The 70810-nt window shown below is 47.5% G+C and overlaps 3 protein-coding genes across 5 annotated transcripts in view; all 3 read left to right on the top strand.

The window, feature by feature from the left end:
- The first annotated feature begins 1208 nt into the window (after positions 1-1208).
- Positions 1209-32773, top strand: slc2a2 (solute carrier family 2 member 2). The gene is made up of 11 exons (XM_055645845.1): positions 1209-1292; positions 7909-8001; positions 10116-10309; positions 12746-12870; positions 15007-15122; positions 17780-17942; positions 23674-23861; positions 26825-26929; positions 28114-28215; positions 28852-29055; positions 31365-32773. Exons 1-11 carry the CDS (start codon positions 1257-1259, stop codon positions 31563-31565), a joined length of 1527 nt encoding a protein of 508 aa, XP_055501820.1. The 5' UTR covers positions 1209-1256; the 3' UTR covers positions 31566-32773.
- A 14704-nt stretch (positions 32774-47477) lies between these two features.
- Positions 47478-58268, top strand: LOC129703425 (eukaryotic translation initiation factor 5A-1-like). 2 transcript variants are annotated; one of them, XM_055645851.1, is made up of 5 exons: positions 47478-47615; positions 50448-50636; positions 53549-53653; positions 56191-56322; positions 57966-58268. In XM_055645851.1, the coding sequence occupies exons 2-5, from the start codon at positions 50472-50474 to the stop codon at positions 58029-58031; spliced, it is 468 nt and encodes a 155-aa protein (XP_055501826.1). In that variant the 5' UTR covers positions 47478-47615; positions 50448-50471; the 3' UTR covers positions 58032-58268. The 2 variants fall into 2 exon arrangements, with proteins under 2 accessions (XP_055501826.1, XP_055501827.1); XM_055645852.1 differs by lacking the exon at positions 47478-47615 and adding an exon at positions 47640-47662.
- Positions 58269-66778: 8510 nt separating this feature from the next.
- LOC129703426 (60S ribosomal protein L22-like 1) overlaps positions 66779-70810 on the top strand; it is a 4960-nt gene continuing 928 nt past the window's right edge. The window contains exons 1-3 of one of the 2 annotated variants that reach the window (XM_055645854.1): positions 66779-66832; positions 68590-68688; positions 69675-69796. In XM_055645854.1, coding sequence (XP_055501829.1) covers positions 66824-66832; positions 68590-68688; positions 69675-69796 — 230 coding nt within the window. In that variant the 5' untranslated portion in view covers positions 66779-66823. Of the gene's footprint in view, positions 66872-68589; positions 68689-69674; positions 69797-70810 lie in introns of both variants that reach the window. The other variant, XM_055645853.1, reaches the window with a different exon arrangement.

Raw genomic sequence — 70810 nt, forward strand, 5'->3', positions numbered from 1 at the left:
CCCACCGAGTCTGCAGTGGCCAGTGATCACATTAACCTACAAACTAGGGACAATTTTTATAATTTACTAAAGACAATTAACCTACAAAGCTGAACGTATTTGGAGTGTGGGAGGAAACCGGAGCACCCGGAGAAAAACACGCGGTCACGGGGAGAACGTACAAACTCCGTACAGACAGGAATAAGGGGATAAGGGAATAATGTTTAGTGCAAAATAAAGTCCAGTAAAGTCTGATTAAAGATAGTCCGAGGGTGTCCAATGAGGAAGATGGGAAGACAGGACTGTTCTCTAGTTGGTGATAGGATCGTTCAGTTGCCTGATAACAAGTGGGGTCGCTGCTGCGACCCGACTCCGGTGGATGGTGACACCGGGAGCTCGCGGGTCCCCGGCGGGAGACCGCTTTGCGGGGCACCGGCAATGGCGACTTCTCCCACTCGAATTGCGGGGTTGAGAGTGACCTGCAGCGGGGCCTTACATCGCCCGGCACGGCTTTAAATGGCCGCAGACTTGCTAGCGCCCGCCGGGGGCTCCAACATCGGGACCCAGAGCAGGGCCTTACATCGCCCGGCGCGGCTTTAAGTGGCCTTGGGACTTGCTAGCGCCCCCCGGGGGCTTTGACTTTGACTTCGGGAGAGGAATGGAGAGCAGGGGAGAGACAAGACTTTGCCTTCCATCGCAGTGAGGAGGAGATTCACTGTGATGGATATTTGTGTGAATTGTGTTGGTGTGTGTCTTGGTTCTTTTCTTGTATGGCTGCAGAAACCAAATTTCGTTTGAACTTCATGTGAGGTTCAAATGACAAATAAACGGTTTAGTATTGTATTGTATTGTATTGTATAGTATAGGTAGGAACTGCAGATGCTGGTTTACACCGAAGATAGACATAAAATGCTGGAGTAACTCAACAGGACAGGCAGCATCTCTGGAGAGAAGGAATGGGTGATCGAGACTCAGACTGATGGTCAGAACAGGTGGGATAGGAAGGGTTTCGATGGCTAGTTTTCGCAGTGCAGGTAAAATGTGACTAGTCTAGAATGGACAAGGTAGGCCGAAGGGCCTGTTTCCGTGCTGTACAGCTCTATGACGCGCACCTTGTACACACTCACGCCAGCAGGAGGAGATTGTGTAATGATCGAGTCAATAGGCCGGGGAAGCCGTCCCCACAAGGGGCGGCCCCTCTCCGGCACTTAAATTGCCAGCGTTGGCAGCTGAGGCGTCCGCTCCTCCCCCCGGCACCTGCAGCGGTGTCAGCCGAGATGGAAAAGCGCAGCCAAGATGCGGGATCGCAGAAGGTAAGGAGGCAGCGGGTATCCCGGGACACGGAGACTGCACCCCCGGGGAGGGCACTCTCCCGTTCCCCCCAAAGATCTCCCCTCCCCCCCCCAGTGTTGTTCCTTCCGAGTTACCCCAAGTTGCCCAAACTTTCTGAAAGTGGCTCAAAGTTTCCCAAAGTTGCCTAAAAGTGTCCCAAAGTTGTCCAGGTTGTCCAACGCTGCCGGGACTTTCCTTGAGATGAAGATAAGTGTTGGAGAGGAATGGATGAGCCGGTGAGGTCGATAGATTTAGTAGTGCTCCTAAATCAGTGCGGCGGTCCTTGAGAACTGCCCCTCAGTCAGTGCGGCGCTCCCTCGGTACTGTCCTTCACTACAGCGCTCCCTCAGTCCTACTCTCTATAATGCGGCGCTCCCTCAGTCCCGCCAATGTTGTCGCGCTAGCTCAGCCCCTCTCCCACACGGCGGCGCTCCCTCAGCGCTACAGCGGGTGCCGGTCTACTTTCTAATGGAGTACCGGGCCAGGCTTGGACAGTCACCCATAGGAAGGGTCTGAAGAAAACACCATCGGTCTGAAGAAGAATCCCTCAGATTCGGGGAGAAATTCTTCCCAGCTGTTATCAGGGAACTGAACCATCCTATCACCACCTAGAGAGCGGTCCCGACCTCTCGTCTACCTCATTGGAGACACTCGGACTATATTTAATCAGACTTTACTGGACTTTATCTTGCACTCCACGTTATTCCCTTTATCCGGTATCCATACACTGTGGATGGCTTGATTGTAATCATTTCACTGACTGTATAGCACCCAACAAAAAGTAAAGTATTGAGTATAGAAGTTGGGAGGTCACGTTGCAGTTGCATAACACGTTACCGAGGCCACATTTAGAAAATCTGTTCAGTTTTGGCACCATGTTATTGGAAAGATGTTGTTAAGCTCGAAAGGGTGCAGAGAAGATTTAGGGGGATGTTGCCAGGACTCAAAGCCTGAGCTATAGGGAACACGAACGGTGATCTTATAGAGGTGTATAAATCATGAGAGGTATAGAGAGGGTAAATGCACTCACCCCTTGACCAGAGTAGGGGAACCTAGAACCAGAGGAAGAGGGTTTCAAGTGAGGGGGGGTTGGGGATTTAACAGGAACCTGAGGGGGGAATTTTTTCCCCCCCAACAAAGGATGGTGAGTGTATGGAAACAGCTGCCAGAGGAGGTAGTTGAAGCTGGGACAATCGCAACATTTAAGAAACATTGGTACATGGACAGGACAGGTTTAGAGTGAAATGGGCCAAACCTGGGCAGGTGGGACTAATGTAGATGGGACATGTTGGCTAATGTGGGCAAGTTGGGATGAAGGGCCTCTTTCCACACTGTATGACTCTATGACTGAAAAAGTTTTTCACTGTATCTTGGTACAGGTGACAATAATAAACTGAACTGACCTAAACGTCACCTATCCATGTTCTCCAGAGATGTTGCTTGGCCTACTCAGTTACTCCAGCAGTTTGTGTCATATATTGAGCCAACAAGCAGATGTTTGGGCTTGGGTGAAAGTTCCACCCTGGGGAAGGAGGTTCTGACTGTCTGCTTCCCTGTGTCTCTCGTTATTTTATGATCCTTTAAGTTCTCCTTTAAACTTTCCCTCCTCTCACCTTAAAGCCATGCACTCTGGACGCTAATAACTGGAAAAATCCTTGAAGTCATCTGTAAATTATAACAATTCTCCAGGATCCTAATTAACTGCCATGTGAATACCAGTCACCTTCCTGACACGAACCCAGTGACATAATTCTTGTGCAGATTTCTACACGTCACACCAGCTAATCACACCATTTATATTCACTGGTGCAAATGATTGCCAATGTCAAATGCACAAACTGAAACTCTGCATTTCCCAGAGAGTGCCTCTTTGCAGGCAGTTCATCGGTGTGTATAGCATATGAGAGACACGAGGGACTGCAGATGCTGGAATCTTGAGAAAAGCACAAAGTGCTGGAGGAACTCAGTAGGTCGGGCAGCTTCTGTGGAATGAATGGACAGGCTGCGTTTTGGGTTGGGACCTTTCTTCAGACTTATGGAGTGGGAGGAGGGGGGGGGAAATCTGGAAAAGGTCAGGGGAGGGGAAAAAGGAGACAAGGGTGTCAGATGAGGAGAGACGAGTAGGAGTGAAATGTAAAGCTGGAGGGAAGGATGTGGGTGGAAGGGGGCAGGAGGGAGGGGGGGGGAGAGGGGTAGGCTAGTGGAAAATATGTGTTCACACCAGGGTTAGGAGGGGTGCACAGAAAAGAGTGAGTGTGAATGTGTCCCTATTTGTAGGGTTTGCTTGGAAGTGTGTAGAGTCAACAGTTGATACCATGGCAGTATTTATAGGGGTTCTCCGGGAGTGTGTCTGTATTTGCAGGAATACCTGGGAGACTGTCGGTAAACTCCATCTACACTTCACGCTGCCTCAGTAAAACAGCCGACATAATCAAGGACCACTCACACCCGCCATTCCCTCTTCTCCCCTTCCTTCCCCACAGGTACTAAAGCCTGAATGCACGTACCACCCGATTCAGGAACAGCTTCTTTCCCGCTGTTATCCGATTACTGAATAGTCTTTCCATAAGTTAGGTCGTAGTCCCAATCTTCCAACCTACCTCATTGTGGACTTTGCTCTTTTTCTCTATCTGTAACCCTTCAGCACTGAAAACTATTCCACACGCTAGGATTGTTCTCTTTGCAATGCCTGTGTAATTGTGTTTGGACTCGTGGGTGAACTCGTGTATTACGTGATCTGATTTAATTAGAGAGAATGCAAACAAAAGCTTTTCACTGTATCTCGGTGCACATAACAATAAGAAACCGATACCAACCAACATCAATAACGAAGTAGGAAATCTCTGTGTGTGTGTGTGTGATAAATAAATAATGTGTGAGAGTATGAGAGAAATAAATAAATGTGTGTGTGTGAGAGAGATATAATGAGACTGAGAGAGCCATGGTAGGATCTCTGTATTTATAGGACACATTCTATATTTATATGGATTGGATAGTATATAATTGACTCTTGGAAGTGCCTCAGCATTACTAGAGATGGACAATAGGTGCAGGAGTAGGCCATTCAGCCCTTCAAGCCAGCACCGCCATTCAATGTGATCACGGCTGATCATCCCCAATCAGCACCCTTCTCCAAAGGCGTGTCAGTATTCATAGGAGAGCCTCCAGAGAAGACTTGTATTTATACTGAGAGCATTGTTTCTCTGTGTGTAAGTTTAGCGGTAAAGGCCAAAGGCCCAATTAATTGATCAATGTAGACACAAAAAGTTGGAGTAACTCAGCGGGACAGGCAGCATCTCTAGATGCAACACTAGTCACTATACCCCATCCCTTGATTCCAAAGTATAGGATCTTTGCTTGATTCTGTCCAAAGACCCCGATAGTCCTTCCAGACGAGGAAGAGGTTCCCTTGCACCTCCTCCAACCTCATCTACGGTATCCGCTGTTCCAGGTGTGGACTGTATATCGGCAAGCGTAGACTGGGCGATTGTTTCTGCCTAGGTCTACGTGACCTCCCGGTCAGTAAACACTTTAACTCCGTCTCCCATTCCCCCGCTGACCTTTCTGTCCTGGGCCTCCTTCATTGTCAGAGTGAGGCCAAACACAAATTGGAGGAACAGCACCTCATATTTCACTTGGGCTGCTTACAACCCCGGTATGAATATTGATTTATCTAATTACAAGTAACACTTGTTTTCCCTCTCTCTCAGTCCTTCCCCCACCACAATTCTCCCACTAGTTTCACTGTCCTTCTGATTAATTTTACTGTTTGTATGCCTCGTTGTCATCTTCCCCTCAGCAAATAATGAACGTCTACATTACCTTGAACAGCATCTGCTTTGATCTGCCGTTTTCACACCTTTCACTTCCATATCTATACTCACTTCCCTCTGACTCTCAGTCTGAAGAAGCGTCTCAACCCGAAACGTCCCCCATTCCTTCTCTCCAGCAATGTTGCCTCACCCGCTGAGTTAGTCCAGCTTTTGGTGTCTATCTTTGGTTTAAACCGGCATCTGCAGTTCCTTCCTACACAAGAGACTGCACATGCTGGAATCCTGAGCAAAGATCAAGTGCTGGAGGAACTCTGCGGGTCAGGCAGCATCTGTGGAGGGCAAGATACTAGTGTCGCCCTCTGTGGCCAGACACAGAGTTGTCCCTGAGGGGCAACTTGCCAAGAGAGTTGGGGGTGGGTGGAATTGACAAGTCTCTGAGTGTGGTGGCACTGTCCACTTCCTGGGTCACAACCAGTCAGAGTCACACACAGCACAATAACAGGCCCTTCTGACCACCCTCAGACTGAAGACCCGACCCAAAAGGTCATCTGTCTATTTCCTCCGCAGATACCATCTTACCTGCTGAGTTCCAATAGCAGTTTATTTTTTAATCAACAATGAAGATCAGATGCCCTGTAGAAGGGTCTGCCTGTGTGGGAAATGTTATGAAGGGTAGTTATTTAATGAAAGGTTATCTGTAGAGGCAAAAATCAGCCTCCTGTAGCTGGTTCAATGGGATTAAACCTCCATTGAGCTTGATGCAAAGGAAATCCAGGACAAAATGCACCATAGAACATATATAGCACAGTCAGGCCCTTCGGCCCACAATAACTATGCTGTACATGATGCCAAGTAAAATTAATCTCCCCTACCTGCACGTGATCCATATCCCTCCATTCCCTGCATATCCATGTGCCTATCTAAAGGCCTCTTAAATGCCACTATCATATCTGCCTCCACCACCACCCTTGGCACCCATCACCATCACAAAAATGTAACAAATAATTTGCCCCGCACATCTTCTTTCAACTTTGCCCCCTCTCCACCTTAAAGCTATGCCCTCTAGTCCTTGACATTAGAGGATCTAACTGTCTACCGCTTCGTTCTGTGTGTCTCCTAGTTGTATATACCCCTATCAGGACGTTCCAGAGAAAACAATCTAAGTTTGCCCAACCTGTCCTTACAGCAAATATCTAATCCAGGCAGCTTTCTGATAAACCTCTTCTGAACCCTCTCTGAAACCTCGATATTCTTCCTGTAACGGGAGTGACCAGAACTGTATGCAATACTCCAGCATTATCTGGAATCTAACCCAGAGTATAAAACAGTTAACTTCGAATGCGGGTTGGTCAATATTAGCTTCACACAGTCCATGGATTGTCCAGGTCTGATCCAGAAGGGTTCACCTTTCTGCAGTCTGAAGAAGGGCCCTGATCTGAAACCGCACCTATCCATGTTCTCCAGAGATGCTGCCTGACCCACTGAATTACTCCAACACTTCGTATCTTTTTTTCTTGGTAAACCAGCATCTGCAGTTCTTTGTGACTCCAGCTAAAACATACCAGTCACTCACTCCCAGACTCCTGTTTCCTGTTCGACTTGATTTGAAGGTATGACTACAGGAAATATATCAATAATGTAGGTGCACATGTGGAATGTGGCATTAGTGTCTGATGATGACTCACATCCACTTGCCTAGGAATGTGACCTTTGCTGTACTCTGCAAACCTCATCAGCATCCCATTTCCAGAGTCACGAGACATTGCAGATACTGGAATCTTCAGCGAACAACTGGAAGAGGGATATGGGCCAGTCCCAGGCAAATGGTGAATGAAGGAAGTGCAGATGTGGGTTTACAAAATAAGACACAATGTGCTGGAGTAACTCAGTGGGTCAGGCAGCACCACTGGTGAATGTGGGCAGATGATATTTCGGGTTGGGACCCCTTGTTCCGCCCCTACCTCTTATTTCCAGTTTTCTCTCCCCTATTCTTTCAGTCTGAAGACTCGAAATGTCACCTATCTATGTTCTCCAGAAATGCTGCCCGACCCATTGCATTACTCCAGCACTTTTTTTTAACGGACAAATGGGACTAGCTTAGATTAGCACTGATGATTTGGGCCGAAGGGCCTGTTTCTGTGCTATGTGACTATGACTTTAACTCAGTCCTGACCCAAAATACCCCTCTGCCTCCACAGATGATGCCTGACCCGCTGAGTTCCTCAGGCAACTTGCTTATCTTTCCAATATCTCAAGGCTCTCCTGGTTTTGTTCATCCTTGCACATTGACATGCTCTGGGTTTCTGCCTTGCCGAGCTAGTGAGTTTGACTCGGTGTAAAGACCTCGCAATTCATGCTGGTCTGTGCTGGGCTGGTTGGGGGAGTGGGCTGGGACAGGATAGTTGGGGCACGGGAAGATTGGAAAGTCATCAACAGGTTATGACAGCAAAGAGGGTCTGAAGAAAAAACCATCAGTCCGAAGAAGGATCCCTTGGATTCAGGGACAGTTTCATCCCAGCTGTAATCAGGTAACTGAACCATCCTATCACCAACGAAAGAGTGGTTCTGACCTCCGATCATTGGTAGCCCTCAGACCATCTTTAATGGGACTTTACTGCATTTCAAATTATAATTCAGTAAAGTTTGGTTAAAGATAGTCCGAGGGTCTCCAATGAGATACAGTAATTGGGAGAGCAGGGCCACTCTCTTACTGATGAGAGGATGTCCCTGAATCCTCCTCCTTTCCACCCCCTTGCAGTTGTTACTACAGGCTCTGCCTGCCCCGCGGTGTCGATGTCTAATGTGTGCTCCTCTCTCCCCGCAGCCCTCCGGCCTCCTGCTCTTCTCCGTCTTCACCGCCGTGCTGGGATCCCTACAGTTTGGTTATGGCACTGGAGTCATCAACGCTCCCCAGGAGGTAAGCTCGCTCTGGAGTGGACCATCACTGGGCTTCCTCTGTAGTTCGCAGGGTACCGAGATGTCAATCAAAACACTCAATGCTTGAGGAACTCAGCGAGTCTGGCAGCATCTGTAGAGAGATTGAATAGGTGATGTTTCAGACTGAAGAAGGATCCCAAGCCAAAAAGGCCAAAATCACCTGTGCTTCCTGACCCACTGAGTTTAGTTTAGTTTAGAGATAGAGCATGGAAACTGGCCCTTTGACCCACTGATGCCACACCGACCATCGATCGCCTGTTCATAAATCCTTAAGACCTAGGAGTAGAATTAGGCCATTCGGCCCATCGACTCTACTCAGCCATTCGATCATGGGTGATCTATTTTTCCCTCTCAACCCCATTCTCCTGCCTTCTACTCATAATCTTTGACGCTCCTACTAATCGATAACGTATCAATCCCCACTTTAAAAATACTCAATGACTTGGACCCCACCGCTATCTGTGGCAATGAATTGGAACGATTCACCATCCTCCAGCTAAATAATTCCTCCTTGTCTCCATTCTAAAGAATACCTTTTATCCTGAGGCTATGCCCTCTGGTCCTAGACTCTCCCACTACGTAGATCGGGTAGACACACAGTGTCTCTTGCACCAGAGGACATGGGTATAAAGTGAGGGGGGAAAGATTTTATAGGAACCTGAGGGGTACGTTTTTTTATATAAAGAGCGGTGGGTGTATGGGACCAGCTGTCGGAGGAGATAGTTGAAGCAGGTACAATCACAGCATTTAAGAAACATTTAGACAGGTACATGGATAGGACCGGTTTAGTGGGATATGGGCCAAACGAAGGCAGGCAGGACATGTTGGTTGGTGTTGGCAAGTTGGGCTGAAGGGCCTATTTCCACTCTATATGATTCTACTGGAAACCTTCTCTACACATCCACTCTATGTTCACATGGGTTCCTGCAGCACTTAGGATTTTGCTGAAGATTCCAGTGTCTGTAGTTCCTCCTGCCTCATACCCAGACAGCATCTCTCAGACCAGCTCTGGCATCAAGAAGGACAAGGGATGTGGGTGCCAGTTAGTACTGCTTGGCTTCTTTCTGCTCTGGACTTCGTGCCAGTCACGGAAGGGTGTGGGTGGGGGTCAGAGGGTGCTCAGAGGCACAATATTTCTAGTCCTGTTTCCCCGGGTCTGTTTCCCTGTTTAAATCAAGAAGTTAACCAAGCATCAAGGGGGCACAAATTACTGGAGTGGGTCAGGCAGCATCTCTGGAGAACATTGATAGGTGACTTTTCGGGACAAGACCTTTCTTCAGACTAAATAAATATCACCTTTTAGTGGTCTGAGAAAGGACTACTGGGGTTTTCAACAGATCTTTATTCAAAAGTTTGATATCCAGTATACAGGTTCTTCAGACACGTCTGCCCACAACGGTGGTCAGCGCTGAACTAACGCGCTCAAGTGAAAAACCACGCGAAAAGCACCCCCTCCCGAATCACGTGACCGCGGGTTCTGAACACCAGGTTCGATCTCTGCGTGTGCTAGCAGGCACCGCTACAACCTATTCATATCCTCCATAGATGCTGCCTGACCTGCTGAGTTATAAATGCACTTTGTGTCTTTTGGTGTAATAATCAGTTTGTTCCTACATGAATCAAGCATCAGCTGTGAACATGGTTACAGGTTGGTTGGCTTGGGTTTATTATTGTCATGTGTACTGAGGTACAGTGAAAAGCTTTGTTTTGCATGCCATCCAAACGGATCAGATAATACCGCACATAAATGCAATCAAGTCAAACTCAACTACAATAGGTAGAGCAATTCCAGAGCCCTGACCACGGGTGAACAAAGAGGAAGATGACTGAACTTTATTGCCTTCCCTCACAGTGGGAAATGTTAATTCCACTGTGTGGCGGATGTTCATGTTAAGCTCTAACGTGTATTGTGTTCTTTTTATTTGTATGGCTGTATGGTAACTCAAATCTCACTACCAGTTGGTGCATGTGACAATAAATGTAACAAACTTGAACTTGATGGTGCATGTGTGTAGGCTTCATTTCCCCCTGGATCAGAGCCGGGCGCTGAAGGCTGTTTCTCGTATGAGGGGTAACTCTCATTCTGCTCTGTAGGTTATCGAGAGACATTATGCTCAGGTTCTGCATGTTGCCCAGAACGCGACTGGGGCTGGCAATCTCACGCAAGGGGCCAACGCGCCGAAGGACCGCCTGGTGGTGGTTTACTGGACTCTCTCCGTCGCCATCTTCTGCATCGGGGGCATGTTCTCATCCTTCTTTGTTGGATATCTGGCGGACAGGCTGGGCAGGTACGTTCCCGCACAACCAGCGCACGGTGTACAACATCTTGCGTTTAGTTTAATTTATTATTACGTGTACCGAGGTACAGTGAAATGCTTTTGTTGTGTGCGATCCAGTCAGCGGAAAGACTATAAACGGATACAATCAAGCCGCCCACAGTGTACAGATACAGGATTAAGGGAATAACATTTAGTACAAGATAAAAGTCCAGTAGAGTCTGATTAAAGATAGTCCAATGATCTCCAGTGAGGTAGATGGTAGCTTTGGACCGCTCTCTAGTTGGTGATAGGATTAAGGAGCATTTGCAGTTGTCCATCTACAACAGATACTGCTGTTACTCATCCACACTTCACCAACAGCATCTCCCAAACCAACAATGTATGTAACCGTAGAAAAGAAAGGATCTGGAGGCTTTGTAAAGGGTGCAGAGGAGGTTTGATGCCTGGATTAGTGGGTATAAGCTACTGGGAGAGGTTGGACAGATGTACTATTTTCTCTGGAACACCAGAGGTTGGGGGACGACCTGATAGAAGTATATAAAATTATGAGAGGCATACAGTGTAGAGAGTCGGAACCTTTTTCCCAGGGTGGAAATGTCAAAGACTAGAGGGCATAGCTATAAGGTGAGAGGCACAAAGTTTAAAGGAGATATCCGGGGCCAGTTTTTTATACAGAGGATGGTGAGTGCCTTGAACGCACTGCTGGGGGTGGTGGTTGAGGGAGATACGATAGTAACATGTAAGAGGCTTTTACATAGGCATGTGGCTGTGCAGGGAATGTATCACATGCAGGAAGATAAGAGTTGGTCTTGGCATTCCAGAAAAGACAATCCAAGTTTGTCCAACATCCACCCTTTAATCCAGGCATCATTCTAGTAAACCACCTCTGCAGGTATCCTCGTCCAAAACCTTCTCTCATACCCCCTGATCTTGTAATGGCAAGGCCAGACTAACTACCTCAATACTCCAAAACGGCGGAACCAAACCTCCTAGGCAGGAATCAACAGGTTACACCCTAAGCAATGAACAAATGTTTGGTATATCTCGGTCCTAAGTACTTCCCCCTTATTCATAAAGCTTCACCCCTTTAGTTTGGTTTAACATTGGGAACAATATGTACTAGCCTGTACAGTGAAAAGAATTTTTTTATTTCTCGATGTGTTAACCAGTCCTAATTCAGCGAGACTAGCCATTATTAGAATCATACTATTCACAGAAGCATACTAAAGGGAATAACATTTAGTGCCATATAAAGTCCAGTAAAGTCTGATTAAAGATAGTCTGAGAGTCTCCAATGAGGTAGATAGTAGCTTAGAACCACTCTCTAGTTGTTGGTTAGGATGGTTCCTTTGCATGATTTCAGCTGGGAATTTCTCTCGTACATTCGTCACGGCAGGTTGGGCGTACAGCGTGTTGTTGTAGTCGCACCATTACAGGAAGGGTGTGGAGGATTTGGAGGAACACCTGTGGCTGGGGTTTTGAAAGTCCAGGTATCACCCGTCTGCCATGACTCTGCCATATCTCTGGCCTGAAGGGAAACCCAGAAATGCCCAAATTTTGTCAGGAGACTGAAGGCCATTCGGCCCTTCGAGCATCCTGGCGCCATTCAATATGATCATACTGATGATCATTGGCCAACTCTGATCCCGTACCACATCCCTTCTCTCCATACCCCCTGATGGTTTGAGGTTCTTTAGCCACAAGGGCCACATCTAACTCCCTCTTAAATATAGCCAATGAACTGGCCTCAACTGGGCCTTCTGTCGCAGAGAATTCCATAGATTCACCACTATCTGTGTGAAAAAATGTTTGTGAATCTCGGGCCTGGAGTATTTCCCCCTTATCCTTGAACTGTGACCCCTTGTTCTGGACTTCCCCAACATTGGGAACAATCTTCCTGCATCTAGCCTGTCCAATTCTTTCAGAATTTTATATTTCTCGATAAGATCCTCTCTTATCCTAAATTCCAGCGAGTACAAGCCGAGTCTATCCAGTCTTTCTTCATATGAAAGTCCTGATATCCCAGGAATCAGTCTGGTGAACCTTCTCTGTACTCCCTCTATGACAAGAATGTTCCTCAGATTAGGAGACCAAAACTGTACGCAAAACTCCAGGTGTGCTCTCACCAAGACCATGTACAACTGCAGTAGAACCTCCCTGCTCCTATACTCAAATCTTTTTGCTCTGAATGCCAACATACCATTCGCTTTCTTCACTGCCTGCTGCACCTGCATGCCTACTTTCAATGACTGGTGTACCATGACACCTAGGTCTTGTTGCATTTTCCTAATCGGCCACCATTCAGATAATAGTCTACTTTCCTGTTTTTGCCACCAAAGTGGATAACCTCACATTTATCCACATTATACTGCATCTGCCATGTCTCTGCCATATCTCTGGCCTGAAGGGCGTCCCAGTAATGCCCACATTTTGTCCTTCTTCCAGACTGAAGGCGATGAAGGTTCTCAACATCCTGGCGATAGCTGGTGCGCTACTGATGGGATTGGCCAAGATGGGACCTGCGCACATCCTGATCATCGTCGGCAGGGCCATCACTGGCATCTACTGTGGTAAAGTGGTTTAGGTTCCGGGGAACCGTGGGAAGCTTTGCCTTGTGACCATAGACAGGTGGGCGGTCAGATGGGAAGAGTGGGGGGAAGGGGCACAATGGGAGGAGTGTGTGAATGACGGGCAGGTGGAGTGGGTGGGGAAGAGCTTGAGTGGGAGGGGTGGGGGGGGAGTTGGGTGAGAGGAAGGGGATGGGAAAGATGGGTGAGGGGAGTAGAAGTTAGAGAGGGTGGGTATGTTGGGCGAGAGGGGGAAGATAGCCCATTGTGTTTATGCTTGGAGCAGACAACAGGAAATAATATCATGATCTTAATACATAGGAGCAGAATTAGTCCATTTGACCTATTGAGACTGCACCATTCAATCAAGGCTGATCTATCTTTCTCTCTCAATCCCATTTACCTGCCTTCTCCTCATATCCTTTGACGTCCTTTCTAATCAAGAACTTGTCAATCTCTGCTTTAAAAATGACCTCCACAGCCGTCTGTGGCAATTAATTCCACTGGTTCATCACCTTCTGGCTGAAGAAATTCCTCCTTATCTCCATTCTAAAGGCACTTTTTTTTATCCTGAAACATAACCCTCTAGTCCTAGACTCTCTCGCTAGTGGAAACATCTTGTCCATGTCCACTCTATTCAGGTCTTTCATTTTTCAGTAGGTTTCAGAGGTCCCCCTCATCCTTCCAAAAATCTGTCATTAGCTGATCAGTGAGACAACTTGGATGCTTGCACTAGCCGAGGGCCAGTGATTTCCATTCCGAATTATCTCAGTAACCCCTGGAGGTTGTCCAGCAAAAGTGACTTTGAGTGAGAGAGATAGATAGAAAGAGCGAGGCGTGCGTAGATTGAACCACACACGAACACACACACAAATACACACACACACCCACACACACACACACACACACACACACACACACACACACCACACACACAGCACGCACAAGACTGCAAATACTGGAATCTTGACAAAACACAAATTGCTTAAGGAATGTTAACAGGTCAATAGCAACTCAGTAGTCCAGGCAGCATATTCATGGATGGAATGGGCAAAACACGTTTTTAAGGTCTGGACATTCTTCGGACTGATGGAGTAGGGGGGGGGGGGGGGGGGGGGTGTTCAGAAGGCTGGAATAAAGTCAGAAGGGGTGGGCAAAGCCTGGCAAGTTCCTGTGAACGGGGGGAGGTTTAGAACAGATTGTCATTGCGGGTGTTGATCATGACAAAGGTGAAAAGGAGACAAAATGGTATTTGGGAAGGAGAGGAGGAGTGAAACGTAAAGCTGGAGGGAGGAAGTATGGGTGAGAGTAAAAGTAAATTAAAACAAAGTGAAAATGAAAGGAAAATAATTCGGAATGGAAAACAAAAAGCAAAAAAGTAAACTAAAAAATACAATAAAAAGTAAAGAAAACTTTACTTTTTAAAGAGGAGGTCTTTAAGTAAAACCGTTAAGGATTTGGAAAGCTGAAGGGGAGGACAACTTACTGAATAGTGAAAAATCACGGTTTAGTGAACCCTCTAAGGATGTTTTCACTATCGGGAAAAGGGGTGGACCAGGGCCATTCTCGGACACGCGAGGTAGGCGGAATTTATTGCCTACACATGGAGGCCATCAATGGATATTTGTAAGGCGGAGATTGACGGATTATTGATTGGTAACGGTATCGGGGGTTATGAGGAGAAGGCAGTGAATGAGGTTGATAGAGAAGGATAGGTCAGCCATGATTGAATGTAGTAGACTTGATGGGCTGAATGGCATAATTCTGCTCCTAGAACGTATGAGAAGGTGGGATAATGGTGGTTAGGGGACAGACAGGAGGGGCAATGGGGGAGGGTGGTGAAGGAGAAATGGGCAGCTCGCCGTAGGGTGGGGTGGTCTCTGTGAGGGGTAAGGAGGAATGCTCTTCTCCTTGGTGACTTCGAGGTACAGATGACCTGAACGATGCCCAGAGCTCTGAATGTCCCTCAGCTGTGGGAGATGAGGTCTACATCCGTGCAGAATGCAGCACTCAGTGCGGGGATGGGCCGACACCCCCACCTGGTCACCACCTTCAGCACGAGTGTGTTTCAGGTCATTGGATTGCAGAGGTTCAGATGTTTCACACACCACCAACCAAGCTCTTCTCCACCCCTTGCAGGGCTGTTGTCCGGGCTGGTGCCCATGTACATCGGAGAGATCTCGCCCACCAACTTACGTGGAGCGCTGGGTACAATTCACCAGCTGGCCATCGTTACCGGGATCCTTCTGAGCCAGGTATGGCACCTTGTTAACCCCGGGCTGGGAACGGGAGGTGACCCAGTGTAGCACCTCGTTACACCTGGGGTTGTTACAGGGGATGACTAGGTGTGGCAGCTTGTTACCCGGGTTGGGTATGGGGGGGGGGGGGGGGACCTGGTATAGCACCTTCTTACCCTCGGGCTTGGTACGGGAGGTGACCCGGTGTGGCACCTCATTACCCCTCCGGTTGGTACCCCAACCAGCGATCACCCCATACACCAGATCTCACCTCCACACAAGGGAAAATTTACAGAAGCTAAATAACCTACAAACCTGTGCGTCTGTGGCACATGGGAGGAAACCGGAGAAAATCCACATGGTCACAGGGAGAACATAGAAACATAGAAAATAGGTGCAGGAGTAGGCCATTCGGCCCTTCGAGCTTGCACCGCCATTCAATATGATCATGGCTGATCAACCAACTCAGAATCCCGTACCTGCCTTCTCTCCATACACCCTGATCTCCTTTGCCACAAGGGCCACATCTAATACCCTCTTAAATATAGCGAATGAACTGGTCTTTGTGGCAGAGAATTCCAGAGATTCACCACTCTGTGTGAAAAATATTTTTCTCATCTCGGTCCTAAAAGACTTCCCCCTTACCCTTAAACTGTGACCCCTTGTTCTGGACTTCCCCAACATCGGGAACAATCTTCCTGCATCGAGCCTGTCCAACCCCTTAAGAATTTTGTAAGTTACTATAAGATCCCCCCTCAATCTTCTAAATTCTAGCAAGTACAAACCGAGTCTATCCAGTCTTTCTTCATATGAAAGTCCTGACATCCCAGGAATCGGACTGGTGGACCTTCTCTGTACTCCCTCTATGGCAAGAATGTCTTTCCTCAGATTAGGAGACCAAAACTGTATGCAATACTCCAGGTGTGGTCTCATCAAGACCCTGTACAACTGCAGTAGAACCTCCCTGCTCCTATACTCAAATCCTTTTGCTATGAATGCTAACATACCATTCACTTTCTTCACTGCCTGCTGCACCTGCATGCCTACTTTCAATGACTGGTGTACCATGACACCCAGGTCTCGTTGCATCTCCCCTTTTCTTAATCGACCACCATTCAGATAATAATCTACTTTCCTGTTTTTGCCACGAAAGTGGATAACCTCACATTTATCCACATTATACTGCATCTGCCATGCATTTGACCACTCACCCAACCTATCCAAATTATCTTGCAGCCTCCTAGCATCCTCCTCACAGCTAACACTGCTCCCCAGCTTTGAGTCATCTGCAAACTTGGAGATGTTGCATTCAATTCCCTCATCCAAATCATTAATATATATCGTAAATAGCTGGGGTCCCAGCACCAAGCCTTGCGGTACCCCACTAGGCACTGTCTGCCAGTCTGAAAAGGACCCGTTTACTCCTACTCTTTGCTTCCTGTCTGCCAGCCAGTTTTCTATCCACATCAGTACTGAACTCCCAATATTGTGTGCTTTAAGTTTGCATACTAATCTCTTATGTGGGTCCTTGGCGATAGCCTTTTGAAAGTCCAGATGTAACACATCCACTATTTCTCCCTTATCCACTCTACTAGTTACATCCTCGAAAAATTCTATAAGATTCCTCAGACATGATTTACCTTTCATAAATCCATGCTGACTTTGTCCAATGATTTCGCCACTTTCCAAATGTGCTGCTATCCCATCTTTAATAACTGACTCTAGCAGTTTCCCCACTACCGACGTTAGACTAACTGGTCTGTAATTCCCCGTTTTCTCTCTCCCTCCCTTTTTAAAATGTGAGGTTACATTAGCTACCCTCCAATCCTCAGGAACTACTCCAGAATCTAAAGAGTTTTGAAAAATTATCACTAATGCATCCACTATTTCTGGGGCTACTTCCTTAAGGACTCTGGGATGCAGCCTATCTGGCCCTGTGGATTTATCGGCCTTTAATCCATTCAATTTACCTAACACCACTTCCCGGCTAACCTGGATTTCACTCCGTTCTTTCATCTCATTTGACCCCCGGTCCCCTGTTATTTCCGGCAGATTATTTATGTCTTCCTTAGTGAAGACAAAACCAAAGTAGTTATTCAATTGGTCTGCCATGTCCTTGTTCCCCATGATCAATTCACCTGTTTCTGACTGCAAGGGACCTACAAGGGAACGTACAAACAGCACCACCCATAGTCGGATCCAACCCGCATCTCTGGCGCTCTAAGGCAACAACTCTACCGCTGTGCCACTGTGTCCTGGAAAAGTTACCACTGAGGTCCCTCTCAAATCTCTCCCCTCATCTTAATCCTGTGCCCTCTAGTTTTCGAACTCTCTACCCTGGGAAGAAGACTGTGAGTGTTCACTTTATCCATGCCCCTAGTGATCTTGAACACCTCAATAAGGTAACCCCTCAGGCTCCAAAGAAAAAGGTTCCAGCCTATCCAACCTATCCCAAGGAGTATTGTCAAGAGTATTCTCATATTTTCAGTTTTGGGAGGCAGCAGGGAATATGTTGGGGGAACAGGTGGATCTGGGGACTTGTCGAATCCTGTGGCATTGGGACAGGAGCAGGCAGAAGATCTCCAACGTCATCTTGACCTTCTGTCGTTGGTCGAGGTTGGATGGACATCGGTGGACATCAGTAAGTTGACCGCCTCTGCTCGTGTGTCCGGCAGGTGATCGGCCTGAGCTCCCTGTTGGGAAACGACCGGCTCTGGCCCTTGCTCCTCGGGCTGTCGGGAGCGCCCGCCATCCTGCAGTCACTCCTCCTGCCCTTCTGCCCGGAGAGTCCGCGCTACCTCTACATCAAGCTCGGCAAAGAAGAAGCAGCCAAGAAGGGTGAGTGAGGGGCGGGGAGGAGAGGGTGGAGGCAAGGGGAGGCCAACCTCTCCCCAAAAGGGCTCTGGTTTCTCCAGTGACAAAGAATTGTGTTCAAGCTGATGATTGTGGGATCTCAGAACATAGAACATAGAACATTACAGCATAGAACAGGCCCTTTGTGCCACAATGCCTGTGCCGGACCTGATGCCTAGACTAATTCTAATCTAACTCTACATAATCCATATCCATCCATTCTCTGCCTAACCAAAGCATCTTAAACACCACTGTCATGCCTGGCTCCACCCCTACCCCTGGCAGCATGTTCCAGGCACCCACCAATAAGCTTAGTAAAATAAGCTTCCCCCGCACATCTCTTTTAAACTTAGCCCCACTCACCTTAAAGCTCTGCCCTCTAGTCTTTGACATTTCCACCTTGGAGGGGAGAGGGGAGAGTTCTGACTGTCTCTATATAACAAGAGGAGTCGAGTATTGGAGCAAAGAGATCCTTCTGCAGTTGTTCAGGGCCCTAGTGAGACCACACCTGAAGTATTGTGTGCAGTTTTGATCCCCTAATTTGAGGAAGGACATTCTTGCTATTGAGGGAGTGTAGCGTAGCTTTACAAGGTTAATTCCCGGGATGGCAGGGCTGTCATACACTGAGAGAATGGAGCGGCTGGGCTTGTACACTCTGGAGTTTAGGATGAGAGGCGATCTTATTGATTGTTAAGGGTTTGGACACGCTAGAGGCAGGAAACATGTTCCCGATGTTGGGGAGTCCAGAACCAGGGGCCACAGTTTAAGAATAAGCGGTAGGCCATTTAGAACGGAGATGAGGATACACTTTTTCTCACAGAGAGTTGTGAGTCTGTGGAATTCTCTGCCTCAGAGGGCGGTGGAGGCCGATTCTCTGGATACTTTACAAGAGAGAGCTAGATAGGGTTCTTAAAGATGGCGGAGTCTGGGGATATGGGGTGAAGGCAGGAACGGGATACTGATTGGGGATGATCAGCCATGATCACATTGAATGGCGGTGTTGGCTCGAAGGGCCGAATGGCCTACTCCTGCACCTATTGTCTATCGTCTACACTATCTATGCCTCCCATAATATTATATAGGTGTGGAGGGTGGTGAATCACACCTGCTGCTGATAGTCCACACTCTCCACTCTCACTGGCTGAGCAGGAGAGGCTTGCCGACTACAGCAGAGGGTGGGTGGGGGGTGACGGTAAATTACATGGGTAGATACACCTGTGTGGGGGTGTGTCTGTGGGGGTGTGTCTGTGGGGGTGTGTCTGTGTGCGTACATCTGTGGGTGGTGCATCAATCTGTTCCTTTACGTCTTCCCATTCTTTTTCTGTCGTGTGGTGACGACTTTGTGCGTAGATGTGTGGTTCGGTATTGTCTGAGTATTTCCTGGTACAGTTCTGTGTGTACCTGTTGCAAGTTTGTCACCGAGTCATGCAGCAGGGAAACCGGCCCTTCAGCCCAACTCATCCACGCCGACCAAATTACCTCATCTAAGCAAGTCCCATTTAGAGTCTTAGTAATATAGCATGGAAGCAGGCCCTTCGGCCCAACTTGCCCATGCCGACCAAGTTTCCCCAATCCCAGGTAGTCACATGTGCCCGCGATTGGCACAGAACCCTCTAAATGTTTCCTGCCCATGTGCCTGTCCAGGTGTCTGTTGAATGATGTTACTGTACCTGCCTCAACTAGAAGCTGCTGAATTGTGTATTCCTGTGCATTGGTGTGTGTCTATAGACAAGTGGGTCAAGAGTGTTTTATTGTCATATGTCTCGGATGGGACAATGAAATTCTTACTTGCTGCAGCACAACAAAATAGGTAAATATATAAACATAGTACATAACGGGGGAAGAGGAAAAAAAAGTTCAATAAATAACAAATATAGTGCAACAATAATATAGTCCTTTGCAGTTCAGAGCTCAGAGCTTATTCGTTGCTGTGTGTAATAGCCTGATGCTGTTCCTGAACCTGGATGATACAGTTTTCAGACATATAGAACCTATATCTCCCGACATCACTATCTATATCCTTTCCTTTCCCTTTCCCCAGACTCTTGGTCTGAAGAAGGGTCTCGACCCGAAACGTCACCTATTCTTTTTCTCCAGAGATGCTGCCTGAGTGTTAAAGTCAGTCGGAAACCTCTCGGCGAGAGAGCTCAGAATATCGGCTAAACACTCACAAATGACAAGTCACTTCCCAGCAATCTCTAGACTGCAATTATCCTTCAGCACGCAACATTCTTTTGAAGCCTTAAATCCATGTTGGTGCTGGTTGCCAAGGTGACGACATTGACGTATTGGATGCGTTGACAGTGCATCACGGGACGGGACAGTGTGGTTAGTTATCTAACTGAATCTAGATTGTCTGTCGTTCTGTGCTCTCACCCCCCTGATTGGCAGAGCACGGGGGCTTGTCGGAGGTAGGGCAGAGGGTGGGGTGGAACCTTCTAGAAAAAAAACTTGTCCGCGCCTGAATGTGTACGTACGTGAGTCAGCCTGTGAATTCCTTCTGTCAACTCAATTAGTCTGTCATCAACTACACCAGAATGACGAGGATAGACACAAAACGCTGGAGTAACTCAGCTGGTCAGGCAGCATCTACGGAGAAAAAGGAGAAGTGATGTTTTGGGCTGTGACCCTTCTTTGGTGGGGGGGTGGTGGGGTAGTGGAGAGAGGAGGGAGAAAACACTGCAAAAGAGGAGGGGCAGCCGAAACCTGGCAGGTATACACAGGTGAGGGAGTATTTATATAGACAGGTGGATTAGATTAGTTGAAGGACCTGTTTCTGTGTTCAAAGCAATCCTCACCCAAACTGGTTCACTTGTGGTGACCACAACATTCCCACTGCTGGAGAATGTTGTGAAGTCACCTCAAGTGAACCAGTTTGGGTGAGGATTGCTTTGTGTGGAGGCTGAACCACCAAGGGCTGAGGGCAGACCACCCACCATATCAAGATCATTCCTAGTTTGAATTTGCGATGATTTGAGGAACTGAATTTAAGTTCCCCAGCTCCTGCTGTGGAAACCTGACCTCTCAGTACATAGAACTTGGCACAAGAACAGGCCCTTCAGCCCACAATGCCTGTGCCGGACATGATCCCAACTTAAATGTATCTCCTCTGCCTACACATAATCTATATCCTTCCTGTGAATGTCTAAAAATCCCTTAAACACCACTATCATATCCGTCTCCACCATCACCCTTGGCAGCACTTTCCAGGCACTCACCAAACTTGCCCTGCACGTCTCCTCTAAACATTACCACTCTCACCTTAAAGCTATGCCCTATGGTCTGTGAATTACCGCACTAGGGAAAATGGTTCTGACTGTCTACGCTGTCTATGCCTCTCATCATTTTATGTTTCTACCAGTTCTAACTGCAACCTCTGATGTTCCAGATAAAACAATCCGTCCAACCTCTCCCTGTAACTAATGACCTCTAATCCAGGCAGAACTCTGGTAAACCTCCTGAATCCTCTCCAAAGCCTCCTGTAATGAGGCAACCAGAACTGCACACTATACTTCCACATGTGGCCTGACCAAGGTCCTATAAATCTGCATCATGACCCTACTCTTATACAATGACCCAACTGAATTAGGCAAGCATATCAATGCATTCCTCTCTCATATCCTACTGGAAGATATGTGGGATTCTTTCTTTAGACTTTAGATTTTAGAGATACAGCCTGGAATCAGGCACTTCGGTCCACTGAGTCCACACTGACCAGTGATCACCCACACACTTGCACTGTCCTGCGCACTAGGGACAACTTACAATTTTACACAGAGGATGGTGGTGCCTGGAACGTACTGGCAGGGGTGGTGGTGAAGGCAGATATAATAGTGGTGTTTAAGAGACTTTTAGATAGGCACTTGGATATGCAGGGAATGGAGGGCTATCAATCGCGTGCAGGGAGAGCAGATACATTTAACTTGGCATCGTGTTTGGCACATACATTGTCAGTCATTCTTCCCACCCTCTGGAATACTCTACCAGTAACTGACCCAATGCCCATCCCATCGACTGTGCAGGAATAGAACATGAAAGTGAAAGAGTGTGTTGACAGAGGATGTTTCTGTTGTCTTGTTGGGAAAGTTCTGCAAATGAATAAGCAATGAATAAGCAAGCATATGTTCACAGCATCATTGCCACCCTAATCCAAGCAGCTCGACATAACCAAGAAGAACAGCACCTCATCTTTTGGGACAGATTACACTCTTCCAGATCTGGTGCTAAATTCCATATAATTGTACAGTTCTTGTACTGTCTACAGCTCCTCCTGGTAATCTTTTGTGCCTTTACTTGCCCCAGTTTCATTCTCTCTCATACACTACTGGAGGGTACATGGGATTCTTTCTTTCGACGTTACTTTAGACTTTAGAGATACAGTGCAGAAACAGGCCCTTTGGCCCACCGGGTCCGCATCAACCAGCGATCACCCCGTATACTAGCACTACCCTACACACTCGGAATGATTCATAATTTTACCAACGACAGTTAACTCACAGACCTGCATGTCTTTGGAGTGTGGGAGGAAACCGGAGCACCCGAAGAAAACCCACGCAGTCACAGGTGGAATGTGCAGACTCAGTGCAGACATCACCCATAGCCTGGATCGAGCCCGGGTCTTTGGTGGCTGTAAGGCAGCAACTCTACCACTTTGTCATTGGGTCACCCTAGTCGCCTTTCTAGTCATCAAAGCAAACTGCAGATGGAGAAGCACTTTATTGAAGGCTGTAAACCCTCAACGAATAGCACCAGCTACCAGAGTGACGGCATTTAATCTCCCACACTATCACAGACCTCTCCATCTCTATCCATCCATCTAAATGCTGAGGAGCTATCTTCTGCACTCTGGTATATTTCTCTTTTGCAATATTCTCAACCATTTGCAATAATGCTTGGCATGACTGCATTCATCTATAGCATTATCTAATCTGTTTGGATAGTGACAAATAGCTAGAAAGAGTGCAGAGAAGATTCAAAAATATGTTATCAGGACTTGAGTGCTTGAGCTATAGGGAGAGGTTGGGCAGACTGCGACTTTATTCTTGGTGCTGAGGGGAGATCTCATAGAGGTGTATAAAATCATGAGGGGAATAGATAGGATGAATGCACAGAGTCTTAAACCCTCAGTAGAGGAATCAAGAACTCGAGGGCGTAGGTTTAAGGTGAGAGGGGAAAAAGTTGAATAGGAATTTGAGGGGTAACATTTTCACACAGAGTGTGGTGGGTATATAGAACGAGCTGTCAGGGGAGATAGTTGAGACAAGTACTATAACATTTAAAAGACATTTGGACAGATACATAGATGGGAAATGTGAGGGGGATATTGGCCAAATGCAGGCAGATGGGACTAGTATAGATGGGCTTCTTGGTCAGCAATTTGGGCAGAAGGGCCAGTTTTCGTGCTGTTTGACTCTGGCTCTATAATAATAAATCAATACCAGCACGTTGTACAAATCAAAATCACTGTACGAAACATTTCCCAAATCTGATGCAAGTTCAGCAACTTGAGATGCTGTCCCTCTTCTCCCCCACCCCCTCTCCCCACAGATGCTGCCTGACCTGCTGAGTATTTCCAGTGAAATCAGTTTTGATTTTTCAAGTTTCCAGTGGTATTTTTCTTTTGCACGCATCTTGAGCCAAGTGTCCTGTTAGTTTGGCCGTTTCATGCACACGAGGCATCCTCGGTGAGTCAATGTTGACCTGTCATCCTTTACAGCCTTGCGCAGACTCCTTGGGAGCTCGGACATAGAGAAGCAGATGGCGGAGATGAAGAAGGAGAAGGAGGAGATTGAGAAGGTGCCGAAGGTCTCCATCAGCCAGTTGTTCCGCTCGCCCAACTACCGACAACCCATCACCGTCGCCCTGATGCTGCACATCTCCCAGCAGTTCTCTGGAATCAACGCCGTGAGTGAACTCGCCACGGGCTTATGGGAACCAGTGCCCCATCACACACACTGTTTAAGAAGGAACTGCAGATGCTGGAAAATCGAAGGTACACAAAAATGCTGGAGAAACTCAGCGGGTGCAGCTGCATCTATGGAGCGAAGGAAATAGGCAACGTTTCGGGCCGAAACCCATGGGTTTCGGCCCAAAACGTTGCCTATTTCCTTCGCTCCATAGATGCTGCTGAACCCGCTGAGTTTCTCCAGCATTTTTGTATACCCCCATCACACACTCCCAGGGTCCGACACACAGTGAAGCTCCCTCCATACCATCCCATCACACATTCCCAGAATTAGATACAGAGTGATGCTTCCCTCTACACTGTCCCATCGCACACTCCTGGGATCAGACACCGAGTGAAGATCCCTCCACACCATCCCATCAAACACTCCCATGGTGAGAGGGGAACTGATGCACTACAATGCTGAGAACTGTATTCTGCATTCTGTATCACCCCTCAGCTTATTTGACTTTCACTTGATTGTATTTATGTATTATCTGATCTGTTTGGATAGCATGCAAAACAAAGCTTTTCACTGTACCTCACTGTACATGTGACAATAATAAACCTAAACGTAATAATAAACCAATATCAGTGTTAGGAGCCCATGTGAAGAGCATTTATTTGCTGAAAAGAATACATTTGTGTGCGTTTGGCTGGATTTATAATGCCTGTAAATAATTGGCTGATTTTGTTATCTCCAATCTGATCTATTAACCGGGGGTTATATCACTCCAGCAGTAAATCAATCTGGAGATGGAAAATGGGTCATCTGGCTCATTTTTTCCCTATCTGACCAACCCACCCACAGTGGCACAGCAACAGAGACCTGGGTTCAATCCTGACCACGGGTGCTGTCCATGTGGAGTTTGCACATTCTCCCTGTGACGCTGTGGGTTTCCTCCGGGTGCTTCGGCTTCCTCCCACACTCCCAAGATGAGCGGGTTTGTCGGTTAATTGGCCCTCTGTAAATTTCCTGTAGTGAGTGGATGAGAAAGTGGAATATCGTAGAACTAGTGTGAACGGGTGATCGATGGTTGGTGTGGACTCGGTGGGCAGAAGGACTTGTTTCCATGCTGTATATCTAAACTAAACTAAACTTTGGCCGACAGCAGTTAATGAAGTTACTTATTGAAGGCATTTATTAGTATCAGTAAATTAGTAATCATAGACCTCCACCAGTGGAGTACCTTCATCCCAGAGGGCTTTAGAGCCAAGAATGTCTTTTGCCGGTAATGATGCCAAAACCACGTTGCTAACTGTTGAATAACAAGATAACAAATGCAGCAAGTAGGGAATGCTCAGATAATCTGCCTTTGAGGTGGAAATATTGACCTTAATTTCACGTGGAACCCTCTTCAAGTGCGGGATCGGTAAGACTTTCCTGAGAGACGGCAGGCAGGGTGACACACGGAGAGGGTGGTATGACAGGGCAGCACTCCCTTCGTGGAGGGGTAGCTGGTGAACAATGCAGGGTCTATCACGAGTATTGACCTCCCCACCATCAAAGGGATCTACAGGAGACTGCCTCAAAAAGGCAGCCAGCATCATCAGAGACCCACACCAGCCACTGGCACGCTCTCATCTTGCTGCCACCATCAAGAGCTTGAGAACCGTGTCCTCCAGGTTCAAGATCAGGTTCTTCACAGTAACCATCAGGCTCTTCAAACACTGCACAACACTAACCTCAGCAACAGTGACCTTCAATGGACTGTGTCTTTGGTTGCACTATGGACTTTAGTTTTTGCACTATTGTGATTACAGTTATGGTTATTAATTTACTGTGCTGTTGATTAGTATATATTTATCTGCGTGTTATTGCACTTATGGGCCTGTTAATCTGCAGCAAGTAAGAATTTAATTGTTCCATTGTTGGTTGATATGACAAGGACACACTGTTGACCCTTGAGCTGAATAGTGGACTGCAATGCAACTTGAACATGCAACCTCTGGCTCAGACACACCAGTCCCCCCTGCCGGACTAGAGTTAAAACATCTCCCCATTCAATGGTGTGTTAGTGAAATAAGTGATGAAAGAGCCAAAGAGCTTTACAGCACATGAACTGGCCCTTTGGCCCACCTCATCCATGCTGACCATATCTAAGCTAAGGAAAGACACAAAGTGCTGGAGTAACTCAGCGGATCAGGCAACATCTCTGGAGAACATGGATAGGTGAAGTTTAGGGGCGGGATCCTTCTTCAGAATGAGAGTCTGAAGAAGGATCCTGACCTGAAACCTCGCCTCGCCATGTTCTCCCGGGATGCTACCTGACCCCGCTGAGTTACTCCAGCACTTTGTGCCTTTCCTTGGTAAATCAGCATCTTCAATTCCTTGTTTCTACATATCAATGTTAATCCCACGCCCCATTCAGCCCATATCCCTCTACTCCTTTGCTGTCCCAGTTGCTGTCCAGATACATTTCCTAACATTTTATTCTTCCACCATTTTATCTGTCAGCTTTTTCCAGATATTTACAACCCCTCAGAAAAATGTATCACCAAGATTTACTCCTCAGATCTGGTCTGAACAGAGTTATTCAAACCAAATCTCAGGCTGTGCCAAGAGTGCAGAATATAGTGTTACTGTTACAGCGAAAGTGCAGGTAAAAAAGTGCATGGGCCATAATGAGGTAGATTGGAAGAACAGGATTACATCCTAACTACACCTTAACATATAGACAAATGGTTCTAGTAGTCTGATACTGAGGGGAAGAAGCTGTTACCTAAGTCTGGTGGTGCGTGCTTTCAAGCTTTTGTACCATCTGCTGGACGGGAGAAGGGAGAAGTGGAGATGTCCGGGGTGTGAGTGGTCCTTGATGATGTTGGCTGCTCTCCCTTGTCCTGTTGGATGGGTGACTCCCTACATGTGCGCGATCTTAATTCTCTTGCACTTTGTAACTCTGTGCTCCTCTTTCTTCTGCAGATCTTTTACTATTCCACGGCCATCTTCACCCAGGCCGGGATCTCGCACCCATCCTACGCCACTATTGGAGTTGGTGTTGTGAACACAATCTTCACCGTGGTCTCGGTGAGTGACCCAGGGCAGCGTGGTGTGATCCAGGGGCAATTCATTGCCACATGGGGTTGCTTCACCCTGGACAACTCTAGCAATCCTTGTAGATAAATACTTGCAAAGGGAGGATGTAACAAAATTACTGAGAAAAGATGGGGTTGGAAAGAAGGAAAGAGAATGATGAATTTCTATAACTTCCCACAAACTAATTCAGTCGTAGAACTGTACAGAACAGCAAAAGGCCCTTCAGACAGCCTTACCACGCCAACCAAGTTGGCATCCTGGGCTAATCCCATTTGCCTGCATTTGGCCCACATCCTTCTAAACCCTTCCTATCCTGCGTGGGTTTTCTCCGAGATCTTCGGTTTGCTCCCACACTCCGAAGAGTTTGTAGGTTAATTGGATTGATGAATTGGCTTGATAAAAATGTAAAAATTGTCCAAGTTGGTGATATGCAGAGTACTGCCCTGCCGACTATATCTGTCCAAAGATCTTTTAAAACTCATCATTGTATTCCATTTTACAACTTCCTCTGGCAGCTCGTTTCAGATATAAACTACCCTCTAAGTGAAAAAGTTGCCCCCGAGGTGCCTCTTAAATCTTTCCCCTCTCACCTTAAGCCTGTGCCCTCTAGTTTTAGAATCCTCTACCCTGGGGGGGAAAAAGACAGTGAGCATTCACTCTATCCATGCCCGTCCCTCAGTTTGACAGGATGCTCACTCAGCAGGATCCTGTTGAGGATACAGCACGGAAACAGGCTCAACTCGTCCTCCAGCTGCTCCGCTTACCTCCCACATCGCAAGGCCGTGCGGGCTTGTAAGTTAATTGCCCCTCTGTAAATTGAGTGGATGAGAACATGGGATAATATAGAAATAATACGAACGGGTGATCGATCGCCAGCGTGGACTCGGTGGGCTGAGGGCCTGTTTCCATGTTGTAACTCTAAACTAAACTAAACTAAAGGAACACTAAACTTAAACTAAATCTACAAGTGAAACTAAAACAACATTAAAAATAACTAGAAAATCTAAAACAAAACTACACTAAACCTAAACTAAAAAATATCTAAACTAAACTAAGGAAAACGAAACTAAAACTAAAACACTAAAATAAACTAAAACTAAGTTGAATCTAAAGGGTGAGTAAGGCAGGTGAGCAGCTGCTCAGTCTAACATACTATATTTGTGTTATCTCCTTAGGTTTTCCTGGTGGAACATGTTGGTCGCCGCAGCCTGTTTATCGTAGGCCTGGGCGGGATGTGTGGCTGTGCCATCCTCATGACATGTGGGCTGGCCTTGCAGGTAAGAGTGTGCTTCATGCAGCAACCTCAGACCCCAGACCCCTGAACGATTTGACCCTGCTGCACAAACCAGATGAGGGGTGATCTTACAGAGCTATATAAAATCATGAGGGGAATTAGATTTGGAGAATGCACAGTCTTTGCATCTCCCCCCCCCTCCCCCAACCACATTGCAATCAGTTTGAAGAAGGGTCCTGACCCGAAACATTGCCTATCACTGTTCTCCAGAGCTGCTGCCTGACCTGCTGAATTACTGCAGTACTTTGTGTCTATTTATTGTGAACCATCACCTGCAGTTCCTTGTGTCAACAAGAACCAGAGGACATAGGTTTAAGGCGAGAGGGAAAAGATTTAATAGGAACCTCAGGGGTTACCCCTTTCACACAGAGGATGGTGAGTATATGGCATGAACTACCAGAAATAGCTTGCTGAGGCATTTAAATGGCAGGTACATGGTGAGGAAAGGTGTAGAGGGATGTGGGCCAAATAATGATAAATGGGACCAGTGTAGATGGGGCATCTTAATCGGCATGAACAAATTGAGCCAAAGGGCCTGTTTCCCGGCCGTGTGACTCTAAATGCAACTTAAATGTAATGACTGTACCTCACTGACCTCCATCCCTTCCTCTTTCCTCAGTACACCTACACCTGGATGAGTTACCTCAGCATGTCGGCCATCTTTATGTTTGTGGCCTTCTTTGAGATTGGGCCAGGCCCCATCGCATGGTTCATTGCAGCAGAGCTCTTCAGCCAGGGCCCGCGGCCGGCCGCAGTCACCATCGCAGGGTTCTGTAACTGGACCTGCAACTTCCTGGTGGGAATGTGTTTTCCGTACATCGAGGTAAGACCCTCCGCAACGCCAGAGCCATCCGCTCTGATGCGCTCCCCTCGCCTGGCGCAGCAGTAGAGCCGCTGCTTCACAGCGCCAGAGACCCTGGTTTAATCCTGACTGACTGTGTGCGTGTGCGTGTGCACGTGTGTGTGTGTGGAGTTTGCATGTTCTCCCTGTGCTTTGGGCACCGACCGTGCAAGAGCTGGATGCTCTTGAAAAGGAGCCGCAGTCGTCTTTCTTACAGTTTAGCTTTCTTCCCAACCAATTGTTCAAGCGCTTTTGATTGCAACATGCGCCTTAATTTAGTTCAACAAAGAAACTGACAAGTTACTAAAGGGGTTTCCTCCCACATTCCAAAGACGTGAGGGTTTGTAGATTAATTGGCCCTCTGTAAATTGCCCCTAGTGTGTAGGAAGTGGATGTGAAAGTGGCATAACATTGAACAAGTGTGAACTGGTGATCGTTAGTTTGAATGGACTCAGTGGGCCGAAGGGTCTGTTTCCTTGCTGTCAATGGTTTCTTTATTATCATGTGTACCAAGGTACAGTGAATTTAGCTCAACAAGTCTATCACCATACATATGCACCATCTCCGGTTAGTATAGACCAGCCCGCTGGGTCTAGATGCTAGAGGTGCCAGTTTGGAACCATTTCACAATCCCAGCTGCAAAGGCGTGCTGCATCTTTCAAGCAATTTAAGGTGCTTTCATTCACTGCAGTGGTACCCTGCCAGCGATGCCCAGCCTGGCTTTGCAACACCTTGGGACCACACCCCCCTCCCCACACTCCCCCTACCCCTCAAAACCAGGCACAGCATGACTCCAATACTCTGCTGCCCCCGGGACTGGGGTGGCACTGATTGGCAGCTTTCTGGACTATTGGATGCCATTTCCTTTCACACCCCAATGCACCTTTTGGAACATTGCACCGTATGATAATACATTTTCAAGTAGATGAGGAAATTTGCGAGGGAGCGTGGGAATCCGAGCTTGGTGTTAAAAGAGGTTGTTGGAACACTGAGGCATGTATTTTACACAGAGGGTTGTGATTGTCTGGGATACACTGCCAGGAGTGGTGGTGGAGGCAGATATGATAGTGGTGTTTAAGGGGATTGTGGATAGGCATGGGTATGCAGGGAATGGAGGGATTATGGATCAGGTGCAGGTGTTTGGTATTTGGTCTTGGCATCCTGTTCAGCACAGATATTGTGGGCTGAAGGGCCTGTTCCTGTGTTCTAGATTTACTTGGGAAAGTTTCAGGGAATCATGGGATTCAGGCCGACAGTGTTACATAGAACATAGACCAGTATGGCTCAAGAACAGACCCTTGGCCCACAATTCTCGTGCCAAACATGATGCCAAATTGAGCTAATCTCATCTGCCTGCATGTGATCCATATCCCTCCATTTCCTGCATATCTATGTGCCTAACAAAAAGCCTCTTAAACACCACTATTATATCTGCTTCCACCACCATCCCCAGCCGCACATTCCATGCACCCACCATCCTTTGTGTAAAAAAAAAACGTCCTGCACATCAGCTTAAATATTTGCTCCTCTCACCTTAAAGCTGTGCCCTCAAGTCTTTGATATTTCCACCCTAGGGGGGGGGAAAGATTCTGACTGTCTCCCTATCTATGTTGGTAGAGAGCACAGGGACTGGGACCCCAGTGAGTGGGAATGTAACGTGTAAAACATCTGGTAAGACGGATGCTGAAACATCAGGATTTCCAAAATGACGGATAGTGGATCATTGGAGAATTATTGACTGAATTGAGTGATGGTACAGAGCTATGTGGTGCGAGTGGGACAGTGGGATTAGTGTAGGACTGATACAGGCCTGTGGGGATTAGTGTTAGATTGGTCTACCACAGTAGGAGTGGCACAGTGGCGTAGCGGTAGAGTTGCTGCCTCACAGTGTCAAAGACCCGAGTTCGATCCTGACCACGGGTGCAGTCTATACGGAGTTTGCACATTTTCCCTGTGACCTCGTGGGTTTTATCTAGGTGCTCCGGTTTCCTCCCACATTTTCTAAAGACATACAGGTTTGTAGGTTAAGTGGCTTCAGTTAAAAAATAGATATACATTGACCTAATGTGTGGGAGAGTGTCAGTGTATGGGGTGATCACAGGATTGACGCCCAGGGGCCTATTCCCGCATAGTATCTCTAAAGACTAAAGTAAAGTCCGAAGTAAGATTGGCCTTACATGTGAATAGATTACCTCTCGCACTTTTTTAAACATCCGACTGAAAGTGAGATTGGATTTGGTTAATCCCACACATGACAACGCTCTCTCCATTCTCCCTCTCTGTCTCCCCAGGAGCTGTGTGGCCCATACGTGTTTGTCATCTTCGCCTGCCTGCTCCTGGGCTTCACCCTGTTCACCTACTTCAGAGTGCCGGAGACCAAGGGCAAGACCTTTGAGCAGATTGCCGAGGGGTTCCGCCGCAAGAAGCCCTCGTCGCGACAGCTCAAACCCACTGCCACGGAGCTGGAACATCTGGGCAGTACAGAGGCCTAACGGTGAGGAGGACGGAGAGGCCTCTTTGGCCTGCTCCGTGCACAGGAACTGGAGCGTGAGGCCCGGGTTCCCGTGGAGGCCAAGCAACCACCGAGCCATTGTTTACATTCTCCTCTGGGCCTGGGGGAGAAGCTGAACTATCCTGCCTGCATAAGCAAGAGTAAGGAGGGAGAAGGATTATCCAGTTTGTGAAGGATTGTCGTGGACACTCGATGTTCAATGTCCCAAAGTTAGGACTTGCTTTATCCTGGAACTGAAGTCAGATCTTGGAACATTGCTGCCTAAAATAATCTGTTGGTTTGTGTATTCTTCAAACACCTTCACTTCTACACATTGGAGAGAGGGAGGAGATAGAGTTAAGCACATTCTCAGGTCTTGGACAATCTTGCTGCTGTTTTGTGTCAGTGTGATGATGGGAGCATGAAAAGGCAAAGTAGTAATGGGACTGACGCTACGCTAGGGCTGGAGATTTCCCCCCCACCTCCGGTCAAAACTTGTGGTTTGGCTTCTGTCAAACTGTCACTCTGCAACACTCTGCAAGACCCCTTTGTTGAGGGGTCTGAAGAAGGGTCCCTACCTGAAACGTACCCCACCCATCCTTTTTCTCCAGAGATGCTGCCTGACCCGTCGAGTTACTCTAGCACTTTGTGTCTATCTTCTGAAAGTCAGAGTCGTTTCAGTGTAGGTGGGGAGTTGAAGATCAACTCCGACGTGTGTTGGGCCCCACAACTCACTTGCATGGAATGCAAAGCTTTGCACAGTACCTCCATAAGACTTCTTAAACCAGAGGGTGGTAAATCTGTGGGATTCATTGCCACAGACATCGGTGGAGGCCAAGTCAAGTTTTAGGTGGAGATTGACAGATTGTTGATTTGTAATGGCAACAAAGGTTACAGGGAGAAGGCAGGAGAATGGGATTGAGAGGGAAAGATAGATCAGCCATGATCAAATGGTGCAGTAGACTCAATGGGCTGAAGGGCATAATTAGCGTCACAGAGTAATACAGTGTGGAAACAGGCCCTTCAGCTCATCACGCCGACCAACATGTCCCATCTATACTAGTCCCACCTGCCCATGTTTAGCGTATTTCTTTAAACCCATCCTATTCATATATGTGTCCAAATGTTTCTAAAACGTTGTGATAGTATCTCCTCCGGCAGCTCGTCCCATACACTCACCACACTTAGTGTAAAAAAAAAAAAAAAAAAATCCCCTCTGGTTCCCCCCCCCCCCCCCCCCCCCCCCCCTTTAAATTTTGCTCCTTTATCTTATGTTGCACACGATAGTGATAAACCGAAACCTTACTCCAAAGGAATAGATGATGGGCTGGTTAGAGCGTGGTGGTCAGCGAGGTCTGGGTCACTCACTGACCCACTGACACCACATTCCGCACACCACTGACCCTCACCACCCTGTCTGTGCAATTGTACATAGCACCAAGGCCAGTATTATCAGTTAACTATTGTTTTAGAATTCAACCGATATTAAGTATATCGGCTCTCAACGGGCCGGTAACAAAGGTATGGATGGGGGGAGGGTGGAGGTTGCTACCCCTTAGAGGTGAGGATGAAGGAGGCATTGAGGGCTGGGGCAAGAGGGTGGAGGGGGCGTTGTGGGGGCAACGATTGGGCTGTCTGCTCAGGAACTGTGCTGAAGCCCAGCATTTAGACCTCAGCCTGAGAGAAAGAAGGGTTCAAGGCCAGGGACCTGAAAGGCCCAGAATAAACTTCAGGCCTGAGAGACCCAGTTTCTAGGTCTTGGGTTTAAGAGTGGCCTGGGCTTCAAGTCATAGGCCTGAGGGAGGGAAGGATTCTGGGCTTCAGGCATGAGAGGAGAACAAGGCTACAGGCCTCAGGCCTGAGGGAAGGGTTCTAGTCTTCAAGCTTGAGGGAGGCCCAGTCTCCAGGCCTTGGGCCGGATAGAGGCCCAGTCTCCGGGCCTTAGACCTGATGGAGGCCCAATCTCCAGGTCTCCACCTGTGCATCAGGGGTTGAACCAGCCCGAGGCATCCAAACGCTTCCTCCATGCTGTGGGTCTGGGCAAGGCTCAGGGGAGCACAGCTATGGAAAGGGAGCATCCATCGCAACAGTTACTGGGCTCCTATCTGTTGAGCAGATAAGTACACCCTGACCCTGCCCCCACATCCCACATACCTTGTGTAATTTTAACTAAGATGTGATTTTTATTTAAAGAAATTGTTAACATTTCTTAATGTACCGGTAATTCAGTGGATTTTTACTGTGAGAGTTTTGCCTCCAATAAAATTAACTTTAACGAGAAAGGTATTTTTTGATAAACTTTGTTCCAACCCTGGGAAGAGTGGAGTGAAAAGAGGCTGAGGTAATGAAGTGTGACACGGAGTGAAACTTCCTCAATCTGAAAAAGGGTCCCGAAACAAAACGTCGCCGATTCATGTTCTCCAGAGATGCTGCCTGACCCACTGCGTTACTCCAGCATTTTGTGTCTCATTTTGTAAACCAGCAACTGCAGTGCCTTGCGTTTATGTTTGAGGAGGAAAATGGTCAGACATAGTTTCAGGTCAGACTGCCTCCAGCATTTTAGTCAAGATTCCAGTGCCTTCAGTTCCTCGTATCCATTCCTCTGTCCATTCCCTCCACAGATGCTGCCCGACCTGCTGAGTTCCTCCAGGTACCAGCTCAAGGTACCAGCATCTGCAGTTCCTTGTGAACTCTTCTCAAAGTATGCCCACTTTGAAGAAGTTCGTCTTTCACCATCCATTTGTCTCCTTGCTTTATCAGTCTAAAGGGGGATCCTGACTCAAAACACCATCTGTTCATTCCCTTCACAGATGCCACCTGACCTGCTGAGTTCCTCCAGCACTTTGTGCCTTGCTCAAGGTTCTGGCATCTGCAGTTCCTTGTGTCTCTATTTTACCGCTTCTCCTACACCAGTCTGAAGTAGGGTCCTGACCCGAATTGCAGTCTGTCCATTTACCCCCACAGATGCTGCTTGACCAGCTGAGTTTCCCCAGCACATTGTTGTTCGTTGAAGGTTCGCTCAGGTTTATGTGAAGTCCTGTGTACAATTTGCGTGCTGTCCACGTCAACATTTGTGGGTGTCTTTTGCAGGTAATGTGTTCATTTTATTATTCAGAAGAAAGATTAGCCACAAGGCACAGAGTTCTTGGTCACTCTGTAAACAGCTGACAAATGCTGTTTATAAAGTACAAGGATATTAATGCTATGGAAATAATTTATTTACTTGCACTTTGAACAGGACATGAGAGCAAACTCAATATTTCACAAGCAGCTGAAGGGATTCAGACTGAGAAAGTCCAACACAAGCCTCATTAATTACCTGGCAAGTGAGTGGTTTAAAGATGAAAATCAATCATGAAACGCAGTTGGCACTCGCATGTAATGCTATCCCGTGTGCTTGGCGTGTTAAATGTTGGAGAATTCAGGATGCCAGTAACATGCTTAGTATCAATGCATGCTAAGCATGCAATAATACATGTTTCGTATCTTTCAGCTGGAAAGAGTGCAGCAAAGATATGAGGATGTTGCCAGGAATCAAGGGCCTGAGTTACAGGGAGAGGTTGAACAGGCTAGGACTTGGAGAGCAGGAGGCTGAGGGGTGAACAGAAAGAGGTATCAAATCACGAGGGGAATAGATAGGGTGAATGCACAGAGTGTTTTATCCCATGGTAAGGGAATCAAGAACAAGTGAATATAGGTTTACTGTAAGATAAAAGATTATAGAATAGTGTAAAAATGGAATGAGCTGCCAGAGGAGGTAGTTAAGGCAGGTACTGTAACAACATTTAAATGACATTTGGACAGGTTTATGGATAGGACAGGTTTAGAGAGATATGGCCCAAACACGGGCAGGTGGGACGAGTGTAAATTGGGCATCGTGGTCAGCATGGAAAAGTTGGGCCAAAGGGCCTATTTGCATGCTGGATGACTATCCGGCGGGACCTGATGGGTCTTTAAAATGATGAGAGGGATAGACAGAGTTGATGTGGACATCCACGTCTCTGAGGGGGAACTTCTGCGATCACTCCCAGTGGAGTCCTGAGCCAAGATGAAAAATCCAAGATATCTGAGAAAACGTTGGGTTATTTGTCTCTGTCCACAGCATGGACTTGTAGGGCCGAGATGGCCTGACCTGCTGAATTGTGTTCCAGCGTTTTCGTGCTCCTGGTAAGATGGACTCCTGTCTCTCTGCCACCTCGACAACATGTTCTGAAACGTGTTTTGTCTCACTCTCCAGTTGCCGCACGACCTGCATTTCCAGTGGAGCTCAAGGTCCTTGCCTCGTCAACATGTTACGTGTTCTCACCTCGAGGTGGCACGCACATTTCCATGGAGCTCAACCTGTCTGGTCTGCCCGAAGCTTGTTGCTCTTCCAGCACATGGAGATGTCCAGATGGCAATGTCACCGACTGGAACATTGGTTTAGAGGGATATGGGCCAGACGTGGGCAGGTGGGAGCAACATATTTGGCATGGACAAGTTGGGCCGAAGGGCCTGTTTTCGAGCTGTATGACTCTATGACCAGAGGTGACCAATGGTCAGTGCCTGGCTGTATTTTCCAGTGGATTTCCAGCTTAATACATTAAATTTACATGACGGAATTTCTTGCCTGGAATCTCTTAAGGTACTTGTTAAGTTTGTAGCTTCAAATCTCAAGGTGTAAATCTGCAGCTACTGCATTAGTGGATAATTTATAAACTTCTTCCATCAGATACAGAGCAATTGGTGATTCAAAGGGCAGTGGAATCAATCTATGTTATTGATTAATTTGGAGGACACGGCTATCACAGCAGCAGCTCAGTGGTGCAGCAGTAGAGTTGCTGCCTCACAGTGCCAGAGACCCGGGTTCAATCATGAATTTGAGTGCTCTCTGTACGGAGTTTGCACGTTCTCCCAGTGACCGTGTGGATTTTCTCCATGTGCTCCAGTTTCCTCTCACATCTCGAAGACGTGCAGGTTTGCAGGTTAATTGGCTTCTGTAAATTGTCACTGGTCAGCATAGACTCATTGGGCCGAAGGGCCAGTTTCCATGCTGTATGTGTAAACGAAACTAAACTAAGGAGCCATTGATCTCTGATGTATCACATTGATCTGAGCTGGTCCAGAGAAGCTTGGGAGTAGGCTCGGACAAGGGAATTAAGCAGAAACCTTCTCCAAATGTCACCGGTGATTCCAATGGCCTCTAGGACCATGTGGAAATGTCAAGAGCATTCACTTGGCACCAGGAACCGAGCAATGAAACTCTGACTTGTGGTGGCCTACCAGACACATTGATGAAATCATGTGGAAAATATATATAATAATCAGTAAAACAATAAATGAATAAACAGTAATATTGATAACCAGACATTGATAGACCAAACTAAAGTCCAAACCACATGGGTTTTCTCCAGGTGCTCCAGTTTCCTTCCACACTCCAAAGACGTGTAGGTTTGTAGATTAATTGGCCTCTCTAAAAATTGTAAATTGTCCCTAGTGTGTAGGATGTGTGGGATGCTTGTGTATGGGGTGATCGCTGGTCGGCATGGACTCGATGGGCCGAAGGGCTTGTTTCCACACTGTATCTCTAAGATCTAAAGATAGGGTTGTTTTGCAAACTGCAAGAAAGAATGGAGGCTGCATGTCAGACACCATGAGGAAAGGCAGCATCTCCCTCAACACAGGCAGAAGGGGGAGAAAGATGACCTCAGGAATTGGAGACCCATCACGCAGCTAAATATGGACTGTAAGATCCTGTCCAAGGCCATCGCCAACCGGGTCAAGTCTGCTCTGGGGCAGGTGATCCACCCGGACCAAACCTGTGCTCTACCTGGCAGGACCATCTCGGACAGCTTGGCGCTGCTCAGGGATACCTGCATGCAGGACAGAGGGGTGGACACCTGACTGGTCTGCTTGGACCAGGAGAAGGCCAGGGTGGTGGGTATATGGAGTCCTTTACCTAGCGTTGGGGAATCAAGAAATAGGTTTAAGGTGAGAGGGGAAATAATTATTAGGAACCTGCGAGTCGACTTTTTAACACGGAGGGTGGTGGGTGTCTGGAACGAGCTGCCAAAGGAGGTAATTGAGGCAGGTACTGTAACAATGTAGACAAATGGGACGTGTAGATGGGGCACCTTGGTCGATGTGGTCAAGTTGTGCTGTGGGCCTCTTTCTGTGCTGTATAACTCAATGACAAAATCCTTTATTAGGATATTGAACATGGATATGCTGGAAAGAACGTAGAGAAGAGTTACGTGGATGTAGTTGGGTTTTGAGATAAAGGGAGAGTTTGTTTATGAGGATGATTTATGAGGATATTGCCAGGACTCGAGGGCCTGAACTATAGGGAGAGGTTGGGCAGGCTAGGTGCGCAGGAGGATGAGGGTCGTTCTTATGGAGGTGTATAAAATCATGAGGGGAATAAATAAAGTGAATGCACCCAGGCAGTTGAGGCAGGTACTATAACAACATTTAACAGATATTTGGATAGGTACATGGACAGGACAAGTTTAGGGGGATGGGGCCAAGCTCGGGCAGGTGGAATCATGGCATCATGATCAGCAAGGACTATTTGGGCAGAAGTGCCTGTTTCTGGGCTCTGATGTAACTCAGGCCTTTGACTGGATATCACCCATGAGCATGATGCACATGCTCTCCAAAATGAGCTTTGGTGATGGAGTCAAGTACTGGTTCCGGCCGCTAAGTCACTAAGCAGTGGCTGTTTTGATCACATTGCAGTGGGTGGCATTAACAGAGCGAGGCCCAGAGTACCACAGAAGGGTGAGTGACACTGAAAGGTAGGCCATGTATGTATGTTATGCGGGCATGGGGAAGACAGTGATCATCCAGTATCTGCCTGCCTCTCCAATCACTCCATATTCATTCACACCTGGTGGGAGTTACCAATTATTTACTTCCCAAAATTTAGAAAATGTGTAACATCATGCAGTATGTTTGTATTCGCCCGTTCACAGCTCATTGCACCTTTTGCATGATTCACATTAGGTTCAATGGTGCTTTTATTTATTTTTTGAATAATTTTTACCAGAGCCAATTAACCTACAAACCTGTACGTTTTTGGAGTGTGGGAGGAAACCGGAGAACCTGGAGAAAACCACCATCATAGGGAGAACACCCAAACTCCGTACAGGCAGCACCAATAGTCAGAATCTGTGTCTCTGGCACTGTGAGGCAGCAACTCTACCGCTGCGCCACTGTGGCACTCTTTGAACTATGCTCCTGAATAACGCTGACTAATAATTATTCTAATAAATCCAAATACCTCCAGCTGATTGAAAGCAAATAAACATAACATTTATTACACCCATAAAGGTTAATGAAGCTGCCCTTCCGGTGATGCTGGTGCAAGGAATCTGATGACTGGCAACGTTCCTATGTGGCGTTGCCTAACATGTCCCCGGTACATGGGACGTCCATGCATGTATCAGTGGTCACGTGGGGTCTGGCCAATGCTTCACGTGTTACTTTGTTCAAAGACTCGGCCAATGATGTGAACTGCAGCCCTCTCCTCTTGTTTGTGGGCTCTAGGAATCATTGGCCGGGCTGGAACTGTTATGTATCTCAGTCGATAGTGTGAATGCAGAGTCTTGTAGGGTAGTTTTAGTTTAGTTTATTATTGTCATGTGTTCCAAAAGCTTTTGTTGTGTGCTATCCAGCAGGGCGGAAATCCTGGGGATGGGCCATGGGGGACGTGTCCCCCCCTCTGTTTTGGGAGGTGGGGGATGATCCCCCCCCATTTTTTGTAATCCGGATTTTAAAACCCGGTGAAATCTTTGCTTTCCGCGAGACAGTGGAGGTGGGACTGATGATCGAGGGCGCCGATTGGACGAGAGACATCGGTCAGCAGGTGAAAGTAGGGGGTTGGACTGAGGATAGTGCGCGGTGATTGGAGGAGGGAGACGTCCCGGTACATTTTTTTCGGCGACTGCCGACACCCGTTACTAATTACCGTCCACAGGGCCCACGGCTGAAGCCGCCGAAGCCTCGCGTGTGTGTGCATGAGCCGCGGCTGCCAAGAAATTGTGTCTCCCCCCGGTACCCATCATGTTTTGATAGTGATTTACGTGCCTGCTATCCAGTCAGTGAAAAGACTATACATGATTACAATCAAGCCGTCCACAGTGTACAGATACAGGATAAGGTTAAAGTCTAGGACCGCTCTCCAGCTGTTGATAGGATGGCTCAGTTTACTGATAGCAGCTGGGAAAAAACTATCCAGCATCTGCAGGTGTGCGTTTTCAAACTTCTGTACTTGCCTGATGGGAGAGGGGATAAGAGGGAGTGACCGAGGTGAGACTGGTCCTTGATGATGCTGGTGGGCTTGCTGAGGCAATGCGAGGTGTAAATGGAGTCAATGGAAGGGAAGTTGTTTTGTGTGATGGTCTGGGCTGTATCCACAATTCTCTGCAACTTCTTGGGGTCTTCGATGGAGCTGTTCCGAAACCATGCTGTGATGCATCCCAATAAAATGCTTTCTACGGCACGTCTGTAGAGGTTGGTGAGAGTTGTTGGGAAACACAACCCAGGTAGCAGAAGAGGGAATGACCGGGTTGTGAGTAGTCCTTGATTATGTTGGCTGCTTTCCAGAGGCAGCGTGAAGTGCAGATGGAAAGTAGAGTTATGCGCCTGTCCTACTTAGGAAACCTGAACGGAAACCTCTGGAGATTTTGCGCCCCACCCAAGGTTTCCGTGCGATTCCCGGAGGTTGCAGGTGGTTGCCGGAGGTAGCAGGTAGGGAGACTGACAAAAACCTCCTGGAAACCGCACGTAAACCTTGGGTGGGGCGCAAAGTCTCCAGAGGTTTCTGCTCAGGTTTCCTAAGTGGGACGGGGGCATTACAGAGCTGTACATCAGCCTTTCAGCTCACCTTGTCCATACTAACCAAGTTGGCATATCAGGCTGTTCCTATTTGCTTGTATTTGGCCCACTCTAAACCATTCTTATCTATATAATCCATCTGATTGATAGGTTGATGGGGGTGAGGCTGGAAGAACTATGGAGATGGCGCCATGGCGCAGCGGCTGGAGCTGCTGCCTCCAGCACCAGAGACCCAGTTTCGATCCATACCTCAGGTGCTGTTTGTGTGCTCCTTGTGACTGTGTGGGTTTCCTCCAGGTTCTCCGGTTCCTCCCACATCCCAAAGACGTGCAGATTTGTAGGTTATTTGCCCCTCTGCAAATTGCCCCGAGTGTGAAGGGAGTGGAATTGGTGTGAAAGGGTGATCAGTGGTCCGTGTGGACTCGGTCGGCCAAGGAGCCCGTTTCCTCTAAAATAAAAGAGGGGCCAACAGGATCGACAGAGATCCTGATGCAGGGTCCCGTCCTGGAATGTCGACCACCCCTCTGCCTGGCCCCTAGAGTTCCCCAGCGGATTGCTCTGTGTGCTGGCGTGGACGTGGTCTGTCCCGACCCGCGCCTGTTACCGAGGGACTGATTGTGCTGAGACCCAGATTCCACAGACGGAGAAAAACAAAAAGGTTAACGACTCCTGCTCGTTAATATATAACCGTCTCAAATGAAGCTTCAAATATCTGCATCAGCAAAAACAAGTCCACAACAACATTTGCAGACAGCATTTTAATCTGCAAATTGGACTAATGGCTCTCATTATTATCCTGAGTGCTCCTCAATCACCACTTCTCCTCAACGACACGGACCCCTCGGTGTTTCCTACTTCACCCAGGGCGCCGGGGATTTTCCTCTCTCTACTGCCAGGCAAACAAAACCTTCTACCTTGTGTTCATTCAACACTCTCTTCAAAACATTGGTTTATCCCTGCTAAGAACCAGTCACAAGATCCCATTACACAAATGCTTTATCCATGTTTTCGTACAGTGGGAATTCTTCAATAATCTGATCAGGAGCAGATGCAGGAACAAGCGATTCACGGCCACAAAGTGCTGCAGTCACTCGGCAGGTCAAGCAGCATCTCTGGAGAACGTAGGTAGGTGATGTTTCAGGTCGGGACCCTTCAAAAGCCGGTCCTGATCCCAAGCTACCTCACTGGAGACCCTTGGACTATCTTTAATCGGACTTTACTGGATTCTATCTTAAGGGCCTGTCCCACTTGGCCATCAGTTACTCCTGTATGTTGTGTCCATCTTCAATCTAAACCAGCATCTGCAGTTCCTTCCCACAGATTAATTTGGTCTGCAGCTTGCTACTTTTCATTCGCCTCTTTTTTTGAATAGGGGCATTACATCTGCAGTTTTCCAATTTCACCACTCAAGAAACTGGAACATTTTAGAAAATCACTATAAATATCATAAACTGGGTAAATATCATAAACTGGGTATTCAAATGATATCACGCGCTCCAGACGGCTGTGCTGACGCATGAAGACGCGCGTGACAGTTGCGTGACCGTCTATGACGGCCTAGTAGGACAGGCCCTTTACACTAAACGTTATTCCCTTTATCCTGTATCTATACACTGTGGACAGCTAGATTGTAATCATGTATAGATTTTTTGCTGACTGGAAAACAAGCAAGAAAATGCTTTTCACTGTACCTCGCACGTGACAGTAATAAACTAAATTAAACAAGTTCCAACCCGAAATGTGTTCTAACCCGAAACCCAACCCTATCCATGTTCCCCGGAGATGTCGCCGTACCTGCTGAGTTACTCCAGCACTGTGTCCTTTTTGTAAGCCAGCATCTGCAGTTCCTTGTAATTGCAACCTATTCAAACCATCCTAACTTATTACTAGGTGTAGGTTTAGGTGCAGCATGGTGGTGCAGCAGTAGAGTTGGTGCCTTACTGTGCCAGAGACCTAGGTTCAATCCTGACTATGGGTGCTGTTTGTACAGTGTTTGTATGTCCTCCCTGTGACTGTGTGGATTTTCTTTGGATGCTCTGGTTTCCTCTTGACTTTGGTAAAAAAAATTGTAAATTGTCCCTATTCTGTAGGATAGTGCTAATGTAAAGGGTGATTGTTGGTCGGCATGCACTCGGTGGGCTGTTTCTACGCTATATCTCTAGTCTAAAAGTTTAGGTTTATGGTTGTCATTCGTATCTAGGTACAGTGAAAAGCTTTGTTTTGCATGCTATCTAAACAGATCAGATAACACTATACATAAATGCAATCAAGCCAAACTCAAGAACAATAGGCAGAGCAAAGGGGAAGATACAGAGTGCAGAATCTAGGTTTACCTATCAAACTCAAGAGACAAGAGACAAGCCAAGACAAGAGACATTTATTGTCACATGCATCAATTGGTACAGTGAAATTTGTGGTCACCATAGAGCCATACGAATAAAAATAAAGAACACATAACACGATAGTCTTTAACATCAACATCCCCACACAGCGGTGTCAAAGTTTCCCACTGTGAGGGAAGGCACCAAAGTTCAGTCCTCCTCCTCTGTTGTCCTCTGTTGTTCACCCGTGGCCGGGGCCTCCCGAGCCCCCACTGTCGCCGCTACGGGCGGCCCAGTCGCCGGGATGATGGAACTCCGACGTCGGAACGGGAGAACATCCTCAGCGGCTTGGACCTCCGAATCGGCCACTTCTTACCAAAGTCCACAGGCCAAGCTGGGCGGAGATTCACGCTGGCTGCCCTCGACAAAGGGATCCCAGGACTCCGCGATGTTGGTCCGTGCTGGAAGCTCTGCAACCCACAGCTCCACAATGTTGAAGCAGCAAGCCCAACACTCCGGAGCTACAAACAGCGATCCAGGTAAGGCATCGCCCGCTCCGCGATGAATCCAGTGCTGCACCGCTGCTGAAGCTCTGGTCCGGTCTCCGGTCTCCAGCAGTAAAGGCCGCGCTAATCCAGTTGGTAGGCCGCAAGATGGGGGCGAGGACGCGACTCAGAGAATAGTCACGTCCTCGCCAGAAAGTGACTGGGAAACAATTTCCCCTTTACTCTACCCCCCTCCCCTACATAGAAATACTAAAATATTCTCCAGAACATATTTTAAACAGACTAAAAATAAATAAAAGATAGAAAAACAGACAGACTATAGGCAGAGGCTGCCATCATGTGGCGCCCCTAGTGGCACTCCCCCTCACATGTATCCACCTATCACTCCCAGATTTTGTCCAGTCCCCATCTTTCTTACAGCTTTCTTCCCCCTACTACTATCAGTCTGAATAATGGTCCTAACTTGAAATGTCACCTGTCCACATTCTCCAGAAATGCTGCCTGATCCACTGTTACTCCAGCACTTTGTGTCTTTTATTGTAGTGCAACAGTTCCAGAGACAAAGTCCAATGTACACAATGGTGTGAATTGGAAAGTACCTGGTTAACATGAATACTTTTCACGATCATGGTGTCACCCCCAAACCTGCTATTTATTGCCCATCAACAATTGCCCTTCGAAAATATGGGTATGAGCTGCCATCTTGAACTGCTCCTCCTGATTGAAGGTCGAGGGGGGGGGGGGGGGGATTTTAAGGAGATGTAAAAAACTCAAAGTGCTGGAGTAACTCAGTGGGTCAAGCAGCGTCTCTGCAGCCAAATTAAGTTTGTGATAATTTTTTTGCACAGAATGTGGAAGGTATTAGCTACTGGAATAGGTTGGGCAAACTTAGATTGTTTTCTCTGGAGCATCAGAGACTGGGGGAAGACCACGTTGAAAGTTATGATAGGCATTGATAGGATAGTCACAACCTTTTATCCTTCAGGCTGGAAATGTCAAAGACTAGAGAGCATAATTTTAAGGTCAGAGGGGAAAAATTTAAGGGAGATGTGAAGGACAAAATATGTTTTACACAGAGGGTGGTGAGTGCCTGGAACGCGTTGCCAGGGACGGTGGTGGAGGCAGATACAACATTGCCATTTAAGAGGCTTTTAGATGGGCACGTGGATATGCAGGGATTGGAGGGGGATGGATCGTACAGGCAGAGAAGATCAGTTTAACAAGCTCATGTTTGGCACAGACATGTGGTCTGTTCGTGTTCCATGATGAAATTCCAGGAGAGAAATGGGTGCAAATCCTGCTGGGGCACAGGGAAGAGAAGGGGAGGGGGACAAATTGGGGGAAGGGATGCTGTTTCTATGGTTTCAATGGTGCTTTATTTGTCACATGCGCAACTGCACAGTGAGTTTTTTTCATATTTGCACATACAGGCACAGTAGCAAGTTAGGTATCTGAAGTTTTGAGAATTCAATGTTCATACAGTTGTGTTGAAAGCTACTCAAAGGAAATATGAGTGTGGCCTCACTCTGGCAATGTAGGAGGCCCAAGACAGAAAGGTCAGTGTGGGAATGGGAAGAGGTGTTAAAATGATTGGCAACAGAGAGCAGTCTAGTTTTATTGAAGGTACACAAAAAAGCTGGATAAACTCAGCGGGTGCAGCAGCATCTATGGAGCAAAGAAAATAGGCAACGTTTCAGGCCGAAACCCTTCTTCAGACTAGTTTTATTGACCTTGGTTTGCCAGAAACCTTACCAGATCCTTGTGGTCCAGGAGGAAATCTGCTAAATATTGGACTATACGTAATTTAGTACTTTAGGGATGCAGCACAGAAACAAGACCCCTCAGCCCACCGAGCCCGTGCCGACCAGCGATCACCCATACACTAGCACTATCTTACGGATGATGGACAATTTACAATTTTACCGAAGCCAATTAACCTACAAACCTGTACATCTTTGGAGTGTGAGAAGTTCTCCTCCTCTCTCTGACGGATGAAAACCTGTCCATTCCCTCCACAAATGTTGCCTGACAAGATGTGCTCCTCCATCAATGCCTCTACGTCCTCAGAAGTTGAAGAAATTTGGTATTTCAACAAATACTCTCATGAATTTCTACAGGTGTACGTAGAGAGCACATTGATTGTGCTTGCACCACAGCCTGGTTTGGCAACACAAACTCCCAGGAACGAAGGAGATTACAGAGAGTGGTGGACACTACCCAGTCCATCATGGGCACGGTCCTCTCCATTATCTACTACAAGAGTCGCTGTCACAAAGACGGTCAACATCACCAGCGACCCACACCATCCTGGCCTCGCTCTCATTTCACTCCTGCCATCGAGAAGTTACAGGACTCTGTAAACTGTAACATCCAGGCTATTGGCAAACTCCAAATAGGCTCTGAACTGCATAGATCTGTGGGGGTAGAAACAAAGAACTGCAGATGCTGGTTAATACACAAAAGGACACAAAGTGCTGGAGTAGCTCAGCAGGTCAGGCAGCATCTCTGTAGAACATGGATAGGGGACATTTTGGTTTGGGACCCTTTTTCTGACCTCAGATGGGCAATGTTTTTGTCTTTGCACGACTATTGTTCCTGTTTTGTATACCAAACTTCCTTGTGTTGTTTATTATGGTGTTTATAAAGTACTATGTTGTTCTGCTGCAAGTAAGAATGTAATTGTTCTGTTTCAGGACATATGACAATGAAACACTCTTGACTCTTGTGTGTTGCTCCAGATTTCCGCTTCTGCATTTCCTGGTGCTGAGCTCCCTCTACTGGCTATCTATACTGCAGCTCCGCTCTGATGGCAGGAGGGAATTACTGAGCCACAGTGCAACAGGATTTGGAGATTTCTGATATTGCAAATTGAATCCTGCACATAAGGCATTTAGGAAGAGTCCCGACCCAAAATTTTACTCGTCCTTTTCTCCAGAGAAGCTGCCCGATATGCTGGGTTACTCCAGCATGTGTCTATCTTGCATTGAGGATGCTTTCCCCCACAATTGGGGCCATCAGTTTACTAATTTGTGATAAGAAATATAATTTAAAGATGCAGAGAATGGAAGGATATGAATTATGTGCAGATAGGAAAGTGAGTCTTTGCATCATGTTCAGTATAGACACTGTGGGCTAAAGGGCCTTTTTCTGTACTTTTCTACGTTCGGTGTTTATTATAGGTGTGCTAATTTAAGTACAATCTATAAAAAAGACACAAAATGCTGGAATAATCCAGCGGATCAGGCAAAGTCACTGGAGAACATGGACAGGTGACGTTTTGCGTCGGGATCTTCCTTCAGCCCTTTCCCTTTGTTTATATATTGCTTACAGAATATATTGAAGATAATTGGGATTGGTGCCTTGTTTAGCCCAATTCAGAGTGTAGAGGGGCACAAGGGAGTGCCGATACTGGAGGAACCCGCTGAGTTACTCTCGCATTTTGTGTCTATTGCTGATGCTGGAAACTGGAGCGGATCAGGCAGCATCTGTGGAGGCAGAGGTTGACAATTTGGGTCGTGACCCCGCATCAGCACTCACAACCCTCCAATTTTTTCCCCCAACACCCTCCCACACACACTACTTTGCCCACCACCCTCTCCCATCCCGCACTGCCCCATGTCCCACCCTTCTCCTCCATGTGCCATCACCTCTCCTCCCCCTTGTCCCTCCCCCATGCCCCCCCCCCTCATATCATATTGAATGGCGGTGCAAGTTCGAACGGCCGAATCAAAGATCTTAGAGCTAAGATCTTTGGGCCGAATGGCCTACTCCTGCACCTATTTTCTATGTCTATGTTTCTATGTCCCACCCTCCATGTCTCCTCCCCCGTGTCCATCACCTCTCCCCCACGTCCCCCCTCCATGTGTCCCTCCCCCTTGTCCCTGTGTCCCCTCCCCCACGTCCCACCCCCTCTCCTCCATGTGCCATCACCTCTCCTCCCCCATCCCCCCCTTGTCCCTTGTCCCTCCCCTGTGTCCCACCCCCCCCTCCCCCATGCCCCCCCCCCCTGTCCACTCCCCCGTCCCTGCCCCTCCCCCCCCCATGCCCCTCTCCTCCATGTGCCATCACCTCTCCTCCCCCATGTCCCTCCCCCCCCCATGTCCCTCCCCTGTCCCTCCCCCCCCATGTCCCTCCCCCCCCTCCCCCTCCTCCAGTCCCTCCCCCATGTCCCTCCCCCATGTCCCCCTGTCCCTCCCCCCTCCCCTCCCCCATGTCCCTCCCCCTGTCCCCTCCCCCATGTCCCTCCCCCATGTCCCTCCCCCCATTCCAGGAGCCGCCCAGCGCGCTGACGTCAGACGGCGGTCACGTGCCGGGGTGCCCCTCATTGCTGATTGGGGAGACCCCTCTCCCGCGCAGCGTGAACAGCCGCGCATGCGCAGCGCCGCCTTCTCTGCCGACCGTTAGCCGGTGAGGCCGTTGGCGCCGCGTTGGGGCCGGGACCCGGGACCCGGGAGGTGGGAAGGAGGCGGTATCCGCCGGAGCTGCCGCAGCCGCCGCAGCCGCCGCCCGTTCCACCGCCCACGCCCCCGCCCACGCTGCTTGGAGCGAGCGGAGATATGGGCCGGGATCAGGTTGCTGCACGGGGGCTGGCGGCTGCGGCCCAGACAGCGGCGTGGCCCGGGGCGGGGCGGGGCGGCGTGCACTTTCCAGTGAGAGGTCGCCGGCCGGCCGGCCCTGGGGAGGAGATAGGGGGGGGGCATGGCGGTGAAAGAGTGGGTGGTTTGGTGGGGAGGGGAGGTATGGCTTAAGGGGGAGGAGGGTCTTGAGGGGAGAGAAGGTTGGGTGGAGGGGGTGAACGAAGTATAGGGAAGGGGCGAGAGGGATGGGGTGGGTGGAAGAGGGGTATGGGGGAGAGGGGAGGGTGGAAGGGGCTATGATGAGGGAGGAGAAGAGGGTGATGTGGGAGTGAGGAGATGGAAGGTTGAGCAGGGAGGGAGAGAATTAAAGAATTGGAGTGATTATGGGGATGGGTGAAATTTGGGAGCGATGGGAATTACGAAGACAATTTCAGCGTGAGGGGTGATTGGGAGTGGATGGGGGGTTCTTGGAGGTAATTTCAGAATTGGGGATTCAAGGAAAGTGGTGGGGGTGGAAGACTATGGGGACGGGCTAAATTACATGGGCTAAGCTGTGGCAGTTGCAGGTCATGTTTTTCTCCGTCCCTCCCCCCTCCTCCCATTCCAAATGCTGAGACATAAATATTTTAGAGCTGTTGTAATGAATGCTGGAAAGCTGATCTGTTTGGGGGTGAAAAATATTGTAAATTTAACAGGACTTTGCTGTTTTAAAATTATTGCAAGCCCGTTTTGCCTTTAAGGTGATTTTACTAAGAGTAGTTAAAAAGTTATTTGTTTCTAAGGACTTGAGAGGTAATGAAGATCTGAAATGTTCTTGCTTTGCAAACTTTTCTGATTAGAAATGAGAGTGGAGGGCAGTGGAAGTAGATACAGCAATAGAAGTTAATTGTGCCCTCTGAAGGCTAAATGTGAGGGGCGGGGGGAGCTCATTGGTAGTTTAGCTAATAAAGCTAGCATTAGCACAAACAGCCTCGTAACATCTTTGACTATATTTGTGTGATCTTAATGCTGTGGATTTTTGCTTCAGCTGCGAAGTATAGATCCCAGTTAGTTGGGATGGTACATGACTTGTGTCATCCCACATGTGGTAAATGAGTGGTGGGGGCACTGCAGATAGCTTTGTGCGGTGGAAAAATGGGCAGGAATGAAGTTGATGGGGTTGATGTTACTGTCTGCTCTGTTATAACTCCCTCTTCAAGTATTCTGTGCCTTAACCCCACCATTTTGGCATGCCCTCGTCCTCTCCCATCTCAGTTTCTTAGACAAACTATCACATCTATATTTAGATGGCCATCTTTTCCACGAATCTTAATACTTCCAAACAACTCTTAGTTGTAATGGCTCTTATCATAACAACATCAAATCCCACTGGGCTTTGACCTGTCACAACATCTGAAAAGGTTGGCCATCATCATAATCCGCTCATTATTCCATGGAGGTTCTGTTGGATGGGGTTATGCTCGCCTGCTATGTCTTTCTCTAATGAAAAGTAAATGGAGATGAGGATAAATTTCTTCAGCCGGAGGTTGGTGAATCTGTGGAATTCATTGCCACAGACGGTGGTGGAAGCCAAGTCATTGGATATTTCTAAGGTGGAGATTGATATGTTCTTGATTAATAAGGGCGTCAAAGGATACGGGGAGAAGGCAGCAGAATGGGGTTGACAGGGAAAAATAGATCAGGCATGATCGAATGGTGGACCAGACTCGAATCAGCTATGTCCTCTTCAATTTGTAGTCCCAGGAAATTTTCCTGCCTTAAGGCAACTGGAATAATCGGTGAACGTCCAGTTTCTTCCATGCTTAATTGATAAGTATTCTGTCCCTGGCTATTTCTGAATTGTTGGACTGCTTGTCAAAATGCAAAACAAATTCTCATCATCTTTGGACCCCATTCATAAAATCGGTTCTTTTTGTTATTGACTGTCGTTCTCTACTTGTTGTAAGATGTGCAGCCAGAGTATCTTAATCTTGCAGGAGTAACTTAGCGGATCAGGTGGTATCCATGGAGAACATAGATCAGTGACGGTACAGGTCTGAGGAAGGGCCTTCAGAGATGCTACATTCTTCAGAGATGCTACCAGACCTGCTAAGTTACTCCAGCACTTTGTCTATTTTTGTAAACCAGCATCTGTAGTTCCTGGTATCTCCATCTTATAATCATATTTCATCTCAAAATACGTTTTAGAATAAAAAACAATTACCTCCCTATGTAGCTCAAATCATGCACCCGCCACCCACTGTGTGAAAATATTGCCCTTCGGGATGCTATTAGATCTTCCCCTTGCATCTTAAACTTATGTCCCCTAGTTCTTGGTTGTACCTACCCCAGGAAAAAAAATGCTTTCACCCTTTCTGTGCACTTCAAGATTGTATACACCTCCATAGGATCAGCCTTCAGCCTCCTGTGCTCCAAAGAATAAAGTCCTAGCTTGCCCTACCTCTCCCTATAGCTCAGGCCCTTGAGTCCTTCCAAGGTTCTTGTAAATCTTCTGCTTTATTTCCAAATGATTATTCATTAGATATTATTGAACCCTCAAATGCCCCCTTGCCGCCTAATTTGGATTAATTACTGTGACTGAGGTTTAGTGGTTTGGTGTGAGGTGTTGCTTGATTTGATTTATGTTGCCAGTGTTGCCTAATGCATGAATTCCTATCTTTAGTGTCTCCGCTAAAACACAGGAACTATGGATGACAACCTTGATTTCACCACTGGCGATGCTGGAGCATCTTCCACGTTTCCTATGCAGTGCTCCGCTCTGCGAAAGAATGGATACGTGGTTCTGAGAGGGCGTCCCTGCAGGATTGTTGAAATGTCAACATCCAAGACTGGCAAGCATGGGCACGCTAAGGTTTGTAGCCATCATGTTGTGCTCTTCCTGTTAGGTTCATGTCCCTTTCCCATTTCCTCTCAAAGTGTGAATGCCCAAACTGGGGTTTGGTTCCTTGGGACTAGAATTAATTAGCTATTTTATGATGGGACAAAATGTATCTAACTAGAGAAACATTGTTGCTCAACTAAATCTCGTTTGCTTTTTATATAGACATTTGACCTGAATTGGTGGAGTTTTGATTAGTCATTTAATTGTTTTTTGTATCTGCTGGAGTATTTGTCTATCTATAATATAAAACTGTGTGTGTGTTTGTGTGTGTGTGTGTGTGTGTATCTGCCTGACGTGGGTGCCAGCCTTTGATTCGTTGCTATGCCATCATCACACGCAGAAACGCCGAGATTTTTTCCATTTCGGTAGAGATTTCACTTTTCATTCCAAGTATCCACTCCTGATTACGTTTTGTCGTGTTTATGTACACATTTTTAATAAAACCCTTCTTCCCCCCCCCCCCAAATTAAAAAAACAAAACAGCTCTCACCCATAACATGTTGGTGAACGTTCAATCGTGTGATGTCACAATGCCCAATGCTCACAGGTGTCCAATCGGAATAGATCCATTTACATATGCCTTTGCACCAGCCCCAGCCCCTCCCCCCACCCCCGCAGCCTGTGTAGAAGCGCGTCATCACGTGTGTGGGAATAGAGAAAGAGGATTGGGGGTGATTGGGAATGGGGAACAGATGGACTGTCCCTACCCCTTTTCCACTCTCCCTCCCCACTATTTCACCTCTCTCCCCCCACCCCTCTCCCCCTCCCTCCCTCTACCTCTTCCTCCTCCCTCCCCTACCCCCATCTCCCTCCTCCCCATCCCCTCCCCCCCTCCCCTATCCCGCTCTCCCCCCCCTCCTATCCCTCTCTCCCTCCCCCATCCCTTTTCTCCTCCCCCTCTCCATCTCCCTCTCCTCACCCCACTCCTCTCTCCCCCCCCCTCCTCCTCCTCCCATCCCTCCCCTCTCTCCCCCACCCCCTTCCCTCTCACCCCCCACCCTCCTCCTCTCCACCCTCCTCCCCCCACCCATTCCATCCCCCACCCCTTTCCATCCCCCACCCCTTTTCCCCTCTCTCTCCCACCCGCTTCCCCCCCCCCCCTCCCCACCCCCTTCCCCCTCCCCACTCTTCCTCCTCCATCCACACTCTTCCCCCCTCTACCCCTACCACCTACCCCGCCTCCTTCCCCACTCCCCCCCATCCCTCTCCTCCCCCTCCCCATCCCTCTCTCCTCCCCATCCCTCTCTCCCCATCCCTCTCCTCCCCCCCCCCCCCACCCGTCTCTCCTCCCCCTCTCCATCTCACTGTCCTCACCCCTCTCCCTCTCCTCCCACCCCATCCATCCCTCCCCACCCCCTTCCTTTCTACCCCCCCCCCCTTCCCTCTACCTCGCCCCCTCCCCTACCCCTCTTCCACCACTCCCCTTACCCCTCCCTCCCCACCCACTTCTTCTCTCCCCCTTACCCTCCCTCTCTGTCCCCCACCCCTCTCTTTCCCCCCTCCCTTCCCTCTCTCCCCCGCCCCCTTCCCCCAACCCCTCTTCCACCACTCCCCCTACCCCTCCCTCCCCACTTCCACTTCTCTCCCGCTTACCCCACCCCTCTCCCTCTCAGTCCCCCACCCCTCTTTCTCCCCCTCCCTCCCCACTCTCCCCCCCCCCCACCCCTTCCCTTACCCCTCTGTCCCTCTTCCACCACCCCCCCTACCCCTCTCCCCCCTCCCCTCCCTCCCCACTCTTCCACTTCTCTCCCCCCCCCTCCCTCCTCCCCCTTCTCTCCCCTTCCCCCACCCCTCTCCCTCCCTCTCCCCACCCCCCCGTCTCCCTCCCCCACCCCTCTCTCTCCCCCACCTGTGTGTTTGGGGGGTGGCTAGTGTGAGTGTGATGCCACAGCCCCCGCCCCCCCGCAAACGCGCATTGGGTAAACAGACCCAACGGGTCTGCACTTGGTCCTAGTGAATATTAAAATCAACAAATCTAATCTTTGTATATTGTGAGAGGTTTGATCACCAATTATTGAATTATTATTGTTATTACATTATCATGATTTACTCGGCATTGAGTTGTTAACATTAATATTGCAATTTTTTAATGTACTGAAGATTCTAGAAATTTGAAATGCAACAAAGTGCAAAACACATTTGGCAAAGTTATTGACGATAAAAGACTGTCGGTGATGTAGTCTATAAATTTGCTTCCAGTTTTTGCTGACTTGTGTTCTCTGGGCTTTAATTGCCATATTTTTAAGGGGTGGAGTGGGTAAAGGTTTCTTATGCCTTTGACTAGAGCAGTATTAACGTTAAGAATTTTAGGAAGTGCTGATGGAAACCCAGAACATATCCGAGGCAGCGATAGATTGGCTATTGAGGAAGTTGAGGATATACAATAACTAGGGTATACTATACAATATAGATATACAAGAACTAGGGTAAGCAATCATCAGTGATGTTATTCAAAGTAACAGCACGTAGCCTAATAACCTGTTACTGTTGTATTAAAATTATTTTGTTTTGCACTTTGTTTACATTTGGGTATAATTTGGATGTACAGGCTAGTTGGCCATGGCTGTTGTCTGCTGGAACCTGATGGTAGGATTTGATTTTTCTGCAGAACGATCCAACAAGATTGAAAGTTTTGCAATGTCGTATTCAATGTTAAAGATTGTCAATTTAAACCTCAAAATAGTTATAAATGTCGTCCTTTCAAAATTGGCTTACATCCAAAGAGAGTTCCATAATGAAGTGCCAGGAGCCAATTTTGTATATTTATGGAATGGGCTTAATAAGAAAAGCATGTTGCAATTTTTTTTCACCTTGTAGCTTTTTGGTCTTAAGGCCTCGTAACAAGAGGAAACATTATACTATATGACATTATATTTTCCCAGGTTCACATGGTTGGCCTTGATATATTCAATTCAAGGAAGTATGAAGATGTCTGCCCCTCTACCCATAATGTGGATGTTCCCACTGTTAAGAGAAATGATTATCAGGTGAGCTGCTCTGAATAATCAAAGTATTTTACTTATTTGTTGAATAGTGTTTGGATACTAGGCCAGGTACAGCCTTATTTGCCAGCTGGTTGGCAGCTTGCAAAGCAATTTTACACGGCAATACAGTTGTTTCACATTCATCATATCCAATTCTAGCTCTTCATCCCAAATTGGTCAAGCTACTTGAATTTCAATTTGCGAGCTTGTTGGTGTTACAGGAGCTTGGACAATTTTTCATATTTGGGAGAACTCCTTCTCACCCTTCACACGTCCTTCTCTCTCCTTTCTTTTCTCTCCCCCCCCCCCCCCCCCCTCTCCCTCTCTCCCCCCCCCCTCTCTCTCTCCCCCCCTCTCTCTCTCTCCCCCCCTCTCTCTCTCCCCCCTCTCCCCCTCCCCCCCTCTCTCTCTCCCCCCCTCTCTCTCCCTCTCCCTCTCTCTCCCCCCCCCTCTCTCCCCCCCTCTCTCCCCCCCTCTCTCCCCCCCCCCCCTCTCTCCCCCCTCCCCCCCCCTCTCCCCCCCCCCTCCTCCCCCCCCTCTCTCTCCCCCCTCTCTCCCCCCTCTCCTCCTCCCCTCCCCCCCCTCTCTCCCCCCTCTCTCTCCTCTCTCCCCCTCTCTCCCCCCCCCCTCTCCCTCTCTCTCCCCCTCCATCTTCCCTCTCTCTCCCCCCCCTCTCTCCCCCCCTCCCCTCTCTCTCTCCCCCCCCCCCCCCCCCCCCCCCTCTCCCCCCCCCCCCCCCCTCCCCCCCCCCTCTCTCCTCTCTCCTCTCCCCTCTCCCCCCCCTCTCTCCCCCCCCCCCCCCCTCCTCTCCCCCCCCTCTCCCCCCCCCTCTCCCCCCCCCTCCCCCCCCCCTCTCCCCCCCCCCTCTCCCCCCCCCTCCTCCCCTCTCTCCCCCCCCCCTCCCCCCCCTCCCCCCCTCTCTCTCCCCCCCCCTATCCCCCCCCCTCTCTCCCATTTCTCCCCCCCTCTCTCCTCCTCTCACTCCCCCCCTCTCTCTCCCCCCCCCTCTCTCCCCTCCCCCTCTCCCCCCCCTCCTCCCCCCCCTCTATTGAGGAATTTGAGGATATACAATAACTAGGGGGGGGGGGGTGGGGGGTGAGCCACTGGGATATCAGATTGGTTATTGCGAACTGAGTGGAGTGGATTGCGAAGCGATCGCCAAGACTGCACTTGGTCTCACCGAGGTTGACCATACGCTGAATAATCGCCGAATAATCCAACCAGATTTTTGTTTGGAAGTGGAAAGAAATAATAGAAATTGCATTCATTGCAACGTGTAAAAAGAGATGAGATACTGTATTGTAATTTTGCTGCATGTCATTGTGGTATATATCATGTCTTGTTTGGTGAATATGTTTAGTTTGTGACTTTATTTGAAGCAGAAATAATATGTGAATGCCTCATTGACCATCATTCCGACTGGTAACTACGCAATTCGTCCGAGCACATTATCGCACACGTCATGCAAGCCGTCTTAAATGACCACCTAAACTGTCATTTTGGCAACCTAAAAAGCTGCTGAGGTTGCCCGGCTGGCATCAAAGAAAAAAAAGTTAAGTGAGAGCCCTGTTGAGGATCTATCCATTCAAATTGTGAAAAAGAACGAGTAGACGAGTTAAAGTTCTAAATTGGAACAAGGTGAATTTTGGCAAGATTACACAGGCGCTTAAAAAATGATTGGAGTACATAAGGTGATGTCTGTCTGGCAAGTGGGAAGCTTAAAAATGTTTTTTTAAAAAATGAACAGATACCAGTATACCAGAACCAATCACAGTCGTCAGTCAATGAGAAAAAATATGTACAAAACCAGAATCAACAAATTTATCCCCTTGGTAGGTGAAATTTACCCCCCGGGGGTAAATTTACCCCAGGTTGGGAACCCTTGGTTGAGAGGGACATGGGCCAGCGCAGGAAAATGCAACTAACAGTGGCATCTTGGGCGGCAGAGATGATTTGGGCCAAAGGGTCTGTTTCAGTGCTGTATTACTCTAAATCGGGTTCTGGTGATCATGCAGGTGGGTGCTGTTGAGGATTGAATAATGAAAGATAGACACAAAATGCTGGAGTAACTCAGCAGGACAGGCAGCATCCCTGGAGAGAAGGAATGGGTCGAGATAATTTTTCAGACTGATGTCTGTGGATTGAATAATGGAGCAGGCAAGATAAATTAAACAAAACCGTCTTTACATTTGTTACTGCGGAATTCACTTACTACATGGTTTATTGGGTGGCCATGCCCCTCGAGCCTAAATGTTGGAATGAAATGGACCCCGTTCTCTTGATTTCTTCACGAGTTAATGTTGCCTGGAATTTGAGTGCCATTGTCTATTAAATAGCTTTCCAGTGATTATGTGTGACTTTGAGCATGGCCATCAGGATTTCTCGGGTAGATACTGCTTCCCCTTTGCAAGCAATGCCTTTGTGTGCAATGTGTGTGATATTCTCTGCTGACAATTGTCAATAATTTGTTGTAGATTCCTGAGGCTAATTTGTTAGATTTCAATAGGGGATTTATATTAAGTTTTTTTTCCCCTCTATAGTTGATTGGAATTACAGATGGCTACCTCTCTCTGATGACGGATAATGGTGAGGTGCGTGAGGATCTTAAGGTGGCGGAAGGTGATTTGGGAAAGGAAATACAAAATAGATACGAAGCCGGAGATGATGTAATGGTAAAGTGAATAGTCTGTCAGATAAAGACTTTGAATGTGTAATTTTGAATGTGTACAGTATTGAGTTCTGATAGCATAACATCACCATGCTGGGTCATTCACAAAACTGAGCATTTAATCAAAACATTAATGAGATCCCTCTGGGAATGTAGTCAAGAGTGTTTATGTGTACGGACAACAGAACAATAAAATTCTTAGCAGCAGCAGCAGCATAACAGGCCTGTAAACACAGTCCGAGATAACATACAAGAATCCAATACATTTAAAACTGCAATATTAGTACAAAAAGCCTTAAGGTGCTATCAAGCCAGTTCATAGTTTAGTTAGTGCTGATAGTTGTTGGGATGAAGCTGATCTTGAACTTGAATAGTCTTTTCAGTACACTAACCAACGTGTTTCTTTGAACTTTGCTTTCTAACATGTTTTTCGGTGACATGGGGTAAATGACCTTGGATAAAGTTTACCCGAGTTGGTCCTCATTGTTGTAGAGCTGGCCTGTAGAATCCTTTTCCTGTTTACTGTGAACAAAATTTAATTTGTTGAACCGAGTAGCACCCTGCAAGTGTGCCTGAAAAAAAATCAAGTGTAGGGTAACAAATATCAGTTATGGGGCAGCATTCACGAAGAGTAGGCAAGTGGAGAGGGGTGAGGCCCAATATCTGTGTTCATTGTCTGGGAGTAGTGGCACAAGATTCTTAAAAGGGCTTTGCAGAGGGGGTGCAAAAAAGATATTTCCCCAGGCTAGATTTGGGTCACATTTTTACTATACAGACACAAATACAAACAGCTTCTTCATTTAAGAGCAGCCTGACCCACTGAGTTATTCCAGCACTGTCATTTTTTGTGAACCAGCATGTTCACTTCCTTGTGTCTTCAAAATGCAGAGTTGCCCATTTAGGACTGTGTTGCGAATAGATTTTCTTCACCCAGGGGCTGTTGAATCTTTAGTTCCTTCAACCCAGAAGGGTCATGGCAGCTCAGCCCCTGATGATATTGAGTCAGATTGATAGATTTTGTTTGGATATTCAAGGAATTGAGGGAATGTAGTGGTGAGGTAAATAATTAGTTGTGGTTTCTACTGAATGATGGAGCAGGCATGAGGAGCCAAATAGCCATCTTCTAACTGAGTCTGAAATGGGTCATTGTATTTCAAATGACTGTAGATTAAATATCGGCCCAATCTCTTTAAATTCCAACATGCATCATTAAGATAGAATTTACTGCTTGTGTCTTTCTAGCTGTCTTTCTAGCTATTAAACTCATTTTCCAGGCCTTTTGGTAATTAAGGGACTGTGCATGCCTAACATTCTTTCAGATTGGTTCTGGCCCAGTCTGCCTAACCTGTGATTATACACTCATCTCAATGTGTTTCTCGCTGGCTGTTCTACTCTGACCATTGTGTGCATGGGTGCAGCAGCAACCTTGTTTCTCTGCCCTGTGAAGTGGCTGAGGACGCCATCCATATGAAATGCTATTTAGCCATCTGGGTCAGCATGGACGAGTTGGACCGAAGGGCCCCTCTTCCTGCTTTTTAACTAACTCCATAAAGATGGGTGGTCTTGCAATGTGAAGAATGTAATGGTGAAGATATCGGTGAACAAAGCTACTTCATGCCTTGCTGACATATTGTTTGTCTTCCGCAGATCACTGTTCAGCACGCCATGAACCTTGAGGCTGCCGTTGCCGTCAAGCTCATGGCCAAACAGTAAACTGGCATCGGGAAGCCAGTACTGACCACTCAGGCCAAAATCTTGGATCTAAATTGGATTAATTATTGCCAAAGCAATGGCCTTCACAACACGACCTAATTTACTTCAAATTATTTTGCAGACTGTGCCAGGCAGATCTGCCCTATCAGCTCTCCCCCCTGTCGTCTCTGCGGGCTGATTGGCATTGTACTAAATCACGGCTGTTGGTGCTCCCAAATAAAAGCTTGATGTAAAGTTCACCCGAGTTGGTCCTCTTTGTTGTAGAGCTGGCCTGTAGAATGAATACTTACAGCCACATGCCTTGTGATTGTCTCTGCCCTTCCGCCCTGCATCTGAGGATCTTCGCAACATGGGTCGAGCAGCCATGAGCTAGCAAGCAGTATTACCTCGGTTATAGTCCCATTGCTCATTAAGCATTATTTTAAGGCTGTTCATCTTGTAAATCTCCATTATTACAATGCTGATGCTTGTCCTGGATGTATGCCCCAAATGTTTTATGCAGGCATTATACAAATGCTGATGTGAATCTGGGGACCAGGTGTTGGGTGGGGTGTGAGTGTCATGCTGCGAAATTTCACTTGAGGCCTTTGTCACCAGACTAAGAAAACAAAATAAAATATTTGGTTGCTTATTTTATTGTATTTATCATGCAATTATATTAAAATGAGTGAAGCATTTTCGTGGAACTGGTCTTTGTGAGATGTATTCAATGTTGGTTTTCTCAGATTCGGGGTGTATTATGACCTATGTGTTTGCAGATTTTATCAATTCCTTGTGTCATGGATAAGTGATGGGAAACATCAGAGTTTGACGAAATCTCATTATTTCCTTGAATTGGACTAAATCAATTCAAAATCTTTCAGTTCAAAATTCGAAATCTCATTATTTCCTTGAATTGGACAAATCAATTAAAGTTGTAAAAATAATGCACTGAAGTGCGTCCATCTAAGAAAAACATAAAACATGCTTAAAGTAAATGTATTCCGAAAAGCTCTGGGTGCTTTACATATTTCATAAGATGCATTAAAATCAGTGTGGGTTTGTTGTCCCAGGCTTAAGGAAGACAGATATCCTTCCCTAATGACACAAATTAGATGTGGTTACCAATGCTGATGCTAACTTTATATTCCAGATTTATTTATTGACTGAAGTTAAAGAGCCCAGCTGCCTTGGTGAGATTTATAAAAACATGTCTCCAGATCATCTGCAGCATTTATCTGACCGATTTTGTAAGCTGATGATTTCTGAACAATCACTACTCTTGTATTTTTTTTGCTACATGTTTAAAAACCTGTATATTGCCCTGCCTGAAAGTGTTAGGGCATTTGGCAATTCACTTCAAACCCATGACACGCATGTTGTTAGGTGTTGTATATCTAATGTAGGTGAACGATTTACAATTGTCTTGCTGTTGTGCTGCAGAATTAAACCTTTAGTAGAGGCACTATACTCCGTTTTAATCTGCTGGTGTAAACAGGCAATTACACGTGACAGCCATGGGGTGAGCTGCCTTTCACTTACTAGAAAAGGACACAGCTGGAGAAACTCAGTGGGTCAGTCAGCATCTCTGGAGAAAATTGATAGGTTTTGGGTCGAGGCCTTTGTACATTGGACAACTTGATTGTAATCCTATATAGGAAAGAACTGCCGATGTTGGTTTAAATTGAAGGTAGACAAAATGCTAGAGTAACTCAGCAGGACAGGCAGCATTCCTGGAGAGAAGGAATGGGTGATGTTTCAGGTTAAGACCCTTCTTCAGACTGACCCTTTAGTCTGAAGAAAGGTCTTGACCTGAAACATCACCCATTTCTTCTCTCCAGAGAACTTCCCTGTCCCACTGAGTTACTCCAGCATTTTTTGTCTGCCTGTAATCATGTATTGTCTTTTTGTTGCCTTTTTGACTGGATAGCATGCAACAAAAAAGCTTTTCACAGTAACTCGGTACATATAATAATAAACTAAACTAATCAGACTGAAGAAGTGTCTTGATCAGAAATGTCACCTATCCATGTTCTCCAGAGATGCTGCCTGACCGACTGAGTTACTCCAGCACTGTCTACATTTGTATATTAACCAGCATCTGTAGTTCTACATTCCCTTACTGCAAGTAGGTAGAATAGTCTGCTTGAAATTTGAGAGATAATGGCTTTCTAAAACATTTGATTGCTGAATGAGTTGAGGCACACTCTCCTTTCACCATTCAGAGAACCAGCTTGAACAAGCTGGACTAGGTGTGAAGGAAGCAGAAATTTGACTCTGTTCCTTGCCATGCTGGCTTGTCCTATAAAACAAGTAAATCACTGTTGTTTGGTCTTTATCACTCTTGGCCAGTGCACTATATTTTATAATCTGAATATGGATAGGACACATAGCCATTCAGTCCTCCTTGCCAGTGCTGGCTCTAAAAACACCAAATATTACCTCAGTGCTGTTCCTTGCAGTGAAATGTGCAAAGGCTTTCCCCCCCTTCCAAGTAGTTACCAAATTCATTCTCGAATCTCTGCTGCTTTTACAGGCAGTGCATTAGTGATTGCAGCTAAGTTTCCAATTGAAGCCCTCATCCTGATCTGTTCCATTTTGAGTGATGCTGGAATTGCCAGGAATTACTCTTTAGGGAAACGGACAACCTGCTGGTTCACTGAGGAAGGGTGGAGTTGTTCAGTGCCAAGTAAAACTGCAAATAAAAAGACGTGATTAACATCTGCCATAATTACTGAAATCTGCTTGTCCGCAACACAGTCGTCACAAATCTGGTTATCCGGGTTGATGGACTTGCACTATATTTATGTCATAAACCTTGTGATGTAATTAAAACTACAAAACCAAATTAACATCTGCAGTCGACACAAACATGAGAAATAGAGAAAGGACACAGTGCTGGAGTAATTCAGCATGTCAGTCAGGCAGCATATCTGGAGAACATGGATAGGTGTTTTGAGTCGGGACTGATGCTATCTGACTTGCTGAGTTACGCCAGCACGTTGTTCTATTCAAGATTCTAGCATCTGTAGCTCCTTGTTTCTATGAGAAATGGAGAAGTGTGGATCGAGCTTTCCTGGATAGTGCGTAGTTTTGAGGTGCTGATAAGTGACACCAAATAGTCTTTTGAAATGCTTAATTTGACCTGTAGATTAGAAAAATGAATCTCCTTGGATATGTCTAATTTAGGGAGTGCCTCAAAATGTTTAAAAAATACAATGCTTGTGCTGCCATTAGAGGATTGATTTTTTTGCAAAAAATGTAACCTATTAAAACATGTTTGGAAAATTTACTGTCATTAGTAAATAGTTTTTCTTCCTGCATTTACATCTGCAAAAGGGATCCTTTTGCACAGCTGAAGAAAGGTCCCAACCCAAAACATCACCTATCTTACTCCAGAGATGCTGCCTGGCCTGCTGGTTACTCCATCACTGTCAATCTTTCATATCTTAGAGCCAGGTCATACAGACCAGCTGAGATTGAACCCATATCTGAGATGGATAGATTGAACTACAGTGCCCTCCATAATGTTTGGGACAAGGATCCGTCGTTTATTTATTTGCCTCTGTATTCCACAATTTGAGAGATTTGTCTATATTACTAAAAGTACGATCTTGACAGCTTTTGACTCACTACGATGTGATTTCCGAGCGAACGCTGCCACTTAAGGCCGTCATTTTGGCCACTGCGCTCAGAGCCCCCCTCCGCCGGACTGGACCAGAGGATTTTTCCCATCAATGAAAAATCTGAGATATATTAATGGTTTTAATTTTTTTGCCATTCTCTCTGCTGCCCTTGCTGGTGGGAGGGGGAGGGACTATAAAACCCGGAAGTGGTATGCCTCACTCAGTCTCTGCAAGATGGAGGAAGCGAGAGGATCACTTCTCTGAGATCTGAATAACACTGAACATATGTCTACTCAACTGCGAGTGCCCTTAATGTGGTTTGAAAATGAAAATATGGTTGGTTTGAAGTAAAAAGGCACTACAAATGGTTATTTGGGTGGTTTGGGTTGAAGTGAAAAGGCACCACAAATGGTTATTTGGGTGGTTTGGGTTGAAGTGAAAAGGCACTGCAAAGGGTTGTTTGGGGGGCTTGGGTTGAAGTGAAAAGGCACCACAAAGGGTTGTTTGGGTTGAAGTGAAAAGGCACTGCAAATGGTTATTTGGGTGGTTTGGGTTGAAGTGAAAAGGCACCGCAAAGGGTTGTTTGGGTTGAAGTGAAAAGGCACTGCAAATGGTTGTTTGGGGGTTTTGGGTTGAAGTGAAAAGGCACTGCAAAGGGTTGTTTGGGGGTTTTGGGTTGAAGTAAAAAGGCCGCCCGCAGCGGCAACTATGGAGGATTGTGGTCCCGACCACGGGGGAAATCAGAGGACTGACTAAATTTTTTGCCTTCCTCCACAGTGATGCTGTGATGGATGTTTGTCTTAAATTGTGTATTGTGTGTTCATTTTTATTTTACCGCTGCTGGCAAGTTCATTTCACTGCACTTTATTGTGCATGTGACGAATAAATCTGACTATTGACTATTCAATAGCAATAATGTCCTTCCTCAAATTAGGAGACCAAAATTGCACACAATACTCCAGGTGTGGTCTCACCTGGGCCCTGCACAACTGCAGTAGGACCTCCTTGTTCCTAAACTCAAATCCTCTCACAATGAACGCCAACATGCCATTAGCTTTCTTCACTGCCTGCTGTACCTGCATGCTTACTTTGTGACTGATGTACAAGCACACCCAGGCCTCATTGCACCTCCCCTTCTCCTAATCTGACACCATTCAGATAATAACCTGCCTTCTTTCCACCAAAGTGGATAACCTCACATTTATCCACATGCATCTGCGCACTCACCCAACCTATCCAAGTCACCCTGCAGCCTCATAGCATCCTCCTCGCAGCTACACTGCCACCCATCTTTGTGTCATCCGCAAACTTGCAGATGTTATTTTTAATTCCCTCGTCTAAATCGTTAATATGCTTTGTAAATAACAGGTCCCAACACCGAGCCTTGCGGCAGCCTACTAGTCACTGCCTGCCATTCTGAAAAGGACCCGTTAATTCCTACTCTTTGCTTCTTGACTGAACACCAGTTCTCTATCTATATCAATACCCTACCCCCAATATCATGTGCTCTAATTTTGCACACTAATCTCTTTTGTGGGACCTTGTCAAAGGCTTTTTGAAAGTCCAGATACACCACAACCACTGGCTCTCCCTTATCCATTCTACTTGTTACATCCTCAAAAAATTCCAAAAGATTAGTCAAGCATGATTTCCACATCGTAAATCCATGCTGACTTTATAATATAATATAATAACTTTGACCGATCCTGTCACTACTTTCCAAATGCGCCGCTATTGCATCTTTAATAATCGACTGAAGCATCTTCCCCACTACTGGTGTCAGGTTAACTGGTCTATGATTCCCTGTTTTCTCTCTCCCTTCTTTCTTAACAAGTGGAGTTACATTAGCTACCCTGCAGTCCACAGGAACTGATCCAGTCGAGAGAACATTGGAAAATGATCACCATTGCATCCACGATTTCTAGGGCCACCTCCTTGAGTACGCTGGGATGCAGACCATCAGGCCCTGTGGATTTATCTGCTTTCAGTCGCAACTGTTTACCAAACACCATTTCTTGACTAATGTGGATTCCCTTCCGTTCCTCCCTCCCACTAGAATTTCTGGGAGATTGGTTGTGTCTTCCGTAGTGAAGGCAGAACCAAAGTACTCATTTAACTGTTCTGCCATTTCCTTGTTTCCCATTACAAATTCACGTCTCTGATTGTAAGGGACTGACATTGTCCTTTTCCTTTTTCATATCTAAAGAAGTGACTGACTGTAAGTGACTGACAAATGAATCTTTTCCTTTTTACATATCTAAAGAAGCTTTTATAGCCAGTTTTTATATTCCATGCAAGCTTTCTTTCATGCTCCCCCACCTCCCTTAATTAACCCCTTTGTCCAATTCCTGTCTCGTACCTTCAAAGTCTCCTTTCTTTAAGTTCTGGACCCTAGTCTCTGAATTAACTGTGTCACTCTCCATCCTGATGCAGAATTCCATCATATTATGGTCACTGTTGCCCAAGGAGCTTTGCACAAGATCTCAAGTCGTCAAGTGTATTCGTCACATGCACATACAAGATGTGCAGTGAAATGAAACGTGGCAATGCTCGCGGACTTTGTGCAAAAAACAAACAAACAAACCGCTAACAGAATAGAACAGAATCACTTATTATTTTACATATTACATATTGTGGGAGGAAGGGAAAAAAATTGCTTCTATTAAAGAATGTTTAAAATTTAATAAAAATAGTAGAATGGTACAGTAAAGTTAGTCCCTGGTGAGGTAGGAGTTTACAGTCCTAATGGCCTCTGGGAGAAAACTCTTTCTCAACCTCTCTGTTTTCACAGCATGGCAACGGAGGCGTTTGCCTGACCGTAGCAGCTGGAACAGTCCATTGCAGAGGTGAAAGGGGTCTCCCATGATCTTATTGGCCCTGGAGTTACACCTTCTGATGTATAGTTCCTGCAGAGGGGCGAGTGAAGTTCCCATAGTGCGTTCATCCAAACGCACTACACTCTGCAGAGCCTTCTTGTCCTGGGCAGAGCAGTTCCCAAACCAAATTGTGATATTTCCAGACAAGATGCTTTTCTCAGCTGCTGAGTAGAAGTACTGGAGGATCCTCAGAGATACTCTGAATTTCCTCAATTGCCTGAGGTGGTAAAGGTGCTGTCTTGCCTTACTCACGAGTGCTGCAGCGTGTGATGTCCATGTCAGATCCTCAGAGATGTGGACTCCCAGGTATTTAAAACTGCTCAACCTGAGCACAGTATCCCCATTTATCCTCAATGGTGTGTACGTCCTCGGATGATGTGCCCTCCTAAAGTCCACAATCAGCTCCTTAGTTTTTTTGATGTTCAAGAGGAGGCTGTTGTCCCGACACCAGAGTGCCAGATCAGCCACCTCCTCCCAGTAGGCCTTCTCATCATTGTCTGAGATCGGGCCCACCACCACAGTGTCATCAGCAAACTTGATTATCGAGTTGGAGCTGAACCTAGCCACAGTCATGTGTGTACATGGAGTACAGTAGGGGGCTGAGGACGCAACCCTGGGGGGGATCCTGTGCTTAGAGTGAGGGACTTTGATGTGTTTCCCCCCATCTTGACTATCTGGGGCCTGGTGGAGAGAAAGTCCAGGACCCAGGCACACAGGGGGGTTGAGCCCCAAATCCAGCAGCTTCTCAGCCAGTCTGGTGGGGACTATCGCGTTGAAGGCTGAACTGAAGTCTATGAACAGCATCCTCACGTAGACCCCTTCTGGCTGTCAAGATGAGAGAGAGCTGTGTGTAGAACCTGGGAGACCGCATCGTCCGTGGATCTGTTCGGACGGTATGCGAATTGTAACGGGTCCATGTTGCGAGGGAGGAAGGCATAGATGTGTTTCTTCACCAGCCTCTCAAAGCATTTCATAACTACCGAGGTGAGGGCCACCAGACGGTAGTCATTCAGACAGGCTGGGGGAGGCATTTTTAGGTACCGGTACAATGATGGATCTTTTGAAGCAGGCAGGGACCATGGACTTGTCCAGGGAGAGGTTGAATGTTGTCGTGAGTACCGGAGCTAGGTGCGTGGCACAAGACTTAAGTACTCGCCCCGAGATGTCATCGGGGCCTGCAGCTTTCCTCGTGTTTACCCGTGTCAGAGCCCTTCTCACGTCGTGCTCGGACAACGAGAATGTGTGCAAATTCCTCCCTTTAGCTTCGATAGCCAGCCCACTGACGGTATTGTCGTTAGTCAGCAGACCTCGGGTGATGTTGCCCGTCTCGAAATGAGTGTAAAAAGAGTTCAGGTCATCAGCTAGGGAGGTGCCGGCACTTGCGGATGGGGGGGGGGGGTGCTCCGGTAATTGATGTTTGGTAAACAGTTGCGTCTGGTGTCCTGCTGCTCCATCTGTGACTCCATCTTGTCCCTGTACCACCTTTTTGCGTCCTTCACTGCCCTTCGCAGTCGGTAGGACTGCACCTTGTAGACGTCCATGTTTCCGGATGCCAGGCCAGAGTTGTAGGCGAGCATTCAAAGCAACACGAAGGACCTGTCCACCTAGGAGTTTTGATTCGGAAAGGCGCTTACCCTTACCGTGGGGACGATGTTGTCGGTTATTGTTGCGATGAAGTCGGTGACTGCTTCCGCAAACTCACTGACGTCACTGGAACTTGCTTGGAACATCTGTCAACATCGCTCTAACAATCTCTAACTATTCCTTCCTCATTACACACTACTTAGTTGAGGATGGCCTGCCCTCCACTCGCTTCCTCTACAATCATATTGGCTTAAAAAAACATCCCGTATGCATTCCAGGAGATCTTCCTCCTCAGCGCTGTTCCAAATTTGGTTGGCCCAATCTATATGTAGACTAAGGTCACCCATGATAACTGCTGTACCTTTGCTTCAGTTAATGAAAATAGGCATCCCAGAGCTCACATTTCATAGCAAAATTAACACGCAGAAGTCTGAAGATGGGTTCCGACCCGAAGCAGCCGTGTTCAAAGATCCTATAGCGGAGCTCCGCGATAGGATCTTTGACCGTGTTCTCCAAAGATGCTGCCTGACCCGCCGAGTCACTCCAGCACTTTGTGTGTATCCATTCAACACAGAGAGCACCACGTGGCAGCTGGTGCCTCGCCCACGTGACGCGGGCCAGCTCCCACCGGCGCGGCTTCAGGCGCGATGACGCAATCGCGCAGACGACGGGTATATAAGGCGGCGGCAGGCGGGAGCCGCTCCTTTCGGAGCCGGGGCAGCGAGTGATGGAGTTGGTGGGTGAAGCAGACCGAGACCGAGACCGAGGCCGGCGGGTGAATCACACACCTCCTCCCGTCAATTACACCGTCCGACCGCAGGCTGCTCCCTCCGTGGCGCGGGCGGCCCGTCCATCACTGCCCGCCCAGCCCGGGCTATCAGCGCTGAAACCTTCTTCCCGCCATTGAACCCGGGAGGTAGGCCCTTCGGCCCTTTACCATCAGGCCTGAGCTCTTCCCCATCTCACGCATGAGGCAGACAGATCCTCCCTGCCCGTCTGCCTCTTCCACCAGGGACAGGAGAATATGGAGTTGTACAGTGCAGAAACAGCCCCTTCAGCCCACCACGTCCATGCTGTCCCTTATGCCCACCTACGCTATTCTCATGTTCCCGTGTTGGAACCGTATCCTAGCCTCTGACTATTCAAGTAGCTGTCAGAATGCCTCTTAATTGTAGTGATTGTTTTTGAAGCCACCACCTCCTCGCTGCGGCGTTCCAGATATCAACCTGCCTCTCTGATCACACTCTTCTGTCAACTGTCCATTCCCTCCATCGATGCTGCTTGACGTTATGAGATCCTCCTTCACGTTGTTTTTCTCAAGATTTAAGAATCGTCAGTTTCTTGTGTCTACCTCAGATCACCTTTCTCTCGCCATAAACCTAGCCTTGTTTGATATCCCTACCATTTGAAAACAATTCTGACCATCTAGCCTATCTATGTCTCCAATAATCTTTTAATGAATAATCTTATCGGGTCACCCCTCGGCCTCTGTCCAAGAAAAAACAGCGGAGCATATCAAAATCTCTCCATAACTGGTCAACTTTTCAAAACTGTTTGCCTGCACGACCCCCCCCCCCTCGTAATTTCACCCCTCACCCCTGCAGTTACTAACGCAACAGCAGGTACTATCGCAACATTTAAGAAACATTTGGACAGATACATGGATAGAATAAGTTTAGAGGGATAGGGCTAAACGCAGGCAGGTGGGATGAGTGTAGATGGACCATGGTTGGTGTGGGCAAGTTGGGCCAAAGGAAGTTTCCACGCTGTAAGACTTTATGGCGCTTATAACGGATGACGCAGCTGGTAGAGCTGCCTCACACAGAGAGAGGCCTGGATTTGATCCTGACCACAGGCAAAATCTTTGTGTGGAGTTAGCCTGTTTTCCCTGAGACCATGTGGGATTCCTCCGGGTGCTCCAGTTTCTTCCCACATCCCACAGACGTGTGGGTTTGTAGATTGATCAGCCCTCTGGAAATTGCCCTTAGTGTGTAGGGAAAATGGGATAACTAGCGTGATCAGGTGATCAATGGTCGGCGGAGACTCGTTGGGCCGAAGGGCCATGTTCCACGCTGCATCAATCAATCAGATAATATCAGCTCCATCCTCTGCTATCCCCGCTTACCTTTGCCACCCCCCCCCCCCCCCCCCCCCCCTAACTATATCCTTCCAATTTACGAGTGTATCATTTGCTGTAATGGATTCTCCCTCGCGCTCCGGGGTTGTTTGCGGTTTGGGAGTGTGCTTACTCATGGAGAGACAGCACGGAAACAAACGGGTCCTTCGGCCCAAGTTTTCTATGCCGACCAACATGCCATCTACACTAGTCCCAGCTTCCTGCATTTGATCAATATCCCTCTAAATCTATCCTGTCCATGTACTTGTCCAAATGTTTTATCCACCATTGTTTAACCGTGTGGGGTTTGTTGAGTTTGTTATCCAGCTGGGAGTAGAGAGGTTTGATCTGTTTGATTTCCTTTTCCTCCCCAACAGACAAAGAAGTCCCTCAAGGGGAAGAAGAAACCCATTTGGCAATTCACGCTCAACCTCTCCAACCCTGTGGAAGATGGCATCCTCGACTCCGCCAACTTTGTAAGCACTTTAATTGTTGGGCTTTCAGTCCTGTCCCCTTCCCCAAAGGGCGATGTATGCCACAATGTGGCTGGGATCTCCCATTCCCAGGTGCCCCCCGTCCTTCCCCTGAATATCACTGTCCAGTGAAGAACATGCAGGCTCTTGATTGAAAGAAAGATACAGCACTGAATGGACAGGCAACGTTATGGGTCAGTCCCTTCTTCAGATCCGAAAGATCCCCTATCCATTCCCTCCACAGATGCTGTCTGACCCGTTGAGTTACTCCAACACTTGGTGTTTTACTCAGGATTCTAGCATCTGCAATTCCTCGTGTCTCCTCTCTACTACCCAACCCCACCTGTTTTCCAGCTTTCTTCCCCCACTACAAAATCTGAAGAATGGTCCCAACCTGAAGCATCCTGTCCATTTCCCTGCTGCCTGACCCGAATTACTGCAGCACTTTATGTTTTGTTTAGAGACAAACAGCATGTAAACAGGCCCAGCAGCCCACCGAGACCATGCTGACCATTGATCAATGTAGAAACAAAGAACTACAGATGCTGGTTAATACACAAAAGGACACAATGTGCTGGAGTAATTCAGTGGGTCCAGCGGCAACTCTGAAGAAGGGTCCAGGCCCGAGACGTCACTGAAATGTTCTTCTCAGATGCTGCCTGGCCCACAGAGTTACTACAGCACTTTGTGTCCTTCTGTGACCATTGATCACCTGTGCATACCAGTTTATGTTATTCCACTTTCTCATCCACTCTTTATACACTTTACCTACAACCCCGCAAGTCTTTGTGGAGTTTAATGCTGTGGAGGGGTGGGTGGGTGGGTGCTGGAAGTAAGAGGCCGAGGGAAGATATGACGCAGGACTTCCTGCAGTTTGCAGCTTGGTCTTGCTTCGGCCCTGCTAACTGCCTGTTGTGACTAGGGCTGCCTTCCCTAGTTCGTGCCTAGGGTTCCTTCCCTAGTGTCCCACGCGTCTGTTTTACCGACAGGAGCAGTTCCTGCGTGAGAAAGTGAAGGTGGGCGGCAAGGCCGGGAACCTGGGCACAGTGGTCCAGATCGAACGGCTTCGGAACAAGATCACAATCACCTCTGCCAAACAGTTCTCCAAGAGGTGAGCACGCATCGCTATCTGTCCCTCTCTGGTGCTTGTTTAGTTTGGAGATACAGCGTGGAAACAGGCCCTTTGGCCCACCGAGTCCATGCCGACCAACATACACAAGATATATCCTACACACTAAGGCCAATTTACAGAAGCCAGTTAACCTATAAACCTGCACGTCTTTGGAGGGTAGGAAGAAACCAGAGCACCTGGAGAAAACCTACGCGGTCACAAGAAGAACGTGTAAACTCCATATAGAAAGCGCCCGTAGTCAAGATTGACCCCAGGTCTCTGGTGCCGTGAGGCAGCAGCTCTACCAGGTACACAACTGTGCAGCTTGTGTTGCATTAGTCTCTGCCTGGACTGGGTGGTGGGGCCATTTGGGACAATACAAGAAACAGGAATAGGATGTGTAAGAAAGAACTGCAGATGCTGGTTTAAATCGAAGGTAGACACAAAATGCTGGAATAACTCAGCGGGACAGGCAGCATCTCTGGAGAGAAGGAATGCGTGACGTTTCGGGTCGAGACCCTTCAAACAGGAACGTGATCTGGATAGGGCAGGAGACGGAGAGGTGGGAGAGCAACCACAACCCCCACTTGCTGCTTGTTAAATTCTTATTGTCAGACTCCCAAATCAGTTAGGGCAGCGGAGTGGCGCAGTGGTAGAGCTGCTCTCTCACAGCGCCAGAGTACCAGGTTCGATCCTGACTACGGGTGCTGTCTGTGTGGAGTTTGTATGTTCTCCCTGTAACCGCTTGGGGTTTCTCCCGGTGCTCCAGTTTCCTCCCACATCTCAAAGATGTTCAGTTTTGTAGGCTAATTGGCTACTGTTTGTCCCTGGTGTGTAGGATAGAAATGATGTATGAGTGATTGTTGGTCGGCACGGACTTGGTGGGCTGAAGGGCCCAATTCCATACTGTATCTCTAAAACTAAACAGTTGCATTGAAACTTTACAAAACTCTAGTTATATGTGTTGTATTGAGCATTGTATGCCTTTCTGGAGCATTGTATGCCTTTCTGGTT

The sequence above is a fragment of the Leucoraja erinacea genome, chromosome 14 (assembly GCF_028641065.1).
Source record: "Leucoraja erinacea ecotype New England chromosome 14, Leri_hhj_1, whole genome shotgun sequence".
Classification (NCBI taxonomy): Eukaryota; Metazoa; Chordata; class Chondrichthyes; order Rajiformes; family Rajidae; genus Leucoraja; species Leucoraja erinaceus.

Bases quoted from the DNA above. Each gene is read 5' to 3' on its own strand.
- slc2a2 (XM_055645845.1), top strand. From the start codon at position 1,257: ATGGAAAAGCGCAGCCAAGATGCGGGATCGCAGAAG. The intron at 8,002-10,115 runs GTAAGCTCGCTC...TCTGCTCTGTAG, and splicing joins TCATCAACGCTCCCCAGGAG to GTTATCGAGAGACATTATGC. The intron at 10,310-12,745 runs GTACGTTCCCGC...TCCTTCTTCCAG, and splicing joins CTGGCGGACAGGCTGGGCAG to ACTGAAGGCGATGAAGGTTC.
- LOC129703425 (XM_055645851.1), top strand. From the start codon at position 50,472: ATGGATGACAACCTTGATTTCACCACTGGCGATGCTGGAGCATCTTCC. The intron at 50,637-53,548 runs GTTTGTAGCCAT...ATATTTTCCCAG, and splicing joins GCAAGCATGGGCACGCTAAG to GTTCACATGGTTGGCCTTGA. The intron at 56,323-57,965 runs GTAAAGTGAATA...TGTCTTCCGCAG, and splicing joins AAGCCGGAGATGATGTAATG to ATCACTGTTCAGCACGCCAT.